The sequence below is a fragment of the Macaca nemestrina genome, chromosome 3 (genome assembly GCF_043159975.1).
Source record: "Macaca nemestrina isolate mMacNem1 chromosome 3, mMacNem.hap1, whole genome shotgun sequence".
Lineage (NCBI taxonomy): Eukaryota > Metazoa > Chordata > Mammalia > Primates > Cercopithecidae > Macaca > Macaca nemestrina.
In genome coordinates, this window is record NC_092127.1 from 181145262 (window position 1) to 181217350 (window position 72089).

Genomic DNA, 72089 nt, shown 5'->3' on the forward strand with positions numbered 1-72089 from the left:
TTTTTTTTTTTGAGACAGAGTTTTGCTCTTGTTGCCCAGGCTGGAGTGCAATGGTGCAATCTTGGCTCACCACAACCTCCACCTCCCAGGTCCAAGAGATTCTCCTGCCTCAGCCTCCCAAGTAGCTGGGATTACAGGTGCCCAGCACCACGCCTGGCTAATTTTATATTTTTCGTAAAGACGGGGTTTCTTCATATTGATCAGGCTGGTCTCAAACTCCTGACCTCAGGTAATCTACCTGCCTCGGCCTCCCAAAGTGCTAGGATTATAGGCATGAGCCACTGCGCCCAGCCTGCTTTACATTTCCTAACATTTTATTCCTACTATAAACCATAGAAAGCAAACATGATCTGTATTTCACAGATAAAGCAACAGAAGGAAAGGTTAAGGAACTTGACAGGAACCACACAGATGGCTGTAGTCAGGGGCAGCATTGTGCACAGGTCTCTGCAGTTCACATACTTCCCACCAGTCCAGTGTCTGTCATTTGCAGACCCACTCCAACTAGGGGGTGAAACTGGTGATACTCATTAATTAGAAAGACTGGAATTTCCAGCCACATACGATTTGTCTGTGATCATGGAGCCCTCCCTGCAGTGTCTAAGCCAAGTGAACAAGAGAGAGAGAGCTTCACAGAAAGCAAGCACTCTTTTCTGAAGCTCTGCTCATTGCACTTTCCAAATTGAAACATGGAAGATCCCATAGGCACTCGAGGAAATCAAACTCTTTTGTACATGGAGAAAAAAATCAGTGTAAATCTCTCACAGATTTGAGTCACCAACACAGAGAAAGGTGCTTTAATGAAACAGAAGATTTGAAACCTAACTTAAGTTTACAGAACCTATGGAGGAACCTATACTCAGTCCTATTTGAGTAAATAAGTATGAAGAACTTTTTAGTGGTACAATTTATAGGTGCCCCATTTGAATCTGGAGCCTCTCCTCATACTCCCACATGCCCTCCACTTCCCTTTGGGGCACTTAAGACATTAAGTGTTGCTGTTGGTTTACTTACCTGCATACCCTACAATATCCTCAGCTTTTTGAGGTCTGGAACCATGTATCTGGGTCACCACTATCTTCCCAGCACCTACTACATAGTAAGTGTTCATTTAAAAAAATGTTTGTTCAAAGAATGAATAGGACAAATAATTGCTTGTGAGTTAAATATTTATAAATTAAAATTTATTTTAATTGTACTAATTGAGCACTTTGGGAATAAACTTACTTTTTTTTAGTAAAGCAGTTTCAAACGTGTAAAAAATCCTTCCCTTTCTGATTTGCCAAGAGAAATTTAGTGACTGGAACATGAAGCAAGTATGTGGGCAAGAGGTCTAGAATTCGATGGAATCCCAGGAACTGGAATATGGCCCGAGGGGTTGGGAGGCTGGGTTGGGAGGTGGTGCATTGATGTGATACAAATAATCAACAAAAACTAAATGTGATAAAAAGTTTCTAAGGTGAGAAACCCAGTGAAAGGTGCCTTAAAGGCAATATCTGTAAGATAGGGGCCATTATTACCACCTTTCCACAGATAAAGAACTGAAAAAGGAATAAAGTAGGTTACATGGTTTTTGGATATGCTACAGCTAGGAAGCTAGTGGAACTGGGTATCAAAGTCAGACCATCTGCCTTCGGAAGCCCCACTGCTGACTCCCGCTGTCCCTGAGCTCCACATGCAGGCTGGGGTAGGCAGTGAGTCTCCTCAGAAGGGTGCCCAAAAGGAACAGCAAGTTCAGGCAGGATTCTGACTATATTGGGGTCCAGGAATTTCAATGCAGTATCCAAGACAGTAAGGTCAGGTCACTTACAGGTAGGTTAAGGACTCTCCTCTGAGAGCCCATAATACCTTGTGCATATTTCTTCCACCAATTACACTTACCACATTTATACATGTGTATGAATATTTAAAACTTTTGTGTTTTGTTTTTATTTCTTAAACAAAATATTTTGACTATTTGTTCAACCACAGATATCTCCCTCCAACCCAAGTCACTAAAAGTGCTCATAGAGGGCAGGAATCCTGTCTTACTAGTACGGGGGATCAGAATATGCCATCCCAAAAGAGAAAGCATTATTTAGGTAAGTGCAATTAAGAAGAAGTGGATGCAGGAAAGTTCTCCACCTTCCCTCTATTTCCCTAAAGGCAGGACCCAGATTTACAAAGTCAAAAGGTATCTTTCCCTCCTTCTATCAGAGAGTGCCACTGAAGATAAATTTAGACCCTGTCATCTGGAGATGGCACCAAATAAATCTATATGAACAAGCTCTACTAATTCACCTTTCTCTGCTATGTATTTGCCTTCCTACAAGTTGCTGCCCTGAGAGACTCATAGTCCTTTCCTTTGTCTTGTCAGTTCTCTAAAAATTTACTGTTTTTTAAATTGAAGATGCTATCCAAGTTGGAATTCAAAGCTACCTCTTGGAGAATTACTCATTCTCTGGGTGTCTCTCATGTACACATGAAATATCCATGTTAATTTGTGCCTATTTTTCTCTTGTTAATCTGTCTTTTGTTGCAGGGCTCCATTCAAACTGAGAAACTATGAGTGCTGAATTAAAGAAGTATTATTCTTCCCTTTCACTAGCAAAAACGGGGTATCCAACTGATGTCCAGTAAATGTTTGCCATGACCATGGACTGGTGGATGGTAGATGGACAGATGATAATAGAAAGAGAATAGAAACAAGTAGAGCCTCCAAGGGTATTTTTCCAGGAACTCAACTCATATGAAAAATCCTTCTTAACCCCTGCCTACAGGCTGTGTGGGGAGGTGAGAGAATGAGTAGGATGAGGAAAGAAAAAAGATCTCATCCTGAGGAAGAAGGGAGTGTTGTGGACCAGCTAGATTCTGAGTCAAAGATGAGCCCTGAACTCACAGAGTACAGAGGCATATCAAAGGTTGAACCAGAGCCCACACACCATGGTCTGGGCCAACAGGAGGCAGTCCTGCCATAACTTAAGGTTGGGATGAACAGCACACTCTCCACACTACGCAGCAGCTAAGGAGACCCATCACAGAGAGACCCAGTAGTCGCTCCACCTGTTAGTCCAGCAACAGGAGCCAAAGGAGGTGAGAGTGATAGGGACAGGAGGCAGAGAAATACTGGACAGAAGAGGGCAGTTCCCTGGCAAAGGCCCCACTCTCAAGCCTAGAGACCTGCAGCCCTAAATGGAACAGGCATTCCTGTTTTTGTGCCCAAATGTTTCCTTTTGGGCTGCCACACCCCACTATCCTGTACCCATATAAATCCCAGGCTCAAGAGCAGACAAGCAGAGGAACAGAAGAGTAGAAGAGCAGCAGAGTGGCAGAGTGGCAGAGTGGCAGAGCAACATGGCAGAGAAGGAGAGAACAGAAGAATCTGTACATAGAGGAGTTTAGATGGGGGCAATTGGAGAGATCAGCCACAGGATGGCTGAACTCCAGGGAAGATCATCGTCCCACTCCATCCCCTCTCCAGCTCCCCGTCCCACTGAAAGCCACCTCCATCACTCAGTAAAATCCCCAAATTCACCATCGTTCAAGTCCATGTGACCTGGTTCTTCCTGGATGCTGGACAAGAACCCAGGTACCAAGAGGGCAGGGTGTAAAAAGCTGTCACCCTGACCTTCCACTGAGCTGGTTTAACACAGCCCTCCACAGATGGCAACTGCTAAAAGGGCATTAATTGTAACATACTCCTAGATGCTACCATCGGGTCAGAGCCCAAAAGCACTCACCTTGGCTCCTGCACCTGCCTGTCTGCATGCTCCCCTTCCCGTAAGGGATTTGAGTGCACAGTGGCTGAGTAAACGAGTCACACTCCTGTCACAGGTATTGAGAAGGGTTCAGGGAACTGTCCTGTTTCAGGAACAATAGTTGTTTGCTTGACATGGTCATGTCTAACACATTCCATACCCATGAGTTGGGCATGCAAAAGCAGAACAATGAAATAGTCAGAAGAATTATTGTTCTCTGAGGAGGAAGATTTGAGGTAGCTCTTAAGAAAGAGAGATGTTGGCTGGGTACAGTGGCTCATACCTATAATCCCAACACTTTTGGAAGCCGAGGTGGGGGAATCACATGAGGTCAGGAGTTTGAGACCAGCTTGGCTGACACAGTGAAACCCCATCTCCGCTAAAAAAATACAAAAGTTAGGCAGGTGTGGTGGCACACACTGTAGTCCCAGATACTCAGGAAGCTAGGCAGGAGAATCGCTTGAACCTGGGAGGCAGAGGCTACAGTGAGCCGAGATGGTGCCACTGCACTCCAGCCTCCATGACAGAGCAAGACAAAGAAGGGAAGGGAAGGGGAGGGGAGGAGAGGGGAGGAGAGAGGAGAGAAGAAGAGGGAAGGGAGAAAGGAAAGAAGGAGGGAGGGAAGGAAGAGAGGTGCACAGAAGATGACACAAACAAGGTCAGAGAGTGAGCAAATCGTAGCCTAGGGCATCATGGCTGGGAGTACAGACCTGAGGCCTTGCAGGAATCATGCTATTGTGGAAGGTGTCTCCAAAATATTCTAGACATCCATATACCTTTAATGTCACCATCCACAGAGGGTCCATTTCTAATTGGTATCATCCTAGTTAACAGGCCAATTTCATCACTGAAAAACTATTTCAGAAATTCATTAGGTTATTCAAGAAAGCCTGAGTTATTGATCTAATATGGAGAGCTAATATGGATGTCTGTTTCACCTCTGTCCTGTGTCCTTCAGAATGTGGGCTTCCTGTTTGGTGTTAATGAAGCACATTGGAATTGTGCTGATTAGAATGTGTATAGCACGTGGATGATAGCTTAACTACACACACACAAACACACCATCGCTCTTTGTGTACTGAAGTATGTTTAAGTACAGGTATACCTCACTTTATTGTGCTTTGCAGCCTTAGTGTATTTTTTTTTTTACAAATTGAAGTTTTGGGACAACCCTGCATTGAACAAATCTGTTGACATCATTTTTCCAACAGCACATGCTCAGTTAGTGTCTCTGTATCACATTTTGCTAATTTTCACAATATTTCAAACTTTATTATTATCTCTGGTATGGTGATCTGTAGTCAGTGACCTTTAATATTACTACTGTGATTGTTTGCAGTCACCAGAAACTGTGCTCATGTAAGACAGCAAACTTAATTGATAAATATTTTGTGTTTTTTGACTAATTCATAGACTGGCCATTCCCTTGTCTCTCTCCCTCTCCTGGGGCCTCCCTATTCTATAAGACACAACAATATTGATGTTAGGCCAATTAATATACCTCAATGGTTCTTAAGTGTTCAAGTAAAAGGAAGAATCATGCATGTCTTCCTTTAAAACAAAACCTGGAAATGATTGAGCTCAGTGAGGAAGGCATGTCAAAAGCTAAGAAAGACCAAAAGCAAGACCTCCTGTGCCAAACGATTAGCCAAGTTGTGAATGCAAAGCAAAAGTTCTTGAAGGAAATTAAGTGTTACTCCAGTGAACCTGTGACTAATAAAGCAAAAGAGTCTTAATATGGAAAAAATTTTAGGGGTCTGGATAGAAGATCAAACCAGCTACAACATTTCCTGAAGCCAAAGTGTAATCCAGAACAAGGCCCCTAATTCTCTTCAATTCCATGAAGACTGAGAGAGATGAGGAAGCCGAAGAAAAGTTGGAAGCTAGCAGAAGGAGGATCATGAGGTTTAAGAAAATAAGCTGTCTTCATAACGTAAAAGTGCCAGGTGAAGTGGCAAGTGCTGATGGCAAGGTTGCAGCAAGTTATCCTAGCGAAGATCATTGATAAAGTCAGCTACACTAAGCAACATATTTTCAATCTAGATGAAACAGTCTTCTATTGGAAGAAGATGCCATATAGGTCTTTCACAGTAAGAGAGAAGTCAATGTCTGGCTTCAAAGTTTCAAGGGACAGGTTGATGCTCTTGTTAGGGGCTGATATAGCTGGTGACTTTAAGTTGAAGCCAATGCTCATTTACCATTCTGAAAATCCTAGCATCCTTAAGAATTATGCTAAATCTACTCTGCCTATGCTCCAGAAATGGAACAACAAACCCTGTATGACAGCACATCCATTTACATCATGGTTAATTGAATATTTTAAGCCCACTACTGAGACCTACTGCTTAGAAAAATAGGTTCCTTTCAAAATACTACTACTCATTGACAATGCGCCTCATTACCCAAGAGCCCTGATGGAGATTTACAAGGAAATTAATGTTGTTTTCATGCCTGCTAACACAGCATCCATTGTGCAGCTCATGGATCAATGAGTAATCTTAACTTTCAAGTCTTATAACTTAGGAAATACTTTTTGTGAGGCTGTGGCTGCCATAGATTGTGATTCCTTTGCTGTATCCTGGCAAGGTCGATTGAAAACCTTCTGGAAAGGATTCACCATTTTAAACATCATTAAGAACATTTTTGATTCATGGGAAGAGTCAAAATAACAACATTAACAGGAATTTGGAAGAAATTTATTCCAATCCTCATGGATGACTTTGAGGAGTTCAAGACTTCTTGGAGGAAATCACTACAGATGTGGTGAAAATAGCATGAGAACTAGAATGAGAAGTGGAGCCTGAAGGTGTGCTGAATTGCTGTGATCTCATGATAAAACTTTCACAGATGAGGAGTAGATTCTTCTGCATGAGCAAAGACAGTGGCTCCCTACAATGGAATGTACTACTGGTGAAGGCGCTGTGAACATTGTTAAAATGACAACAAATGATTTAGAATATGACATGAACTTATTTGAGAAAGCAGCAGCAGGATTTGAAAGGATTGTCTCCAATTGTGAAAGAAGTTATACTGTGGGTAAAATGCTATCAAACAGTATCATATGCTACAGAAAAATATTTTGTGAAAGGAAGAGTCAATCGATGCGGCAAACATCATTGTTGTCCTAAGAAACTGTCACAGCTACCCCAGTCTTTAACAACCACCACTCTGATCAGTCAGCAGTCATCAACATTGAGGCAAGATCCTCTATCAGCAAAAAGATTATGACTCACTGAAGACTCAGATGATAGCCTTTTTTTTTTTTAGCAATTAAGTATTTAAAAATTAAGGTATGTACACTGTTTCTGTTGACATACTGCTATCTCACACTTAGACTATAGTATAGTGGAAATATGACTTCTATATGCACTGGGAAGTAAAATATTTGTATGACTTACTTTATTATGATATTCATGTTATTGTAGTTTGAGACAAACTGAACTTGCAATATCTACAAAGTATGCCTGCAAATTCCAGATGTTGTCATTAATAGTATCAAAATCTCAGACTGACTTGACCTGCGTGGTTGCCTGAGATTTTGCTGTTGCTTCCAGATCTTTGGGAACTGGGGCAAATAGCAGTGTGGCTAAGTGCGCCCATAAGAGGGAAGCAGATGCTACCAGCAGGGCTCTGCACCATGTGGTCCTAGGCAAGGGAAAACCTCAGAATGGTGTCCTCAGCCTTAGAAATCCCTATAAATATCTTCCAACTCTTGCAGGTTGTTACAAGAGTAGGGCTCTAAGGGTAGGGTTGTAGGGTTCTAAGAAGGAGTCACTAAGAAGTTAAAATTTTTTTTTAGCCAACTCTAGTATCTGCCAGTTTAGTCACATTTGATTTGGTTGAGAAAAGAAAATAATTGAAGCAACATTCCCTACCTCTTGACCATGATGGGTCAACTGCATATTCATCTTATATATATTATTTAATTTAATTCCCATAGCCAAACTATGGTGTTGGTATTAAATCTCCCCATTCTGTGGTTGAGAAAACTGAGATTCTGAGAGGTTAAGGAACCTTCTTGAGGCCATACAGCTAGTAAGCCAGGGTGCAACCTTAGGTCTGCCTGATTCTACTCTGTGTGTGTGTGTATTTGTGTATGTGTGTTCTCATCTCCAAAGGCTAACTTTTACATTAAGTGGCAAAGAGCTGTTTAAACATATTCAGGCCACAAAGTGTTAATAAAATACAGAAAAGAGTCAGAAAAAATTTTCCATTTTTATTGCCATTTCTGTCCATTTAAAATTCCTTTCCCATTAGGTTCTAGCCTTTTGACCCTTATCTTCGTTAATGTAATGATTGGTGAGCCTTGATTGTTTAATTAGAAAATATGGCACTGTTATTCAAAGAGTTGTCATTACCTAAGCTGTAATGGTCAGAGGACAGTCTTAAAACAAGAAAAAAAAAATACTTGACATATCTCTCTAATTTAATTGCATTTATTTTCATATTTCTAAAAATATCCTCTCTGCAAACAGCTTCTGGGCACAACATCAAAACTATAAATTGGCCAAGTTGACAGGACTCTCCTCAGCTTCCTCATTTAGGAAATGTCCAAAACGTCATTCGTACCTTGTTTTGTTCCATCATACCGTACCCTGGATGATGTCTCCCTCCTCTCCCATCTAAAACGTCCAACTGTCAGCTGGTGCAGTAAGCACTGGACGAGCACTGGCTCCAAGCCCCAAGTGAGAGAGAACCAGGATTCACGGATGTCTCACACATAGTCCCTGCTCTCAAGAGGTTGTTGTCTTCAGAAATTCCCGTACTCACCCTAGGGCTGGGCTTCTTAGACCTGAGGCCATCTAAGATGCATCCCGCCATTGAGAATTTTCATGCCGGTGGTCACCTGATCACACTTTAACAATCCTGGTGTAGGGACCAGGCACAGTGGCTCACACCTGTAATCCCAGCACTTTGGGAGGCCAACTCGGGCACATCACCTGAGGTCAGGAGTTTGAGACCAGCCTGGCCAACATGGCAAAACCCCGTCTCTAGTAAAACTATAAAAATTAGCTGGGCATGGGGGCGGGTGCCTGTAATTCCAGCTACTTGGGAGGCTGAGGTGGGAGAATCACTTGAATCCGGGAGGCAGAGGTGGTACTTCACTCCAGCCTGGGTAACAGAGTAAGATTCCGTCTCAAAACAAACAAAAAAAAGACAGAAAGAAAAAAGAAAACAATTCTGACATAGGGAGAAGAAAAGGAAATTTCAAGAGCACTTGTAAGAAAGTTGAAATGATTGCCACCATCACAGCTCATACTTACTGAACGTTTACTCTGTGTCAGGTACTGTTCCATGAGCTCAACTCATTTATTCCTTAAAATATTTCTATTCACCTGATTTCACAGATGAAGACACTGAGGCACAGAGTTACTAGGAAACAGAGAAAAGGATTCCTGGGGATGGAGATGGAGACCAGGTGCTTTGGGCTGAATCGTGTTCCTCCAAAGTTCGTATGTTGGAAGTCCTAACCCCTAGTACCTCAGAATGTGACTGTATTTGGAAACTGTATTTGGATCTTCAAAAAGATAATTACAGTACAATGAGGTCATTAGGATGGACCCAAATTCAATATCACTGGTGTCCTTATAAGAAGCGAAATTTGTACACAGACCTGTGGACACACAAAGGAAGAACCAGATGAAGACACAGCAGGAAGGGGGCCATCATCAAGCCAAGAAGAAAGGCCTTAGAAGAAACCAAGCCTGGCTGGGTGCAGTGGCTCACACCTGCAATCCCAGCACTTTGAGAGTCAGAGGCAGGAGGATAACCTTGGGTCAGGAATTTGAGACCAGCCATGGCAAAACTCTATTAAAAATGCAAAAATTAGCCAGGCGTAGTGGCACACACCTGTAATCCCATCTAGTTGGGAGGCTGAGGTAGGATAATCACTTGAACCCAGGAGGTGGAGGTTTCAGTGGGCTGAGATCGTGCCACTGCACTCAGCCTGGATGGGATGACAGAGTGAGGCTCCATCTAAAAAAAAAAGAAGAAGAAGAAGAAACCAAGCCTGTTGACACCTAAAATTTTGGATTTCTAGCCTCCAGAACTGTGAGCAAATACATTTCTGTTGTTTAAGCCACGAAGTGTAGCACTTTGCCATGGAAGCCAAAGCAAAACAACACAGTAGGTGTTCACCAATGACTCACTCCCCGTAAAAGAGTGTTGACCATGACACAGAAATGCAAGTAGCCAATAGCAGAGCTGTAGGCAGCTATAGGAGAAGAATGGGAAAGAAAATCTGATGGAGCCATTCTGTAGATGGTGTGTTTCCTTCCTAGGATCCAAGTCTTAGGCATAGACAACCCTGGGCCTTTTGTTTTCTGTTCAAAGAGACTGGCTTATTTATTCAGGGCCAATGTCCTTTTCCAGTGACTATCAGATCTTGATGATTTATCTGTATGTCACAACCAGATGTCAAGTGACCAGTGTGTTATGGGGTAATACAAGAGGAACCAACCAAATCACACACATCACATTCACAACTAAATGCTAAATAATCCCTGCCCAACCAATATTCTTAAAACTCAGCAACCGCGTTTATACAGTTCCCCCATGTGTCATGCAGCAGTACCCCCACAACCCCCCAAAACTCAAGCACTATAATTTAGCCAAATGGAGCTTCTTATATATAAAATGTTCAAACAAATCCCATTAGAATATAATTCAAATAGCACTTTAAAACAATTTGCTCAGGAAAATCAAGTATAGCTTCCTCTCAGTAGCATAGGCAGGACAATTTCTCAGTAGTTTTAGGACACCTTGGTATTTTTTTCTTTCCCAACATGTCTGGTACCTAGCAGGGCTTCTTTCTCAAAATGCACATCATTAAACCTTTAAAATAACCCTTGAAGTATTAAAATAACCCTTGAAGTGCAACGACTTTAGCAGCAACCTAAATATGTCCAATTTGTACAGATAAAAGACTTTAGGCACAGAAGGGTTTAAGCATCTAGATCCTTGTCCTGCATATTGAAAAAAAAATGGAGAGGTAAGGATCTCATCTCGGGGTCCCCTGACTCCAAAGCCTGCAAGCTTCCTATTGTTCTAACCACCTTCTTTAGATCAAGTCTTTCCCTCTGAGGTTACCTGCAATGTTTATTTTTACACAGATTTGCCTGAACAACATGCAGTCCCCAAAGAGGGATTTATCCCAAACCTGGGAGCCCAACCACAGAGTAACTAGCCAGTGACCTCTTGATGCACCTGTCTAGGGACTAAAGCCACCTTTTTCCACCCATCAATTCCCTTTGCTATGTTAATCAATAGGCCTCTAAATCCAGTTCAAAGAAGACCATTGTCTTGGATCTGAATTGCTCATTCCACAGTCGGTTCAAGTGATCCCTCTGTTTACCTGCAAATTTCAGAGAGACCAGGCTCTTTTATGAACTGTTGTCTCTGTGATCAAAGTGAATCATTCAGCCCTGTGATCAAAGAGATGCTAACTCCCAGCTGGACTCCTTTCCCAAACTGCACAGCTCCCTATCGAAGCTGTAATTAAAAAATGGTTCAGCTCAAGAATTCTGATTATGGTATCTAAACAGCCTTCTCCCCACCAGGCTTTGAACAAAGCCATGGAGAGGGCCTGTATAAGCTTCAATATTATGAAAAATTACGGTGACGGTAAATACTGTGATCTCACAGGTCAATATGGCTTGACAGTCTCTAACCTGCTAATTGGCCTTAAAAATCTTAGGGGCACACAGCATGACCCATACAGAAAGGCAAAGATGGAGGAGACAAAGTAAAGGGGAACCAAGGGGAAGGAAAGGAAAGTCCATGGCCTTTGAAAATCTCCCAGCTTTCACTCAACACTGTTTGCTAACAGGAGCTCTGGGAGATTGTAAAATTGAAGCATCACTTGGTGACATCCTGTGTCTGGGATGGTTTCGTGAATTATGTCTGCAGCTGACACAATGAGCATAACAAACTTCTTGTCTCCCAGGCTGACACAATTCAGCAACCCAAAAGGTCCAAAGATGCTTCCTTTGCAGAAACCCCATTACCCATGGGAAGGAGGGGCAGTGTTCTGAAATGTGACTTACGGTAAAGGGTCCGGGGCAGAGGGCAAAGGGACAAGACAACTTAGCTAAGTTTCTTCAAAGGAGGGGAGGCCAAGAAAATAAATCATTTTTGCAAAATAAAATAAATCATCACAATCACCAAGAAAGTAACAGGCGGCCAACCTTGATGATACGGATGAAGCATGTTCAATCCAGAGGCCACTTGTTAAAAGGCAATCAAGGCCAAGACCTCTGAAACTTAGCTTGTGTCAGGAGAGATCAGGACAGCGCTGGGGAAGTGAAGCCATCTGCATGTTCTGAATCTTTTCTGCAGCTGAGGCTACTGATTCATGCTGACAAAGCAAAGAGAGACCACCCTTGGAAGTGAGAGTTCTCAAGGTTATGGTCTGATGCTAGCTTTAACAGAAACCCGCCATAAGTATATTCAACTCATCTTACCCCACCAAGAATTCATCGGTAATCATGGCACAGGTGACTTGGTTACGTGGCTTACGTTTCTCCTATAATGGTCGAGCTGTTCTAGTTCTTATCCAGCAGTTCTTATCCCTTATACAGGGATAGAAATGAAGACTGGGTGATGAGGAGTGTATGTGTGGATTTCAGGATGATGAAGGGAAATGGGCTCGAATCCCAGGGACCCTGAATAATACACAAGTTGGGAAAACCCTCAAATCTTTAGTGGAGGCTTGAGAAGGACTGGATGATATGCAGTTACTACATAATCCCTGCTGTCCAGCACAGAGCACAGACCTATCCATCTTTATATCCCGGGAAGTAGTAATAACATCATAATAATATGGATTGAGTATTGGTGTGCAGATGCCGTTAAGAGCTTGATAGACACTATTTGCATATGCACCATCAAGCAGGTGCTACTCACTATGCCTGTTTTGCCAATGAGGAAACTTGAGACTTTTCAGAGTTAGAAAACTTGCCCAAGTTCACATAGTCAGTAAATAAATAACAGAGTCAGGATATAAACTTAAGTCTTCTTGACCGCAGGGACTGACCTTGGAAATTCTACCTCTGCCCAGCACAGGGGCTACTCAGAAAATGCTTGGGAATTTACAGTGGAGAGACAAACAATGCCCAAATGGATGAATAAGTAAATGAACAGTATCTTTATCTTGGAGTAGCCCCAGGTTCTGGTACTAGACCAAGTCTCTAGGTTGTAAAATTCTTTTCTTTTTTATGAGGTAAGGTCTATGTGACAAAAACAAATTATTGTTGCTGTTTTATTAGCAATTAATGATTTAAAAACCCATTGTTAATAATTAATAAAGTGAAATATTAAGTGTAATTCAACTTTGTATTTTTTAAGTCTGCCAGGACCAGGGTCATACAGGATATAATGTAGGATTTTAATAATGGTTTGCAAATAAAAAGCTATTATCATCACATATCACCGCAATAGGTCAAAGCCAACAAAAATTATATCAAAATGATGCAGAGGCACTTTATAAAATTTATGACCAGTCTATTTTTAAAATTCAAGTAGGAATATAAGAAGAGCCACTTACCAGAAAAAGAAAATGTATTTCACACTGATAGTTGGCAGTCACTTCATATCAAAATCAAGAGCCAAAAAAGCAAATTTTTTATCATCATATTTTATATTGTTTGAGAAATTCTGACCAAAAAATATTTAAAATAGAAAATATTATTCCTTGTAGATCATGTGCTTATCTGTCTGAAAGCTCCAAAGGCATGTGGTATAAACTATCAAAATTTAATGTAACTTAGCAATTTGAATGCAAGATAAACAAATACAGAGTACCAAAAATAATGTATAAAATAATTTAAAAAGTCCTATTTCCAGCAACAACAAAAATGATAATATATCATGAGATAATTCTAATGAAAACTGTGTGACCTACATAGAAAGCTGAAAGACTTTATGAAGAGATAGAAACGAAGTCTTGCATAGAAGGAGAGAGAGATACCATATGGTGAGGCTGGATATTGCTAAAGTATACATTCTTCTTAAATTAATGTGTGGCTTGCTACAATTTTAACAAAAATTCCAACCTGACTTTAACAAAATGACTCTAAGATTCACCTATAAAAAGAAACAGAATATTGAAGAAATTTTTAAAGGGGAAGTACACTGCATTCTATAAAGCTATAAAGATTTAAATAATGTGACATATGTGCAAAATAGCACCAGGGACCGCAGCCCAGAAAATGATCCCATTATCTATCATATTCTAATATACGATAAAGAATTCATCACAAGCCAATTTTCAGAAAAGCTCAAGTTATTTAATAAATGAGGTTGGATCAACCAGCTAACAATTTGGAACATAATATATTTAAATAATTACCTTATTCCACATAATAAAAGATATCCTAATTAATTAAAAATATAATGTATATAAATAAAAATTAAAACATATTCAATTTAATTCCCTTTTTTAAAGGGAGACTTTCTGTTTTCAAGAATAATAAAATAATTCATATAAGGAAAGATGGGCAGACAGATCCTAGTACAGTGCACAAACAGCACCCATTTTGATGGATTTGTGTTTGCACTATACTTGTTTACATTTTCAAAATCACTCTTGCAGGCAAGAACATACCAATTAGAATTTTTGCAGGACAAAACGAAAAAAAATGAGAACCAGCAGACTAGGAAAAATAATGCAACACATTTGAAAAACAGATAAGAAAAGCATGAAGACTCCTATAGGTAAGTCAACAAAGGAAAGAAACAGAAAATTCACCAAAAAGGGAAATGAAATTAGCAAATCAAACATGGGAAAATGTTTGATCTCAATGCACATTAGGAGATACTATTTTTTCCTGATCAATCATTTTGTGTGTGTATTTTTTAAACTAAAAAATCCAAATACTCACTAGAACGAGGTGAAAGAGACACCCTTGTATATTGCTAATGACAATTAGCAACTGGTAATTTTGGAAAAGAGGCTAGCAATTTGCAGAACTTTAAAATGCTCATTTTCATACTTTTACTCAGGGATTCCTCTCTGGGAAATCTAAGTAAATAATTCTAGATGTAGAAAACACTGAATGAAGATGTTAAATGGTGTGGTACATATAACAGAAAAAATTATAATAATTCTTCAACTTCAGATGAATAGTATAAAGAATTGAATTATATCCTCCAAAAAGATACACTGAAGTCCTAATTCCCAGCACCTTTGAATAGTACCTTATTTGGAAATTGGGTCTTTGCAGATGTGTTCAAGTTAAGATCCACCCTAATCCAATATGACTAGTGTTCTTACAAGAAAAAGAGAAGACATTCAGAGTCACACAAGGATAGGTCATATGAGGATGGAGACACAGATCAAAGAAGTGCATCTACATGGCAAGGGATTGCCTGCAACACCAGAAGCCAGGAGAGAGGCCTGGATAAGCTCTCCCCTAGAGCTGAGAGGTGACAACGTGCTAGCAGCCCTTGCTGACTCTCGGCACCTCCTTGGCCTCAACCTCCATTCTGGCTGCGCTTGAGGAGCCCTTCAGCCCACCGCTGCACTGTGGGAGCCCCTCTGTGGGTTGGCCAAGGCCAGAGCAGGCTCCCTCTGCTTGCCGGGAGGTGTGGAGGGGGAAATGCGGGTGGCAGCCCCTCTCTGGGTTGGCCGAGGCCAGAGCAGCCTCCCTCTGCTTGCAGGGAGGTGTGGAGGGAGGGGTGCGGGTGGCAACCGGGACTGCACGTGGCACTCGAGGGCCAGCAGCAAGTTCCGGGTGGGCACAGGCTGGGCGGACTCCACACTTAGAGCGGCAGGCCAGCACCACAGGCCCCAGGCAGTGAGGGGTTTAGCACCCGGGCCAGCAGCTGCAGAGGGTGCAGAGGGTCTCACAGCACTGCTGGCCCGCCTGCGCCACGCTGGAATTCTTGCTGGGCCTCAGTCCCCCCCCGCAGGGCAGGGCTTGGGACCTGCAGCCCACCATGCCTGAGTACCCCCCACCCTGTGGACTCCTGCACGGCCGGAGCCTCCCTGACAGGCGCTGCCCCCTGCTCCGTGGTGCCCAGTCCCATCAACCACCCAAGGGCTGAGGAGTGCAAGTGCGTGGTGCAGGACTGGTGGGCAGCTCTGCGGTGCCCAGTGTGGGATCCACTAGGGGAAGCCAGCCGGGCTCCTGAGTCCCGTGGGGACTTGGAGAACTTTTAAGTCTAGTCAAAGGTTTGTAAATGCACCAATCAGCACTTTGTGTCTAGCTCAAGGTTTTGTAAACACACCAATCAGCACCCTGTGTCTAGCTCAAGGTTTGTAAATGCATCCATCAGTGCTCCCTGTCTAGCTAATCTAGTGGGGACTTGGAGAACTTTTGTGTCTAGCTAAATGATTGTAAATGCACCAATCAGTACTCTGTGTCTAGCTCAAGGTTCGTAAACACACCAATCAGCACCCTGTCAAAAACCGACCAATCAGCTCTCTGTAAAACGGACCAATCAGCAGGATGTGAGTGGGGTCAGATAAGGGAATAAAAGTAGGCTGCCCCAGCCAATAGTGGCAACCAACTCAGGTCCCCTTCCATGCTGTGGAAGCTTTGTTCTTTCACTCTTTACAATAAATCTTGCTGCTGCTTACTCTTTGGGTCCACACCGCCTTTGTGAGCTGTAACACTCACCACAAAGGTCCGCAGCTTCGCTCCTGAAGTCAGCAAGACCACGAACTCAACAGAAGGAAGAAATTCTGGACACATGTGAACATCTAAAGGAACAAACTCCAGACACACCATCTTTAAGAACTGTAACACTTACCACAAGGGTCCACGGCTTCATTCTTGAAGTCAGCAAGACCAAGAACCCACCAATTCCAGACACAGAGCCTTCACAGAGAGTATGGCCGGCTAGCATCTTGACTTTAGATTTTTAGCCTCCAGAAACGTGAGAGAATAAATTTCTGTTGTTTTAAGCCACCCAGTTTGTGGTAATTGGTTACCACAACTCTAGGAAACTAATACAAACAGTAATATCTTTATGTTAGTTGAGAAACAATTTCTTAATGAAATATGCAGCCATTAAAAATAAGAATGAATTAGACTTAGAAAAAGGATCACAATGTATACATGTAAATAGGTAGGATACAATAGCATATGAGATTATGAATACTATATGCTAAAACAATTCACTAGTGCAGAGAAAAAAGACAAGAAGGAATTTCAAGAAAATATGGGAAGTGATTACATTTGCATAGTGAAACATCAGTATGTTTTCTACTTTTTTGGAGTTCTCAATTTTCTTTAATGAAAATCTATTCATAATCATCATAATTGGTTGAAACTAATCAAGACTCATACCTAGGACTAGGGCTGGACTGTCTCTTATAAAATCCTTGGCCTTGAAGTTGATAGGTCTGAACAAAACTGATTCTAATTAACAAAAAAGAGCATAGGATGGTTAAATGGACAACTAAAAACTTCTTGTACATTGTTGTACAATGTACAAGATTGTAAAACAATATGTACAAGTTGTAAAAACATCTTGGTCCATTAGGATTGCTGTAACAGAATACTAGACTGGGTGGCTTATAAACAACAGGAATTTATTTCTTATACTTCTGGAGACTGGGAAGTCCAATATCAAGGCTCCAGCAGATTCAGTGTCTGGTGAGGGCTCTCTTCCTCACAGTCCCCTGTCTTCTCATTATAACCTCACGTGGTAGAAGCAGCCTCTTTTCTATAAGCACTAATTCCATTTATGAGGGCTCTCCCTTCAGGAACTACTCTCCTCCCAAAGTCCCCACTTTCTAATATCAATCACTTTAGAGGTTAGGATGTCAACGAATGAATTTTGGGGTAACACAAACGTTCAGTCCATTGCATATCAGGTCCTTGTCTACTTCAAGTTTTGATAGAAGCTGTGAAGAGGAGGACAAATAAAAACATTATAGCTAATGGGGAGAAGGAAGTGTGTCCTTCCTGAAGAGCAGGTGTTAGTATTGAGTGACCATTGGTAAAGCTCAACTTAATGTGACACGTTGATTACCTAAGAGCCAATCTTAGGATAATAGACAAACTAACTTTCAGTATTTTTGTGAAACCAAACACTAGCAAATTCCCTACAGCTCTTTCTCTCATAGCGGTGCATGTTTTACTTAACCACAAAAGTTACATTCACAAAATTCACTGGTATATATTCACAATTCAGTTGTGCATACCCTGACATATCAGTTTATTTAAACAGGCATGCATTCATATTTCTTGAAAACCTACTAAAAACCCAACACTAGATCAATAATTCATAATACAACACTGAACAAAAACATCATGATTCCAACCCTCAAGTATCTTCTAGCCACACTGGCGAAACAGACATTTAAAAAAGTATGGCATATAATAGAAAATTATATTGTGACTAAGTAACACAAACAGAAAGCAACAGGTGTCATCATGAGAGTAGATAATAAGAAAAACTATTCTAGCTTGGAAAGACAGGGAAGGTTTAGGTAAGATGAGGTTAAACTGATTTCTCAAGAGAAAAGAATTTACCAAGCAAATTGGAGAAGGAGAGTGATGTTAGTGCTCTGAATAGAAGGAACAGCTTGTGCAAAGTTTCCAAGTCTAGAAATATTCCAGTTGATTTGAGGGGCTAAATGAAGGCAGCGTAATTGGCATGGAATAAGCCAGGCCGGAAGTAGTGAGAGATGAGGCTGGGAGTGCACACACAGCCCTGTAGACAATGTTACAGATTTGGGGCTTAATCTGGAGTGTAATGGAAAGCCACTAATGGAGTTTACTTCTTCATCAGCAGGTGTCACTACTGAGATGACCATTAATTCACTGATAAAACTCAACATTAGTGTGACACATATCACTTAAGACTCACGAATGAAAAATAAATTTGTATGCTATATGTCACTGATATTTTTTAAGGTTTGTTACACAGTGATAACTGACCCACAGCCTTCCCTTCTTCTAGGAATTGTTTGCAGCTTATGGTCCAGGAAATTTTTTTTCTTTTTTTTTTTTTTTTTTTTTTTGAGACAGAGTTTCACTCTGTTGCCCAGGCTGGAGTGCAATAGCGCAGTCTTGGCTCACTGCAACCTCTGCCTCCCAGGTTCAAGCAATTCTCCCGCCTCAGCCTCCCAAGTAGTTGGGATTACAGGCGCTTGCCACCATGCCCAGCTAATTTTTGTATTTTTAGTAGAGACGGGGTTTTACTATGTTGGCCAGGCTGGTCTTGAACTCCTGATCTCGGGTGATCCACCCACCCCAGCCTCCCAAAGTGCTGGGATTACAGGCATGAGCCACTGTACCCGGCCCACTTTCTCTAATTTTTAAAAGCTACTGTTTCTTATTTCTAAAATATATATTTTATTTAATTTTTAAAAAAATCTATCATTCTCTGGTGTTTGATGTGGAAGGAAGGTATTTCAAATAGTTCTCAGGCTATCATTTTGAAATTTGAAATGTGAGTATGACATTGAATCAGTTATGAGATTATTTCAACTGGTTTAATCACAAAAGCTCTAGAAATTTAAGGAAAGACTGAAGTAAGACTGAAGGTTACAAATTCAGGAATAACTTTCAAATTATAATAAAGGACTGCTCCAGGAGTGGCACAACTACTGCCACTTCTGGGCAGAGGTAACATGGATTGTTCCTCTGATGCTGTAGGGTACCACTAGAACCTCTGCCACCACTGCTACCTCTGCACAGCAATGGGCAATGTGCCTGTCACTGCCCAGCACCTGGATATCCATTACACTAGTTTCCACATGGACATCTCACGCCATTGTGTCTGACCCAGAGCAAGGAAAGTTGGAAGGTGAGTTTCTGGCTTTCACTTTGGAAAGAAGCAAACTCATAACATAGGAATGTCCTTAAACACAGAAAAGCAGCTTAAAAGGTTTACAGGGATGCCTTATAATCACTACTTGGTTATGTTGGTGGTGAAAAAAATTAAAAATAAACAAATAAGAAATAAAGACAAGTCCATACACTTCAGGAATCAAGACTACAGTTCTCAATTACAGTTCAACAATATAACACACACAGATGTGTGTAGGTAGGGCATCTGTCACATAGCAGGCACTCAACAAATGACAAATCAGTCAATCAATCAATAAAACAACAAACCACTGCGATAAAATGAAGCACAATTACCCCTTTAATCCAGACTTTTAGTCTTGCCTTTAATTCTCCAATGAATTACTTTGTTTTTCTGTTCAAATTTCCATATTTTACTTTCTTTATCACCTCTAATCTTCTGGTGCAATGATTTCATTTTACAGTACACGCTTGTCAGACCATGCCAGCTGTACCTACTTATGCCTTACCATCTCCTCGTCCACGGGGTAACAGTCTCTCCTGGAAAAGGTTCATTCTAGGTAGTTGGTCTGAATCAAGAATTTAAAGAGATAGAAGCATCAGTGGGCCAGTGATCCTCAAAATTGTAACTTGAAAGGCACAAATATATCTCAATTTTGGCATGCCAGAAGCTTTTTCCTTTAATTTCAATAGTTCAAGGAGACAGGAATGGGTGGAGAAACAACATACACACACACATATCTGTGTGTATATATGTATATACATGTGTAAATACATGTATGTATGTATATACTCGTGTATATACATACACATATGTGTGTATATGTGTGTATATATGTATATATACACAAATATATACACATATATGTATATATACACATATATATGTATATACATATATACATACACATATGTGTGTGTATTTCCTTTCCTGTTTCACTTCCCCTTCCCTCACTTCTGTGTCCTGAACTCACACTTCCAAATAAACTTCCCATCCATGAACCATTGTCACAATCTCCTTTCAGAAGAACCCAGGCTAAGATTTTCTCTCTTGTCCTCCTACCCTTCCTTCCTTCCTGAGCCTTTTCCTTTTTTCAGTGATATTACCCATCTACTTTTACACTCTCACATATATATATGAGCATGTATATATATACACATATATGTGTGTGTGTGTAAGTATATATATTTAGTATTTCTCCAGCCCTTCCTGTCTTCTTGAACTATTGAAATTCCACATGTGAAGTGAAATACAGAAAACAGCAGACCTAAGTTAGTGATTTTGCTGGGAAAGACAAGAAAAAAGAAAATACAACTTTCCAATTTTGCTAATGTAAAAATACATTTTACACTTGTGTTTTTGGTAGATTGGGCAATGACGGTTAACCCACACTTTCCAAAATCTTTGGATAGACATTTACTGAACACTAGTCATGTTCCAGAACTGGGTTGGACGCTGGGATAGACTGGTAAGCAGTGCGGACAGTTTACCTGTCCAAATCTGCTGTATTTGAACTAGGGCTTTCAGTCAGATGACTCTAATAAGATCAAAATATCCCCTAATCTAAGAAAACAAGTTAATAGCACTTCAAAAAAAGGAAAGTCTAAGGAAAAAATGAAAGACAGGAAGGGTAGGAGGAAGAGAGAGAGCATCTCAGCCTGGGTCCTTCTGAAAGCAGAAGGTGACAATGGTTCATGGATGGGAAGTTTATTTGGAAGGGTGAGTTCAGGACATAGAAGTGAGGGAATGGGAAGTGAAACAGGGAAGAAAAGAGCCATTTCCTTCCCTCCCTCACTTCCCTCCTTTCTTCCTTCTTTGTTCCTTCCTTCCTCCCTTCCACATTTCAAAATTCTTCTCAGTTAGATCAAGTATCCAGTCACCTGTGGCAGCCAATGGAAAATGTAAGTGGAAGGAAGGGAGGGAAGGAAGGAAGGGAAGGAAGGAAGGAAGGAAGGAAGGAAGGAAGGAAGGAAGGAAGGAAGGAAGGAAGGAAGGAAGGAGGGAGGGAGGGAGGGAGGGAGGGAGGGAGGGAGGAAGGGAGGAAGGGAGGGAGGGAGGGAAGGAAAGGAAGGAAAGGAAGGAAGAAAGGGAAGGAAGGAAGGAAGGAAGGAAAGGAAGGAAGGGAAGGAAGGAAGGAAGGAAAGGAAGGGAGGGAGGGAAGGAAAGGAAGGAAAGGAAGGAAGAAAGGGAAGGAGGGAAGGAAGGAAAGGAAGGAAGGGAAGGAAGGAAGGAAGGAAAGGAAGGAAGGAAGGGAAGGAAGGAAGGAAGGAAGGAAGGAAGGAAGGAAGGAAGGAAGGAAGGAAGGAAAGGAAGGAAGGAGGGAAGGAAGGAAGGAAGGCAGGAAGAAAGGAAGGCAAGGAAGGAAGGAAAGGAAGGAAGGAGGGAAGGAAGGAAGGAAGGCAGGAAGAAAGGAAGGCAAGGAAGGAAGGAAGGAAAGGAAGGAAGGAAGGGAAGGAAGGAAGGAAGGCAGGAAGGAAGGCAGGAAGGAAGGGAAGGAAGGAAGGGAAGGAAGGAAGGAAGGAAGGGAAGGAAGGAAGGAAGGAAGGGAAGGAAGGAAGGAAGGAAGAAAGGGAAGGAAGGAAAGAAGGAAGGAAAGGAAGGAAGGAAGGAAGGAAGGAAGGAAGGAAGGAAGGAAGGAAGGAAGGAAGGAAGGAAGGAAGGATGGATCCTGGCAATTGTGATTTTTCTATCAGAAGCATCTAACAGAAACACAGCTCAAGTATTTCTGCTTCTCCCCCATTGGATAATTACAGCTTATCCTTCTTGATGATCTCATTTGATCTTCAGAACAACCCCATGAAGTAGGTATTATTTTTATTATAGTATTGTGCTTTAAAGTGTGAGCTGTGTTGTGAGACAGCTCGGAATGAAATACAGGCTCCATCACTTGCGAGCTTTGTGACCCTGGGCAAACTAACATGTTTATGCCTAAGTCTTCTTTAAATGGGTGATGATAAGTGCAACAACTGTTTGTTGTGAGTATTAAATGAGTTAGTATTTGTAAAGTATTTAGAATTGGTCGGGCATATAGTAAGTTAGCTTTTATAAACACCTGTTTTGTTTTGTTTTTCTGATGCTCTCAACTGTGGACAGATTTTGAATGCCTTCTGATGCATAAAATAGGAGAAGCACTCACATTAGCAGAATGACTTTGAAACTGCACAGTGTGATCCTCGGCAGAAACAGTCCTAAACAAGGTGACGGGGGAGCCAAATGTGCAGGACCCCGCCAGGAAGACTTGGAACGAAGGGGTGGGGCTCAGCTGGGAAAGCGTGTTTTGAGCAAATACACATTTCACTGATCAACAGCTTCTTGCGGGATGTCCTCCCTAAGCCATTTCTGTAAAACATAAAATCTCCATTCTAGGCAGGGTGCCATATTTTTCCTTCTCTGCACCCAATGAGAGAGTGCTTCCTTCTCCCTGGCCATTTGCAGGGAAAATGAAGCCAAGATCCCATTTTAGTACAAATGCTCAACTTTTATGGAAATGTGTTTGGATAATTTACAAAGGACACCCCTCCTCTTCCACTCCAGTTGAGAGGTTTTAGAAACTCCGGGGGTTCTTTTCATGGCTTCCTACCCCAATTCTTTGTAGACTGGCAAAGAAGCTTCCTCTCCCTCACTCCTCAGCACCCCACTGATTCTACAATGTCTGGGAGGCCATCAGCATTTAAATAACAACAAAAAATGGTCCTCATCTGAAACCACAGAAACCCTATTTAGCACAATCAGGACTAGAGAGTCATTTAGAGAGCAAGTACCTTCATTATAATGTGGGAAGCAGAGTCTCAACTGACTATGGAAGTCTTCAGCCTTGAAGGAAGAGAGGGGCTGGGGAGACAGAAAGCAGGAGGGACAGTAGAACATATAAGCCATTTTCCCGGCTTGGGAGGTATATTTAATATTGGCAGAAAGCAATCATTGCAAAATGTGTATGTGTTTATTTATTTATTGGATTGAATGTACCCAGTCATCGCTTCTCTCTAGGGGCAACTGGAAGAATGACAGAAAATGAGACTCACTCATATCTTGCTTTTACAGCTTAAACTACTCATATCAGACGTCATAAACACAAGTAATCTATTATATTCTCACCAGTTCTCACACCCACCCTCGGATGGCAATACAAATTCCATTTATATTCCTGAGTCCTAAAACCAGAATGGACTCATGCTTCTGGATAGTTGTTATAGCAAGGGTACCAGAAGCTGGCTGTCTGACTCATTCCTGCTTGCAAATTTTATCCATCTACTTTCACACTCTCACAAACACAGGCACACAGATCAGTGGTCTCCTGTCCACACTTTCTAGCCAAAGAATTTCACTCCTATTTCTTCAAAAACTATTTAAGCTTTCTGACAATTGTGAAGAATTTTCTAAATAAAGTCCCCAAGAACCACAGATCTCTCCCATTTCCTCTACGCACCCTTGTCTTCCTCTTCTTCCCCACCTACATAATGACAGGTTCCCTCATCTATCAAGCTCTGATTGTTTTCCTATGCCTGTTCGTGTTTATTGATCCAAACAGGTTTTTTTTTTCTTCTTTTCCAATGGACGATGCTTGCCTTTTGCATTCCCATGCATGTAAGAGCTGGGAGATCATCTCTCAGACTCCAGCCCTCTTGCTTCTCAGGTAAGACATTGAAGGCATGAGGAAAGAAGGGATTTGTCTGTTCCTGGATGACCATGAAAGTAATTATTAGATTGTGATCCAGTATGCCAAGCTGCCAAAGAGGACAGAGATGCATCTTATACAAAATTCAGTTTGCAAGTCTCTGAGTCATCTTGGAAGAAAAGGAGAGTTGACAACTTCAAGTGAACCCATCCAGCATGTTTATGCTGGTTGTGGAATATAAATTACTAATAGCTATAAGCTACCAAGGTGGGTTAGTGGGATCAGTCACCGGCCTGGAGACATGGATTTGTAACCATCCCTATAAACTTTATAAAATTAAAGAAGAAAACTAAATTTAAGTCAAGAAGAAAGGAGGGGAAGAAACAAAAATAAATCCAGCTTGCAGCACATTCAGCATTAACCATGAGGGGAGCTGGCTCTCTGACCTGCTTCCTCATAGCTGTTGGTGCCTATTGCCCCAGAATCATGCAGACCCTGTCACAAGGTTAAAATTCCCCTAACTGCTCTATAGATAACAACTTAGGCATTGTGAAACTTAAGTTTTATACTGGAGATGTTCTTTCCGATCCTGCATTCCAGTGAAACTACTGAGAAGAGGCTGACACACTGAAGAGTGTTGTTTCCACATTCTAATGATTTCATCCCCCTTAATCCAAGTAGCCAGTGACCTTAATTTCCCAGCCCCTCACTCTCCACAATCGCCTTAAAAACTCCAGCCCAGAACTTCTCAAGGAGCTGAATTTCAGTATCCTTGTCATCTCACTCAGCCATCCTGTGATAAGTAAACTCTTTCTCTGATGCAAACCTTGCTGTCTCAATGTATTGGTATGTTACTGCACAGTGGGCCAACAAACCTGTTGGTCCTGTAACACATTCAAAATTCATCTCTACTTCTAATTCCATGGGCAATCTGCTTATGCTCTCTGTGATGGTTAATACTGAGTGTCAGTTTGATTGGATTGAAGGATACAAAGTATTGTTCCTGGGTGTGTTTGTGAGGGCATTACCAAAGAAGATTAACATTTGAGTCAGTGGACTGGGAAAGGCAGACCCACCCTCAATCTGGGTGGGCACCATCTAATCAGCAGCCATCAAGGCCAGAATAAAAGCAGGCAGAAGAACGTGAAAAGACTAGACTGGTTTAATCTTCTGGCCTACATCTTTCTCCCATACTGGATGCTTCCTGCCCTCAAACATTGGACTCCAAGTTCTTCAGCTCTGTAATTCTTGGACCTTTGGCCACAGACTGAAGGCTGCACTGTAGGCTTCCCTACTTTTGAGGTTTTTTAACTTGGACTGGCTTTCCTGCCCCTCAGCTTGCAGACAGCCTATTGTGGGACCTTACCTTGTAATTGTGTGAGTCAATACTCCTTAATAAACTCCCGTTTATACATGTGTCTATCCTATTAGTTCTGTTCCTCTGCAGAACCCTGACTAATACATTCTCCAAGCCTCCATTGCCTTGGTTTTCTCATCTATAAAATGGGGATATTGATAGAGCACTCATGAAGTTATTGGAAAGATTAAATGAGGTCCTATATTAAAATAATAAAAAACTTACTATTTATTGAGCACTGAGGCAAGTGTTTTAAAATCCATTTTCCAAAGGAAAAACACTGAACCTCAGAGAAGTTACATAACCTTGTCCAAGGTGACACAGGCACTAAGCAGCAGAGATAGAACTCAAATCCCTACCTGTTGATGCAATGACAGTGCTTCCTCAGCCTGTTATGCTGCTTGCCATGGCATCAGATATCACTCTTCCCCAGCCCAAATTGCAAGGCTACAACATTTAAGGGTCTTATCTGCCTGTCTAAGCAACTGAACAACACATATCTTAGCACCTGCTGCTCTACCTGTTTTCTTTAGCCATTTAAAACCATGTGAACAAACCCTTTAGGTTTTACAAAAGCAAAAGATGTGACATTTATTGTCACCAATGATCCTGTTTCAGAGACAAAGACTTGTCAACACCTGGAACTTAGGGTGCAATTGGGCATATCTTTGGAGCTAATTTAATTTACCCAGAGTAACCAGCATGCTCAATTGTGACCATGAAGCAGCCAGGCAAACCTTAAATCTAGAACAGCTGAATATATTTTGGGATTTTTTTTTTCCCTCCCCACTCAGCTAGCAGCAATTAGTGCCAAGTGTCCAGCAAATGTCATCTAGGCGCTGGCCAGGCACAAAGTCTCCTGGGTAGTTCTGTGACCACGTGGCCCTGTCCTGCTGAGTTTGGCTACATCTCCCCACTTCTATCTCCTCCTTCAGTTCCATTTCTATTGTTCTGAGTTACTATTCTCCACAAAGCACTGAGCTGGACTCTGAGCAGAGTGCAGAGATGATCATGAAGAGATCTCTACACTCTGGGCACTTAACATGTTACCAAAGTGGATTAAACAAAAACATAATTAGCAGCGTGCTTACCCTAACCGCTGTCCAGATAACGTGATATAGAAGATGGAAGAACAAGGAAGAATAAGGTACAATTATTATAGGAAAGAACTTATGGAGGAGGTAAGATTGAGATGGGTCTAAGGGTTTACTTATCCATCTCTTCTTCCCAAGGTCATGACCCTGGGGGAGGGGAGGTTCTAATATCAGCCGTGTTCTGTGCCAGAATCTGCCTAAACAATCCATTCTTCTTATCTGTCTGTTTTGTATCTAGTACTAAAGGCTGACTTCATGGACATCCTCAAATGAGCATGACAGTTCACTATATATTTTCCAAAGTCTAAATAACTCAGTCTTAATTAGCACAATGTTGAGGACACCAAGTGTGATGGTTAATTTTATGTGTCAATTTGACTGGGCCACAGGATGGCCAGATATCTGATGACACATTTGTTCTGGAGATTTCTGTGAGTTTATTTCCAGAAGATATTAGGATTTGAACTGGTAGACTGAGTAAAGCAGATGGCCCTCCACAATGTGAGGGGGCATCATCCAATCTGTTGAAGGTTTAAATAGAACTAAAAGGTGGAAGAAGGTTGAATTTGTTCTTTGTCTGACTGCATGAGCTAGTAAGTAAATCTTTTCCTATCCTTGGAGCTCCTGGTTCTCAGGCCTTCAGGCTCGAACTTGAATCTATAGCACTGGCTCTCAGTCCATTAAACTACACCACCAGCTTTTCTGTGTCTCCAGCTTGCAGACAAGCAGATTGTGACACTTCTCAGTCTTCATAATTGAGTGAGCCAATACCTTATAATCACCTACGTATAGATAAATATATAGATATATCCTGTTAGTTCTGTTTCTCTAGAGAACCCTCACTAACATACCAAGTGATATGGTTTGGCTCTGTGTCCCCACCCAAATCTCATGTTGAATTGTAATTCCCAATGTTGGGGAAGGGACCTGGTGGGAGGTGACTAGATCATGGGGGTGGATTTCTTCCATGCTATTCTCATGAGAGTGAATGAGTTCTCATGAGATCTGATAGTTTAAAAGTGTGTGGCACTTCCCCAACCCCCTCTCCTATTCTGCCATGGTAAGACATGCTTGCTTCCCCTTCGCCTTCCACCATGATTGTAAGTTTCCTGAGGCCTCCCCAGCCATGTTTCCTGTTAAGCCTGCAGAGCTATGAGTCAATTAAACCTCTTTTCTTCATAAATTCCCCAGGCTTAGGTAGTTCTTTATAGCACTGTGAGAATTAATACACCAAATATTCAGCATAAACCCATTCCTTAGGGGAAATACTTCCTGTTTTCCCCAAAAGCAGAGTTGTGATACATACCCAATTTACAGTCATAAACAGAACACTGAATACCACAGAAGACAGCCAATTTATGACTGGTTCAACAGCTTTTCTTGTTCCTTTACCTTCTTGTTACCACATACAGGGAGCACTGGCCTGACTGAGCTCAGCCCCATGGACTTATCCCCTGACCCAGGCACACCCAATGCAGAAAGGCCTGGCACAGGCCCGCAGCCAGCTGGTTCTCAGGCTTTTGCATGCGCTTCTGTTTCTCCAAGGTACAGGCGGCTCTTCCTCAAATTGGAATGGTAAGATCTCAGATTTGTGCTTTGCATGGGCAAGTAGAGGAAGCGGCCTCTTGAGTTCACATTGAGAACAGCCTACCAGGCTGAACAATCTTAAAAAGAGATATTTGCTCTTCTAATGCCCAGCCTCTCTCAACTTGTGTTTGGGTCTGCTCAATCCTCACTCAGACTATGCTACTGCAGTTACCCCTGCTCCTCATAAGCAGAAGCTAGCTGCCCACCTGCTGAGAACATAGTCCAAGTGTGAGAATGCCATTCCAGACCTCGGTAGGATTGTCTGCCAACTGGTTTATGTTCTATAAGAGTCACACAACACCTATGCCACTACTTTCTTAATATATTTTATTTAATCTAAATAGATTCACTTTTGAAACTTAGCATGGTCCTAGACAATAATATCTATAAAATCATAGTTTGATGTTCCAATTCTATATTTACTATACATTGAAATAGATATATGACTGTCAAATTTTTTAAAAAGTAATTGCCGCTCTACCACTTACGATCATTTGGCTAACCACCAGGGATGTGGGCAGACCACACTTAGGGAACTGCCTTCTGATGCTACAGTTCTATGATTATCACAGAAGAGGTTTGAATCTATAAGAAGGAAAGGAGAGGTGGTACTAGTTCACTGACGAAAGCAGCATAGTGAGGTAGATGCAATTAAAAAATGTAAGATAACAGCAGGAAGCACAGATTCAAAGGTTTTTAAATAGAGATAAGAGCTAGGATGATCTCTGGAGAGGAAAATGTGTCCATTCTTGGCCTGTTTTTTCCAAGCCAGTGAATAAATTTCTATTTGTGTTTAGAGAAGGGAATGTTGTTTTTTGCCCTTACTTGAAAACAAAAGAAAGGATTTTACACATCTCTCTGTTTCAATTGGATAGAGAGGGTATTTCCTTTAATTTCCACCAACATGTTTTCGTTTGTAGCTTGGGGTTGCCAGTTGAAAGAAAATGACAACATTTCGCTGTACATATCAGAATGTGTACAGATGGCATAGTTTTTTATGAGACCTGAATCTATCTGTAAAGAAAAAGCCATGGAATACTATTAATTGGCTAAATTTCAAACTCTATTTTTTGTGTGTGGGGGAACCAAAATCTTTTTTTTTTTTTTGAGACGGAGTTTTGATCTTGTTGCCCAGGATGGAGTGCAATGGCGCCATCTTGGCTCACTGCAACCTCCGACTCCCAGGTTCAAGCGAATTCTCCTGCTTCAGCCTCCCGAGTAGCTGGGATTATAGGCTCCTGCCACTCCACCCGGCTAATTTCTTGTTTTTATTAGAGATGGGTTTTCACCATGTTGGCCAGGCTGGTCTCAAACTCCTGACCTCAAGTGATCCACCCACCTTGGCCTCCCAAAGTGCTGGGATTACAGGTGTGAGCCACTGCACCAGGCCAAACCAAAATCTTAATGGAAGTTTTCAAAATATGCTTAGCATAACCATAAAATATATTGGTATTTTCTCCATGTATATCTACCTTCTCTCCAGAAGAACATCTAGGTCACAGGTCTTGAAACTTTCCATACCATAAAGGGAGAAGCAGCTCTGGGGAAAATTATTGATGTTGATAATATTTGTTTTTAATTATCCAGCTTTGAATTTGAACACCTTTCCCCCCTTTGTAGTCTCCAATCCTCATGATACATGATACACATTCTCAAGTTTGCTGGAAACTTTCTTCATCACCTTGACAAAGATATTCACAGGAAAGCCTCTGACCTCATTCACCCCTGATAATATCTGCCACTGTTCCTCCTCCAGACACATTTGCAGGCTCTGACCTCACAGAAAGGATAGAGTGAGCAGACAAGAGTATGGCACATTGGAAAGAGTATTATCTTTGCAGTAAAACAAGCTGAGTTCAAATCCCAAGTCAGACCATGTGACTAACTGCTTGTCTTAGGGAAAGCAAACTTTTCTCCCAAACAGAACCAATTTACCTGGTTTGCTCTGGTGGCAGTTGAAACATTTTTGTGATTATAAATAGCTGTGGTCCCAAGATTCCTTGGTGCACCTTCCTATGGCCCCAGCCATCCTAACTCGCTCCCAGGAAACTCCAGGACCTATGACCAGAGTACTTCTAAATCGTCTCTGCGTGTGTTTTTCTGATTGTTACATACGTCAAATATCCTTCTTGGTCTCTGTGTCCTAATCTGTATAATGGGGTAATAATACCGACCATGGTAATTAAAAGAAAAAAAATGAAAGCATCTGTCATTGAGCAAATGATCAACAAATGCTAATTGTCTTTGCTCTTCATGTCAAAAGGATTCAGCCCTCAATCACAGAGAACTTTCTTTCCCATTATTACCAATAAGTATTTTCAAGCTCTGGACTCAAAAGATCCCCCTCAACACACATATGGGCACGCGCGCGCACACACACACACACACACACACACACACACGTAGGGCCGCTGTCACAACAATTTTGTAGCCCAAAGATCAGAGGGCCTTGCTAATGTCACAGCCCTTAATGCTCAGGCAAACATGGCGATAGCCTTGAAAATACAGAGTTTCATGTCACCAAAATCTTAGCTCTCTCATGTGCTTCCCTCCCTGCCTCTAAACTCCCTTTCATGGGCTGTCAGATCAATTTTACAGCATGTTTGAGTAAGCTGATGAGGACCCGAGGGAGCAGCCCCAGCTCTGCACTGGACTAGTGAGGAGGGGAGCTGGGCTGCTGAATGCAGGAGAAAGCAAACTCCTCTTTCCTGTTCAAAATACATGCTGAAAAAAGACCATTTTTGCTCAGTTGTGCAGGTTTTTAAACGCCCCCCCAGTCATTTGAGCCTGAAAGTATAAATCCGAGTTTATGCCTGACACGGATTTTTTTTCAATCAGCCTATTTTAATTGCATAAAGGTTCGTCTTTGTCTTGAAGGGAAAATATAATACATAGTTCAGTGGAAAAGGATGTCGCCTTGATTGGTATAATTAAGACTTTCTGTTCCAGTGCACCATATAAAGACCAGAAGCCATACAGGTTTTCTCCTTTCATATTGCCTCTAAAAACTAAAGAGGCCTTACCCCAATCTGTATTTTTGTTTTTATTCTTTTAATTTAAAAGAGTATATGCAGAGGCAAAAAAAATTACTTATATTGCTGCCATTATATATCCTCATCCTCCCCAAACTCTAAGGTGATTTTTTGTGTGTTTTGCATGTATTGCAATAATGTCAGTATCACGGAGGAGTCTCCACAGGGTGACACAGTGGAGGCCTTCTCTCTTGCCAGGAAACTGAGAGTTTGCTTTGAGCTCTCTTGCACACCCAAAGTTGCCACTGGGTTAGAAGTTTCTAGTTGTTTTAAGAAAACATGGTTTAGCTTTTACATCAATTATAAAACATTATTTAGACCCATCATGGATTGAATTGTGTCCCTCCAAGAGCTATGTTTAAGTCCTAACCCCCAGCACCAGTGAATGTGCCTTCGTTTGCAAATAGTCTTTGCAGATATAATCAAGTTAAGAGGAAGTCATGCTGGATTAAAGTCAGCTAAAAATCCAATAACTGCTGTCCTTATGAGAAGGCCATGTAGAGATACAGAGATACAGAGATGCAGAGATGCAGATGCAGAGGGAAGAAAGCCAGTGAAGACAGATGCGGCGATGGGAGTGATGCAGCCACAAGCCAAGGGATGCCAAGAATTGCCTGCAATTGTCAATTGCCAGAAGAGGCAAAGAAGGATTCTTCTCTAGAGCCTCCAGAGGGAACACGGCCCCACTGACACCTTGATTTCCGAATTCTGGCATCCAGAACTGTAAGAGAGTAAATTTCTATTGCATTAGTTCACTCAGTCTGTGGTAATTTCTTACAACATCCTTAGGATGCTAATATAAACCCAATTCCTAGGATTCAACAAGGAAAAAAGAGGATAACACTGCCTACCATTTTGTGAGAACAAGATAATGTGGCCAAGGCTCCTAAACAGGTTGAAGTACATGCTGCCTTTGCAAGCCCAACCTGGGGAAAAAGTGTGACTGCATCCCTGTTCCCTGCAACAGTCTCTCCTGACTTTCCCCAGAGCATTCTGTTGCTTCAGATTCTCTTTATCATTTTATTTTATTTTATTGTCATTAGTTTTTGAGACTGAGTTTTGCTCTTGTCGCCCAGGCTGGAGTGCAACGGCGTGACCTCAGCTCACAGCAACCTCCACCTCCAGGGTTCAAGCGATTCTCCTGACTCAGCCTCCTGAGTAGCTGAGATTACAGGCACCCACCACTCACCTAGCTAATTTTTGTATTTTTAGTAGAGAGGGGGTTTCACCATGTTGGCCAGGCTGGTCTCAAGTTCCTGACCTTAGGTGATCCACCTGCCTCAGCCTCCCAAAGTGCTGAGATTATAGGCATGAGTCACCACACCTGGCCCTCTTTACCCTTTTAGAATTTTCAAATTACAGGACTGGGAGAAGTCAATTTGCAACCAAAACACACGTATCAGGGTCAAACACATATGATGTGCAATCCCTGCTCAGCCACTGATTAATTCTGTTTTCACGGGGTGTTGGGAGATCTCCCTGAGCCTCACTGGCCCATTTCCAAGTTGGGGAGAGTAATGCCAACTTCAAATGGTTTGGAGATGTTTACTTAAAATAATTTATGTTAAAATTCTGGTATCCACCAGTTCCACAGTAAAATGCAATTTCCCTCATTTCCCCTTCCCAAGAAACATACATACTATGAATTAAAGATTGCAAGAAGACGTTATACACTGCTGGTTAAAATGCAAATTAGTTCAGCCACCATGGAAAACAATTTGGACATTTTCAAATAACTAAAAATAGAACTACCATTTGACCCAGAAGCTCCATTATTGGGTATTTACCCAAAGGAAAATAAATTGTTCTTCCAAAAAGACACATGCACTTACATGTTCATCCCAGCACTATCACAGTAGCAAAGACATAGAATAATCTAGGTGCTCATAAGTGGCAACTGGATAAAGAAAATGTGGTACATACACACCATGGAATACTATGCAGCCATAAAAAGAATGAAATCATGTCCTTTGCAGCAGCATGGATGCAGCTGGAGGCCATTTATACTAAACCAAGTAATGCAGAAACAAAACCAAATACCACGTGTTCTCACTTATAAGTGGGAGCTAAACTCTGGACACACACAGACACAAAGATAGGAAAATAAGCACTACAGATTCCAAAGAGAGGGAGGCAGGGAGTGGAAAAGGACTGAAAAACTGCCAATTGGGCACTGTGGTCACTACCTGGGTGGCAAGATCATTAGAAGCCCAAACATCAGCATTATGCAATATACCCAGGTGGCAAACTTGCATATGTACCCTCTGAATCTAAAATTAAAAATAACAATCATAAAGATTGCAAGAAGATGAGTGCAGAGAAGTCAGAAAAAACAAGGAGAAGATTAAGAGTCCCTGAGGACAGAGGTTGTCTGGAACCCACCATGGGCCAGGCACTTGGCTAAATCCTTTACGAGTGCCGGTTCAGAGCCTCCTCCCATATAACCTATGAAGCTATTTCGTCCCAGTTTTCTGGAAAGAAACTGAAGCTTAGAGCAGAACTTATCTGCCAGAACACTATTAATATTTTCAGACCAGATAATGTTTTATAAGTTGGTGCTATTCTGTGCATTGTAGGATATTTAGCCATATTCCTGGCCTCTACCCACTAAAACAGCCCTCTCCCTCAATTGGGACAACAAAAAATGCCTACAGACATTGCTAAATACCCCTGGGGAGCAAAATTACCCCAGTTGAAAACCACTGGTTTAGGGAGATTTATTAGCTATTATTCCAATATCACAAAGCCAGCATAACCTAGGTTTTCAAAACTTATGTGAGTATTGTTAGCCAAGAATGACAGAGAAGGTGAGCTTTTGCCTAAAACAAAGACAACTGACTTTTCTCCCTGTTGCCCCAGTAATGTTGACTTTTGATGAGAGCAGGAGGAGGTACTATTTATATGCAAGGCAAATAAGAAGACAGAGTGAGGATAAAGGGCTTGAATCAGGAAGATTCTTCACGGGTTTTAAGGTAGGCAGTAGAAGATACACTAATCCACCCTGCAGTGTGGGGCAAACTCTCCTTCCATATTAACTGCATTTTTTGATAGTGTCATAGTCAACTGCTTTGAAGAAATCCATGCCCAACCTGACTTGCAGCTACATGCAGCCAGGTGACCTATATCTGGCCAATGGGATGTGAGTGGGAGTGATCCTGGCTTCTTTGGAGACATGTGCTTAAAAGGAAGGCAGATTCTTTCCCACTTAGTCTCTGCTCCATCCTGATGCTTGGTCAATGGATACAGGATGAGCCATCTAGCACCATGTAGACAAGGCCAACATGTTAGAGATGGCAAAACAATGAGACAGAAGCTGCCTGGGCCCTGGCAATTTTGCAGACCAGAACTTCCAGACCACCTGAACTTACAGATAAGAGCAAACCAAGCTTCCATCTTTCTTTAAGCCACTGTCATTTTGGGTCTCTGCCATCGACAGCCAAGGCAATAGCTATATCTCTCTAATACAAGGTATAGATGCCTTCAGAATAATACATTACACCTTTTGACATTTGCATTTAATAGGGCCCATACCTTCACCTAAGTGATTACTCAGTGGTTGAAACCCAGCTACTGATGAAAAATAGGCAGGAAAGTAGGTGGAAAGCAGTTTTCCTAATCTCTCTAAATCACACTATATGAGTAATTATGGTAGGTAATATTCATTGAACGGTTATATGTGCCAATAATTGTTATAAGTGTTTCATATACGCTCATTTAATGCATACCTCAACCCCCTGAAATATGTATGATTATAATCTCCATTTAAAAATAATAGAAACTGAGGCAAAATAAGTTGCCTAAAGCCAGCCAGCTTATAAACACAGGGTAGAAATTTGAGCTCAGCCAACTCCATGCCAAAATGTCAAAACCTGCACCTTCAACTCCTGCTCTGCTAACTCAGATATCCACCCCTCGGTGCAGAAGGATTTAATGATTTTCACATTCTCTCTAGTTCTACAGACCTGTGGTTCCATAGATCCCTCAGCTGGAGGACTGCCTTTCATATGTTATATATGTAATTATTTGGTGCAGTCACCTTGGTTATTAGAAATAGGTGACTCAGCCTTAAATATCTGATAGTTATAACTGAATACCAAGCAAAGTAAATGTTACTCTCTGGGGGAAATCTCCAGTTTAATAACATAGGTGGTGAAACAAAATTTTACAGTTGTCCTTGATGAGTCACTTTGGATACGAAAGTTTTCTAGATAACTAAAAATTTAGTCATTTTAGCTATAGGAGATTTAAAAAACTTATGAAGGACTTCAGCTTTGGAGAAGATGGAGTGAATGTGCTTTTTCCTACTCCTTCTGTTAAGTACACTTAAAACCTTGGATGTTATAGGTAAAATAAATAAAAGAAGGCTATGAAAAGTAGAGAGAAGAAGATAGGCCAGCTAGGGAACTCAGGACCTAAGCTGCTTGCCTCATATATTCCAAACTGTTCCTAAGTAAGCCAGCAGCCCATAGATGTGAGCTAGCACAGGCAAAATAAAGCCCAACAGAAGCCTGCTTCCTCCATCAAAGGACCAGGAACAGGGCAACCCAACAAGCGAACCAAGCTTCCATCTTTCAAGTCAGAAAATTTCCACAAAATAGCAGCTCATTTCCAGCCAAACACAGCAGAAAATTCTGTGCCCTACTCATGTTTGCAAAGGTCCAGTAGAAAGCCTAGATTCCTACCCTAACAGAGATGTAATGAGGCTCCCCATTTCCCCACTGGGAGACGGGGATATCAAAGGAGGCTGAATATAAAAATAGGAACCTCATCTTTGCTGGGCGGTAGTAGCACTCCACTTGGAAGTAACTGGGTGCACCTCCCACTCCACACTAAGTTGGTGTCCGAGGAGGCTTAGTGGAAAGTTAGGATTTTCAACACAATCCCGCAGTAGTGGGGCTGGCCCTCCACCTCTCCACCACGATGTTGGTGGGGGTTATGTGGGGAGAAGTAAGAAGGTATTCCTACCTCTTTCAGTCCAGAGGTATCAATGGAAGCTCAGTGAAGATCTGGAGCACTCACCTTACTCACCAGTAATGAGGAACCTCCCAGCATTGGGTGTCAATGGAGGCCAAGTGGGGAAGTGAAACTTCTTCCCACACCTGACAGTAATAAGGTGGCACTCACCCTTCAATTCAACAATTGAATTTCATCGGTGAATTGAATTCACCGATGAAAAACGGTGTCCACTTTCATCACTCTTATTCAACACAGGGATGGAAGTTCTAGCCAGTGCTGTAAGGTGAAAACAAACAACAACAATAATGGAAGTAAAAAAAACATACAAATGAGAATGGAAATAAGGAAATTAAAACTGTCCCAATGGACACCAAAAATTAAAAGGCAATACCATTTGCAAATGAAAAATAAAAATGCTTAGTTTTAAATCTAACAAAACATACACAGGGCTTCTATACTAAAAACTACAAAACACTGATGAAATAAATTACAGATCAAAATAAATGGAGAGACACGCTGAGTTCATGCTTTGAAAAAAGCAACACAATAAATATGTCAATTCTCTTCAAATTGATATACACATTTAATGCAATTCCTATAAAATCTCCAGCAAGATTTTTTGTAGGCATAGAAAGGTTCATTCTAAAATTTAAATGGAAAAGCAAAGAAACAAATAGCTAAAACCATTTTGCAAAATAATAAAGTGGAAGGAATCAGTCCTCCTGATTTCAAGACATATTCTATAGCTACAGTAGTTAAGACTGTGTGGTCTTGGCAGAAGGATAGACACGTAGATCAATAGAAGAGAATGAAAATCCAGAAATAGGTCGACAAATATATCCCCGTCTGATTTTCAACAAAGTTACACGAAAGCAATTCGATGAAAGAAGTGGAGACTTTTCACAAATGGTGTTGAAGCAATTGAATCCATAGGCAAAACAATGAAACTCGACCTAAGCTTCACACCGAATACAAACATTAATTCAAAATTACAAACTTAAATGTAAAACATAAAGCTACAAAACTTATAAGAAAAAACAGCGGACAAGAATCTTCAGGATTTAGAATTAGACAAGGAGATCTTATACTTGACAGCAAAAGCATGAACCATAAAAGGAAAAATTGGTAAACTGAATTCCGTCAAAAGTAAAAGCTTTTGTTCTGCAAAAGATCCTGTTAAAAGGATGAAAAAACAAGCTACAGACTGGGAGAGCATACTTGTAAACCACATAGCTAGTAAAGGACTAGTATATAGATATGTAGATATTTCTCCAAACTCTGAAGTTAAAAAACAAACAAACAAACAAAAAAACACCTAAACAATCTAATTAGAAAATGGGCAAAGGACATGAAGCAACACTTCACTATAGAGGATATACAGGTGGCAAATAAGCACATGAAAAGATGTGGAAGATCATTAGCCATTGGTCAAGTACAGATGAAAACCACAATGAGATACCATTACACACTTATCAGAATGATTGAAATTAAAAATAGTTATAATACCAAATGCTGGCGAGGAAGCAGTGAAACTGAATCACTCATACATTGCTGATGGGAATTTTAAATGGCATAGCTACTCTGGAAGAGTCTGACAGTTTCTTACAAAACTAAACACGTAACTACCATAGGACCCTGGAACTGCACCCGCTAGGCATTCATTATGAAGTAATAAAAACATATGTTCACATAAAAAATTGTACATGGACAATTATAGCAAATTGATTCATAAAAGCCCCAAACAGGAAATGACTCAGATGCCCTTCATTGGGTGAATGGTGAGACAAACTGTGGTATATCAATACCATGAAATCTACTCAGCAATAAAAAGGAATGAATTACTGATACACTCATTGACATGAATGAATTGTCAAGGATCTATGCCAAGTGAAAAAAAACCAATTCTGAAAGGTTACACACCATAAGGCCCTTTTATATAAGAGCCTCAAAATGACAAAATTATAGTAATGGTTAGGAAAGAAATGAAGCGGTGTGTGCTTGTAAAAAGGCAGGAGGAGAAATACCTGCAGTGCTGCACCTGTTGTGTATCTTGACTGCATCTGTGTTAATAGGCTAGTTGTGATCTTTAGTATAGATTTGCAAGATGTTACCACAGCGGGGAACTGGATAAAGCGTACACAGGATCTCTTTATACTATATCTTGCAAAAGCACATTTATCTATAATTATCTCAAAATTAAAAGCTTAATTTAAAGCAATTTGCACATTTGTGAGTCTTTCAGAGTTACCTACTTTCCCAATATACTGATTATATTTCAACCTTCTCTAAAGACCCAATGCCTCCTCACACTGCCTTCCTTTCACTTTTGTTTTCTATAGCACTTATCACTTCTAGCATGTTAGAACATAATTTAATGCTTCATGTTTACTTTTTACCATTTATCTTCTCCCACTAGAACAAAAGCACACCAAGGTACGGTCTTCATCTGTAAGACCCTGTATTGTTTAATAATCCATTCCAAGTTCCTAGAATGGTACTTGGCACATAATAAGTGCTCAATAAATAGGTGTTGAATAAAGAGGTAAATTATCATAAATATTTATTTATGATATATATTAGGGTTCTCCAGGGAAATAGAATCAATAGAATGTGTATGTATATATAGAGAAAGATACCTATTTTAAAGAATTTGCTCACACAATTACAGAGGCTAGCAAGTACAAAATCTGCAAAGAGGGCCAGCAAGCTGAGGACCCAGAAAAAAAGCCAATATAGCTCAAGACAAAGGCCATGTGCTGCAGAATTCTCTCTTGCTCAGAGGAGATCAGTTTTTTTTTTTTTTTTCTACTCAGGCCTTCAATTGATTGGATGAGGCCCGCTCACATCATAGAGGGAAATCTGCTTTACTTTAAATCTACTGATTTAAATGTAATTCAAAAACACATCAGAGAAACATCTAGAATAATGTTTGACCAAGTATCTGGGCACCATGACCCAGAGGTTGACACACGAAATTAACCATCACAATCAGTTATTGTACTAGGCTAAAATAGAACAAAATCCTTGGAGTCTATATGTATGTAGGATTACACATCCCTTCACTTGATGGTCATAAACCACTGTGCTTTTTACTGTGAGTAATTTCTGTCTTCTTGTTTACCAGCAGGCTAGTAACAACTATATTTGCAGCAGTACTAATAGTAACCTCTGAATTTTCTATAATTTGCTGCTTTTAACATTTATAAAGTTGGGAGTTATTTAGACAAGTTTGTTATATCAATGCAAAGAAAAAAAAAATAAGCAGGTTCTAAGAGAAGCCTAGAGATGTTCACCTGTGAGCAAGAGATTCAGAATAGACATAACTTGGAGCTCAGAGGCTATTTTTATTTTTCTTATATCTTGAGCCTCAGCTGTGATCCTAATCATTAAGCTCCCCTTGCAAAAAAGAAGCTAAAGCTAGAAATGCACAGGCAAATTTAAAGCTGCCTGTTTAAAGCCAGACCATGGTCTCTGTTATGTCCTGGGTCCAAACTGGTCTTAGTTTTGATTTTCACAAGAGCGTACCTTCAGACAAGGACTTAGGAACTGGTAGTTCATCTGGGAGATGATCCCACACGTCCTGAGTGAGGAAGTGAGAAATCTGAGATAAGGAAGAAAGAAAAGCCGGTAAAGAGTATGTTAAAGAGTAGACAAACATGTTGAGCAACTGGGACTCAATCCTTCTGGTGACCCTCTGAGGAATCAAGTAGAACACCCCACAGCATTGTCCCACTGCAGACAGGGGACTTGGGGTTACCATCCACTACCCCATACTGCCAGGTTGTTTTGGACTCCTGGAGAACAAGCACCTAAGGGGCTGAGAAAGGTCTCAGGTGAAGCAGATGAATGATCTGCTGCTTGAGGCGGGAAGGTGTTAGCATGCTGGGAAGTCTACTGGGACTGCCAGTTAACTCAGAGGGGGCAGGAGGACAGGTGAGCAAAACGTCAACAGTGTCCAATACTCACAGATGGCTTACTCTCAATCAGTCAGGATGGTAAGGGAAAGAGAGCAAGGCAGAAAATCAACAAAGAAACATAAGAGTTAAACCATACACTAGACCAAATAGACCCAACTGACATTTACAGGACAAATAACCCAACTGCTGGACAGTACACATTATTTTTTTATCAGCACATGGAACACTCCAGAATAGACCATATCTTAAGCCACAAAACGAGCCTCAACAAATCCCCAGAATCATATCAATTTCTTTTCTGACCACAGCGGAACAAAACTATAAATCAATAATAAGAGGAACAGCAGGAAACAAACAAATACATGGAAATAAACAACATGCCCCTGAATTATCAATGGGTCAGTAAAGAAATTAAGAAAGAAAATTTTTAAGTTTCTGAAACAAATAAAAATGGCAATGCAACATCCTAAAATCTATGGGATACAGCAAAAGCAGCACTAAGAGGGAAGTTTATAGCAATAAACACTCATATCGAAAAAGCAGAAAGACTTCAACTAAATAATCTAATGTTGCACCTCAAGGAACTAGAAAAGCAAGAACAAACCAACTTAAAATTAGTAAAGGAAAAGAAATAATAAAGATCAGAGTGGAAATAAATGAAATTGAGACAAAAAATACAGAAGATCAGCAAAACTAAAAGTTGGTTTTTTGAAAAGATAAATAAAATTGACAAACCATTAGGTAGATTAAGAAAAACAGAGCTCAGATCTAAATGAAATTAGAAACAAATAAGGAGACTAACAACTGAGACTACTGAAACACAAAGAATCCTTAGAAACTATTAGGAACAACTATGTACCAACAAGTTGGAAAACCTAGAAGAAATGGATAAATTCCTGGACACATACAAACTCTGAGATCGATCATGAAGAAATAGAAAAACTTCAACAAACTAATAATGAGGAATGAGATTGAAGCGTAACAGACAGTCTCTCATCAAAAGCCCGGAACTTGATGGATTCACTGCCCATTTCTACAAAACACTGAAATAAAAACTAATACCAAGTATTTCCATTTCTAAAGAAAGAGATTCTCACTAAACTTCATCTCAATTTGTCCAATTGCTTGTCTTCTGAATGTATAAAGACTAACATCTTGTATCAAGGTTTTTAAGAAAATCGCTATTTAAAAACTTGGCCTTAATTATATTTTGCAGAATTTATCAAGACCATTGGCAATCATATGGCTAACAACCCAGTTAGGGTCATTCAACTCTCTGGGTGCTTCCCAGAGAAACAAATTTGTAAAAAAGAAAAAAAAATTAAACACATCTAGTTTTAATATACATGGAGAAGGACTTGTGGATTGGGGAATAGTTTGACAAGAGCAAAAATAACATAAACAGAAGTAGAAATGTAATACAGACAAAATGAAGAAAATCAAACAGGTGTGCTTTCTAAGGCACTGGATTCTCCAGTGGAGGAAAGAAGAGACCATTAGCCAAGTGCCTACTCTGTGCAAACACAGTGTTGGGCATTTTATAACCATTGTCTTCTTTTGGTCCTCAGAAGGAAAAACTGTTATTTCCACTTTACAGATGAGGTAACTAAGGCTCAATGAAGCAATTCACGCAAGTTAACACAGCAAGACTGAATCAGAATTCACTTCCTGCGTGTTTGATTTCCAGCTTCCAAGTGCTTTCCTCAAGTTTCTCGCTCCTGGCTGTGCACCAGAATCATTTGTATGAAATAAGTTTCCCAGGCCCTACTCCAGACCTACTGAATCATGATCTCTGGGAATAGGTCCAGAAATTTCTATTGTAAATGTTCCCCAGGTAATTCTGCTCAGTCATACTTGAAAACTTCTGTTCATGATGGCTTTTTTTCCCTCCTTGATGTTTCTGTAGTCAGAGAGGTAACATTGAAAAGAGACTGTAGCCAACATAAAATCAGTCAACAATAGAGGGGCACCCAGGCTTCCTAACAAGAAAGCATGCTCTAATACAGGGGATGGCAAACACCTTCTGTAAAGGCCAGGTAATAAATATTTTAGTTCCTGCCATAACTACTCAACTCTGTCATTTGTGAAAGGAGCTACATGTAAAAGAATGGGTGGCAGTGGTTGTGTTCCAATAAAACTTTATTTACAAAACCAGGCAGTGGGATGAATTTGGTCCATGAGCCACAGTTTTCTAACTCCTACTTTAACGGCAGGTGCTTTTGGAGGTGTTCCAGGAAAACGGACATCCTCTGATAAGAACATTCCTGCTAGTAGGAGAGACTTCTAGTGTCATATGTAATACTATATTTTATGTAACACAGGTAATGTAATATATGATACATATATGACATGTAGATATATATGTATGCGCACACACACACATACACACTGATATGGTTTGGCTGTGCCCCCACCAAAATCTCATCTTGAATTGTAGTTCCCATAATCCCCACGTATCGTAGGAGAGACCTTGTGGGAGACGATCAGGTTATGGAGGCAGTTCTCCCATGCTGTTCTCATGATAGAGTTCTCACAAGATCTGATTGTTTTATAAGGGGTTTTCGCCACTTCACTCTGCATTCCTCCGTCCTGCCACCATGTGAAGAAGGAAGTGTTTCCTTCCCCTTTCACCCCGATTGTAAGTTTCCTGAGGCCTCCCCAGCCCTGTGGAACTGAGTCAATTAAACCTCTTTCCTTTATAAATTACCCAGTCTCATTTATTTCTTCATAGCAGCGTGAGAATGGACTAATACATACACACACACACACACACACACACACACACACACACACACACAATAATATAATTAACTTAGTCCAAAGTGAAGCTACCAACTCATTGGAGCCTGGCCAGTCTACAAGGAACACCTAAGGCCTCTTGTAACCCTAAGTCTGTAATTCTAGGGCACACAGTGGGTGACATTCCGTATTTTCAACTTATAGTAGCAACAAGGGCTAATTTGTCAGAAGGTTGGAAGCACTGGTTTCCGTTTGACTGACTAATTTAAAAGACAGGAGCACATACCTAGGAAGTTCACTTTTGTGAACCTATCCCAACAAAGAGTGTTCTAAACATCTTCAATTTCCTCTCAAAATGCTCATCTCTAGCATGACCCCCATTCATTTATCTGAACTTCTCTTGAGACTATTTATTTTCACCCCATTACTTCATGGCGTAACAATGGCATTCCCTGGAATTTGAAGATTGGCATTTTCCAAGCTGGGGCTTGAAGTATTGTGTATAAATCACTGGACTCCAAGGATGGGCTGGGCTCTTCCTCTTCACCTCTGCAGTACTCCTTGTTTTATTCTACTACAGCTCTCCCTCTGAGTGCTGTGATTACTTTTTTTAGTGAGTCTGATTTCCATCATAATACTGAAATTCATGAGAGATCACATTATCTCATTTTGCCATATCAAATAAAAATATATCTCGGAATTCCCTATACATAGTGTTGATTTCTCAACACTGTAGTCATCATTGGGACACCTTCTCCCTCAATCCACAGGAGATCGTCAGCTGTGTAGACATTCACAAAATATCTTGTAATCTTTTGCAATATGTTCATCATCTAAGGCCAAAGTAAGATCCTACAGCTTCTGTACTAGTTTGGAGCTCCAGGCCTTTGCAGATGTGCATTTGATAAATCTTCAGAGGGAAACTGATATTGGAGGACAAACAGCAGCCTCTTACAATGCTTATCTGCTATTTCTTAATTTTGCAGCTTTACACATTACCTTCCTTCTAGAAATTTAGCTCTCACTCTCTTTACACACACACAAACACACACACACACACACACATCCTCCCCCCCTCCATCTCTCCAATGTAGATATAGAGAGATATTTGTTCTACTGTGTATTAGTGTTTATCTGACTGATTCTGTATAAACGTTGTTTGTAACTCCTTAGTTCTCCTTTCTGAAACTTTTTATTCTCCTTCAAGTTAATAGTTACCTCATATTTAATTTGCTTAATTTCCTATGCACCCATCACAAATGCTCTTTCAAACCCTCTGAATACCACATAGCTGTCAGTTGTATTTATGTTGGTGACCCTCCTCTGCAGCTCTCTGACCTCTGGTCCCAATATAGACAGGGAGCTGGCTAAGGTGGCTGCAAAACTGTCCTCCCTGCATGTCTCTTCTCCATCACCCTGTGAATCCTCTCCCTGCTTGTATTAGGCCATTCTTGCATTGCTATAAAGAGATATCTGAGACTGGATAATATGTAAATAAAGAGATTTAATTGGCTCATGGTTTTGCAGGCTTTACAGGAAGCATGGTGCTGGCATCTAGTCAGCTTCTAGGGAGGACTCAGAAAGCTTACAATCATGGCAGAAGGTGAAGGGGGAACAGGCATGTCACACGGCCAGAGCAGGAGCAAGAGAGAGGGGGACGGGTGCCACGTACTTTTAAATGGCCAAATCTCACGAGGACTCACTCTCCAGAGGACAGCACCGAGGGGATGGTGCTAAACCATTCACGAGAAATCCACTGCCACGAGCCAATCACCTCACACCAACTCCCACCTCCAATATCGGGGATGACATTCAACATGAAATTTGGGCAGGGACAAATATCCAAACTATATCATCGCTCTACTGTGTAACCGACCCTTTCCAGAATTTCACACCCCCCAACTTCTTGTCTTATTCCTTTTTTGTTGTGAATCACTTTCTTCTCAGAAAGGGAGTAGAAGTAAGATTATTGAGAACTTACACACCTGAAAATGGCTTTATTCCAGCACCACATTTTAATAAGTATTTTATAGATACGGAATTCTGGAATGAAATTCATTTCCACTCTGAATTTAAAGTTACTCTTTTGTCACCTAGCTTTAAGTGTTGCTATTGAGAAGTCTGATGTCATTCTGATCCCCGATGCTCTGCCTGAGCACTTTTTTCATCTTTGGGAGATTTAAGTATCCTTTCTTTATCTCCAGTGTTTTGAAATTTCATTCAAATATGACTTGATAAAGGTCATTTAAAAAAATCTTCATAGTGTGTCCTTTCATATTATATGCTTTCTGCAAATGTCAGGTGATCCTCACCCATCTGTTCTTATTTGAGAATGGAACATTAAAAAGCCATTTGGGCCTTCTGCGTATGGGCCAGGCTTACCAAGTAGTGAACTTCACCATACAGTGACAGGACTTGGACCTGGTCATTATGTACGATTCCCCCAACTATCAAAATCTGTAGATTTGGGGGAAGAGAGGGACTGCCTAGTTTCTACCTAGAGAATTCTTCAATGTCCCGTCAGGCGCCATGTACGAGCTGCCCTGCTAGCATTCCTTACACAGTTGGGAAGAGGAGGCCGAGATTTTCACAGTACAGTATGTTAGTTAACTCCCACTCAGTCTCTCTTTCTTTCTTTCTGATGAGGCTCCTCTCTGTTCCTATTTTATGTCTCAGGTCCTCAAATCTAGAATTTGTCTGGTTTAATTTTTACTGAGAGTAAACCTCCAATCTTATGCAGAGGTGATTCAGGAGAATTGCCTATTTGAGGAAAAGATGCAGGCCTACTGCTTCCATGAAAACTCACCCACACTCCTTGCTTTCAGCTCCACACATTCTTTCCCTTCGATGCTGCCTGATGCCTTGAGTCCCTGAGGCCTTCCAGGGCTCTCTGAATTGGATCTGTTTCCTTCTTATCTTCATCCCAGTGGGCACTTAGGGCTCAGCTTTCTCAGCCACATAACTCATTACCAACAGTCAACTTGCTGTCCAGCTTTTTAAGCTGTACTGCCATCTCTCATCTGCTTTAGTCTCCTGTCTCATTCTCTTGGACTATATGGTCTTAAGCTTGTTTAAATCCCTTTACTATCATTTTAGTGAGATTTGGAGAAGAAATTATGTAAATACATATATTCAGTTTTTCACATGAAAGTTGAAACTTCCATAAAAATCATTTTTAATAGTTCCATAATATTCATTAGTAGATACATTATATCTAGTTTTCAGACAGTTAAATTGTTCCCCTTTTTATTACCTTCACCAAAAACAACACAGTAGTGAGTCTCTTTACTCATGAAATTCTTTCTACTTTTGAAACTATTATTTTTAAGATAGATTTCTGAGAGTATAATTAATGACAAAGTTTAAAGGGGTTTCATAATTTCTCTGCAAAGTTGTTGTATCAGGGAACAGAACCACACATAGAGCATGACAGCATTCATCTCTTTCCAACAGGAGCTTTGCAAATTATTCCTTTAATTTTAAATCAAGGCCATATCAGAATAGGATTTTTTTTCTGTGACTTTTAAAAGCAAGATTTTTCACCATAGGAGAAATCAAAGTGGAATCTTAAAGAGGAATGGCAGAAAGAATTCTGTGAGCAGCCAGGAAGTGCTAGAAAACCAATGATGTACAGAAAACAAATGCTGCTCTGCAAAAATGACCTAGCAGAAAGCCGGTTTTGCTTTGTTTCTTAAGACCAGGAGTTTGACAAGTCCTGATGAAGGATAAAAGGCTAAATTATGAGACACTTTTAGGAATGTGTGTGCATGGCTTGGAGACAGGGTTTCCTGAGTTTGCAAGGGGTGTCCACGGGAGTCTACAAAGACTAAACCGTAAGTACCAGGCAAGAGCGGGGGAGTGGCCACACAGCAGGAGGATGGGCTTGGGACCCAGGGATTTAGGTGGACTGCAACATACCCCACCTGTGCCTCCTAAGTCCCAGTGTCCTCATCTGTAAAATTGAAATCCTGGTGCCTTTGGCTCAGACTTATTATGAAACACGGGAAAGAATCTTCGTGAAGGTTTTTGCTTGTGAGGCTGAAATTTGTCTAGCCCCTTTCCTTTCCCTCCACAAGGATGCTATGATTTGCCAAGACAATAAATATTATTGATCCAGTGATTTCTTTGAATTTTTTTTTTTTTTTTTTTTTTGAGACAGAGTCTCACCATGTCACCAGGCTGGAGTGCCATGACTCAATCTCGGCTCACTGCAACCTCTGCCTCCCAGGTTCAAGCAATTCTCCTGCCTCAGCCTCCCGAGTAGCTGGGACTACAGGCGCCCACCACCACGTCCAGCTAATTTTTTGCATCTTTAGTAGAGATGGGGTTTCACCATGTTGGCCAGGATGGTCTCCATCTCTTGACCTTGTGACCCGCCCACCTCGGTCTCCCAAAGTGCTGGGATTACAGGTATGAGCCACCACACCCGGCCTATTTCTTTGATTTTTAAAAATCACTGACTATAGTCGGGGCATGGTGGCTCACGCCTGTAATCCCAGCACTTTGGGAGGCCGAGACGGGTGGATCATGAGGTCAGGATTTTGAGACCAGCCTAGCCAATGTGGTGAAACCTTGTCTCTACTAAAAATACAAAAAATTAGCTGGGCGTGGTGGTGCGTACCTGTAATCCCAGCTACTCAGGAGACTGGGGCGGGAGAATCGCTTGAACCTGGGAGGCAGAGGTTGCAGCGAGCCGAGATCATGCCATTGCATACCAGCCTAGGCAACAGGGCCAGATTCCGTCTCAAAAAAAAAAGAAAGAAAGAAAAAAAATCACTGACTACAATAAGCTTATATCTTAAAGGATTTGCATTTTCTTCCCCTTGTGTTCTGAGAGCACCATTTAAACACCTCATCTGTAAACTGAAAGATTTTGGCCCTAGTTTTCGGCATTCTCTGGTTGTTTATCCAGTGTCACCAAGTTTATTCACAGGCCAGCCCAGGTTTGCTTTTTTGGTTTTGTTTTCACATCCACAGTGAACACAGCCACAACGCACAATACAATGGCAAGCCTGTGTTTCCACTCAACAGCTCAGAAAACCCCAGGTTGGCATGTCAATTGTGTTCTTAAAAACTAGAACTTATGGGGCTTAAATCAGATGTAGCTTTAAAACCGCCTATTAAATTTCAAGTGAGTTATTTTAAAAGTAAACTGTAAGTCTGCTATAGCAGAGAAGGCAGTGTTTTATCAGGAAGCTTCTGGTAGACACACTGATCACTCAAGCACAGCCAGGAAAGCCTGAAATACATATGGCCAGATTAGATGCTAACACGGGCATAAAGATAACGGTGCATTTCTAAGGCTGGGACACAGTGAAATGCAATGGGAACCCAGGGGTTAACAGGGCTGAATGCAAAGGAACATATTGGTAAAGACAATCTATATGAGTAGTAAAAGACACTGAATAACCCCTGGCATGAGATGTGATAGATGGAACTGTTGAAAGATTTACATGACTAATCCTGAACTGAAGTCTAATATCAACTTCTTTGCTGGTTATGGTCTACTTAAGATTGAATACAATTTTTTTGTGAAATTGAGATAAAGTATGTATGTACATTGCGCATACATACTAACTTACTTGTTGCTATATCTCCCGTAGGGGCTTCCTACCAGAAATTGAGTATGTAACAGAAAACTCACTCTTTGTCTTGTTTGTTTTTTTAATTTGTTTTGTTGCAGTTTTTTTGAGATGGAGTCTTCCTCTGTCACCCTGACTGGATTGCAGTGGCGTGATCTCGGCTCACTGCAACCTCTGCCTCCTGGGTTCAAGTGATTCTCCTGCCTCCACCTCTGGAGTAGTTGGGACTACAGACATGCGCCACTGCACCTGGCTAATTTTTGTATTTTTGTAGAGACAAGTTTTTGCCATGTTGGCCAGGCTGGTCTTGAACTCCTGACCTCAGGTGATCTGCCCACTTTGGCCTCCCAAAGTGCTGGGATTACAGGTGTAAGCCACCACGTCCAGCCTCACCCTTTGTCTTATTAAAGAAACAGAGTGTGTGTTCCCCACCTACTCCTGTCTTATGCCAACCTTTCCCTGGCCTCTTGGTGGGCAAACTCCCTAGAGGGAGTTTTTATAAAATCTTCCTTAACCTATCTGTAGCTTTACATGTGGATTTCTGTATACAAGCTTAATTTCTGTATACAAGCTTAAGATGGGGGGGCAGGGGGAAAGGGAGACAGAAAGAGAAAGAGAGAAGGAAAGCCTAAACTATTAACATGTAGACAGAAATGTCTGCTGGAATCTTCCATATTCTTGAAATCTTGGTAAGACTGGAACCTGTACTTCATGATCTATGATGATCCAGAGCTTTCCACCAATATTATTTTCAAAACTGGGGGATAGTTACATTATTGCAGCCAAATCTATTTCTAAGGTGCTGCTTCTGCTGAACAGGGTTCTGCCTCATCTAGATCCAGATGTGGAATTCAAACCCTTCTTTAATTTCCACACGATAATAATGACAGCAAAACAGCTCACAAAAAGCATTTTCAAGTGCATGAGGATTGGACACCTGATTGAATATTTGGAGGGGAGCCTGAGAGAGATGGAGAATGGGTTTACGTCGTGGAAAAACAAACCATTTGAAATTGAACATTAGAACATTTTTGTCTTTAAAACATCCTTTGGCCATGGTGGCTCCATGGGATTTTCACTGCAAACTTCACCCCCTGCCAAGGCTCTTGCTGACTTCTCTATTTTTTCCCCCTTCTCACCCTCTTCCTTCTCATATTTGGATTTTTTAATTATTCTTTCACTCTTGTGAGTGGCAATCCTGCCCTCTCCATCCCTGACTTTCATCCCTGACTTCCAAAATCAACTCCTGGCAAATTTCACACACCAAACCCATTATATAAGATGCAGACCTGGCTTCCCTGGAGGGCAGCTGTTCCACAAAACATGATGCTCATTCCTGTCAAGTGAGGGGTCTACCCTGGCTGACTGACATCTGGTCTCAGCAGAGCGAAGCAAGTCACACATGAAATACACACTCTAACAAAGAAAGCTGCCATGCAAGACAATGGCTTCGCCCAATTCCTGGCACAAAGTAGATGGCCAAAAAAAAAAAAAGAAAAAGAAAAAAAAAAAAAGGCCATCATGAGCATGACTCTGTAGCCTTTTAAAAGATGAGATAACTAAGTTTTCATTAGCTCATTTATCTGCCTTCCATGAACACCCATTCAACCCATTGTCCTGCAAAATTCTTAATGAAGGGCAAATACAGCAAAAATCAGCTCTCTCTAATCAAACATCATGCACTGTTCCACGATGGGACTCTCTACTCCAGTGAACACGAGAGGGGTCTGGGGGCCCATGGCCTCCTGCATCTCCTGTGCTGTGGTGGTAGTGAGGAAGGAAGGAAGCAAGCAGGAGTTTCCATGGATCTCCATTACAGTCTTAAAAGACATCCTGGGCTGTTTGCAAAATCTCTGTTGTTGGATGCAGATAAGAACAAGGGTAAAGGTAGACCCAAGTCTTCGTGAAATTCCACCAAGAAATACAATCCTCTTCTCCTAGAGTTTCTGATGCAGAAAAGCAATGTTATCCCCCAAGGAGGAAGAAAGTGGAGGAAGAAACTTAAGTGGTAATGGGAGCTTGCAGGGATTTTAAGTTGATCCTGTGTCTTTCCACATCTCTCCAGGTCCACCAAGGGCTCTCACCACCTTGCCCCCTGAGGCTAGTCTGTATTTTATAAAAAGACAGGTGTCCATCCTCCTGGGGAAGAACCATTCCCCGGCTGTGTGCCTCTGTGTGCTGTGTGAGAGACCTCACTCCTTCTCAGCCTTCTTTCTGGGGCACCTCATGAGACAACACCAAAGGGGCCAGCACAGAAATTACTGAAATTTGTGTGTACTAGTTTGGTTTTATTCTGCCTTGTTTCACAAGAAATTTTTAGCAGTTTTCAACTATATATACACACACACACATATATGTGTGTGTATATATATGTATATATGTATATATACACAAGAGACATATATACATATATACACATATAATGTGTGTGTGTGTATATATGTCTATATGTGTGTGTATATATATACACACACACACATATATATAAAATAAATTAAATAAATAAACAAAACCCCACGCTACCATCACCAAAATATCTTTTATAGAAATAAGACTTAAATATTGAGGGTCTGAAAATATAAGCGAAGGACAAGGAATTCAAGATTAGGATGGGGCTGGGGTGTTAAACTCACATCACGGGCCACAGATACCTTCCGTCATCCCAGTAGCATTCTCAAAAGTCACCCCTTGTGTGGTCACCCCTTGTCGTCGGCACTTCTTTCCTGTCTGACTCTGCCTGCCGTTTTCTCTTGCTGTTGGGACTGCAGTGGACACTGTGGTGTGATGGCAATAGCCGTGGATGAGTCACCCTCTTGTAACTCAATCTGTGTGTCTTGAAGTAAGTCACTTATCCTCTCTGGGCTTTGGCCCCCTCATCTGTAAATCCAGAGAGAATATTAAGAATAAATAAGACCAAGACATTGGCTCACAATGTAGTAACCCTGTTTCCCTCCTTGACATGCTCACAACAGACCAGGGCAGCAAGGTGCTCAGAGGCAGAGACCCAGGCTCTCCAGGAAGAGTGAGGCAGGAACAGGGACAGGCCTGCTTGCACTTCAGGCCTGATGGATGGGAAGGGGCTTCTCTGCACATGCTCCCTACTGTTCCCCTAGCTTTTCATTCTGAGGTCGGGTGAAAGGCACTGGGCAGAGAGCAGTGCTGTCCAAAATAAATATAATGCGAACCACGTGTGAACTTTAAAATTTCTAGTAAGCACTTGAAAGCATAAAATGAAACATGTGAAATTAATTTTCATAATATGTTTATTCAACCCAATAGCTTAAAAATATTATTTCAACATGTTCGTGATATAAAAACTATTATTGAAATATTTTACGTCTCCTTTGTACCAAGTCCCCAGAATATGGTGTAGATCTCACACTTGTAGCATGTTGCAATTTGAACTGGATACATGTCAGCTGCTCCAAGAATAGTCACATGACACTCATGGCCACCATATTGGACAGCACGTTTGGTGGCAAAGAGAACGGAGACTTTTGTCCTCTGAGGGCAAAGAAGAAGGACTGACCTGTTACCAGGGGCCTGGATCCCATGCCGCAAGGGGAGGGCAGAGGTTTCAGGCTGCAGCAGGGATGACGGCTGCAGTCTACTCTCAGACATCACTCCAGGACAGCAGGATCTTGGAGAGGTTGTGTGGCGGCGCCTAGGGAGAGCCCGGACACTAAATTCAGTGACTTCAGGGGGCCAAGGGAGGGGCCTTGGGACACAGTACTGATCCAAGTGAGGGAAAAATGTGTTGTGAGGCATGTCTCCGGTGTCACTGGAAGCAGAGATGCCAGAAAGGACATTGAAGGAACAGCACCTGACCCCTGCATTTGTAGCAGAGTGGTGTGATCAGTGGGGACAGATGCCTCACAGCCTCCTCTCTCCCTATATTATTATAGTATGTGGAATCCCCAGCATTGCAGAGCAGACCTGTCAGGTGGCTGTCATTGGGCTTCTCAGGGACCTTGGTGAGCAGAGACCCGGAGCCAGGTTTTATGTGATTTAGACAAATCTAGAAATGTGACACCTTCTCCCCCTCAAAACTTACAGAGTAATTTATACCTGTTGTATCGGTCCTTAAGTCCTTTGTCACATACACATTTTTTTAATCCACAAAACAAGAAGCTTGATGTTGAAACAGATCCAGGAATAAGATGCACAGAGGCTCACTGCTCTCTGATACCCACTTCTGTTCGTGCCCTGCCTTCCCTCAGGAAACTGTTGCCTCAGATTTGTCTGGGTACTAAAAATATCAGTCTGGGCATGGTGGCGCACGTCTATAATTCCAGCACTTTGGAAGGCCAAGGCAGGTGGATTGTCTGAGGTCAGGAGTTTGAGACCAGCCCGATCAATATGGTGAAACTCCCGTCTCTACTAAAAATACAAAAATTAGCCAGGTGTGGTGGGGTGTGCCTGTAATCTCAGGTACTCAGGAGGCTGAGGCAGGAGAATTGATTGAATCTGGGAGGCGGAGGTTGCAGTGAACTGTGATTGCGCCATTGCACTCCAGCTTGGGCTATAGAGCAAGAATCCATCTTAAATAAATAAATAAATAAGGACACCTATTGCTCAGAGGTCTTTCCTTTAAAGTCTCCATATTCTTTACACGGCTTTCATCTCACACAAGATGAGGAGAGTTGGACTAGCCACAGAGCAAGCGATCCTCAAAGAGTTAAAGAGGAACAGCACTGGTCTTGAATTCCCTACACCTCCACAGCCACCTATCGATAGTGGTTATTACATCTATGTAGAGAGAAGACTTCAGACATAACTGTTCTTCCATTTTAGACAGAGATCTGGTCCTATGGCCTTGTAGGAAATTCTCCGTCGAAATTCCTTCCCCTTTAGCCCTGCAGCCAAAGGCCTAGATTAGTGGTTTTCACATGTGGCCACACAGTACAAGCACATGGGAAACGTTTAACATCTACCAGTCCTCATTCCCACCATCAGAGTTTCTGCTTGAATTGGTCTTCGGGTGATTTTAATGAGTGACCAATGCTGAGAAATGCTGACCTAAACCAAAAAGTGGAAGTTCCTAATCTTCTAGTTCCTGCTCCCCTTGCTAAGAAAAGGAAGCAATCTCTTCTAGATGGGTGGAGTTCCAGGTCCGTTTTACAGCAGTGGCCAAGTGGCCCAGGAACTAGAGCAGTGCATCTCAAATTTTAACGTACATGAAGACCACATGTCCTGTAAAAATGCAGCCGGCCTAGGGTGAACACAAGATTGTGCATTTCTAACAATGTCCTAGAGGAGGTTGGGGTTGCTGGCCGCATTTGGAGTAGCAAGGCACACAAGTGCCTCCCACGGAATAAGGAATTTTTTTTTTTTGAGACAGAGTTTTGCTCTTGTTGCCCAGGCTGGAGTGCAATGGCGCAATCTCAGCTCACCGGAACCTCCATCTCCTGGGTTCAAGCAATTCTCCTGCCTCAGCTTCCCAAGTTGCTGGGATTACAGTGTCCGCTACTACTCCCAGCTAATTTTTTGTATGTTTAGTAGAGACGGGGTTTCGCCATGTTGCCCAGGATGGTCTCGAACTCTTGACCTCAGGTGATCCACCCGCCTCGGTCTCCCAAAGTGCTGGGATTACAGGCGTGAGCCACCGCGCCCAGCCGGAATAAGGAATTTCTAATCTCCCTTCGAGGTCAAAGCTCCTCGTCTTCAGCCATGATGCAGTTGTGCCTCTGGCCTCGAACTTCTCAGTGCAGTTCTCCTCAGACTAAGGTTGGAGAAGGTCTGTAGGTTGGGTGACTTTGCTGAAGACTTGGGTGGGTCACAGCTGGAGGTCACATGCATAGAACACCGTCATCCCACAGGCCCAGCTCGCAGCTTTCTCTACCACCTGCTCGGCTGCCTCCCAATCCCAGACACAGACCCCAGAGTCATGGATGAGTTTTCCCTGGTCTTAGCCAAAAAGCTGCACCCACGTCCGGCCCCACTGTGAGGTCTCCCTCTCTAACCCATGGACTTCGCTGAAGTCCTTCCTAAGAGAAAGTCTGGTCAGAGGTGTATTCTCTATCCGGTGCAGGTACAGCACAGGAGCTCTTGCGGAAGAAGGAAAAGAGGGCGGAATGTGTGGATGCACTGACCCTCCGTGAACCCAGCGGCTCTGAGTTAACTCTGCAACGCCCCCTACAGAGCGAGAATGCCTAATACTCACCCTGTGTAGTGCCGGCCTGTGCACTAAATACCTCTCACCACAGCCACATTATGACTGCCTGGAACTCTAGATACTTTGCCTTCATGGTCCCCTTCCTCCATTAAAAAACTAATATTATTAAATAACAAATTCTATTTTATGATTGCATTGGTATTAAGATGACTATATTAATAGTGTGTAATAAAATATTTTCTTTCATTGAAAAGTTCATTTTTTCCCTTCTGATATTTAAAAGAAATTAAAACATTTTCCAGCTGGGCGCGGTGACTCACGCCTGTAATCCCAGCACTTTGGGAGGCCGAGGGCGGGCGAATCACGAGGTCAGGAGATGGACACCATCCTGGCTAACATGGTGAAACCCCGACTCTACTAAAGATACAAAAAATTACCTGGGTGTTGTGGTGGGTGCCTGTAGTCCCAGCTACTTGGGAGGGGGAGAGAGGAGAATCACTTGAACCAGTAGGCGGAGGCTGCAATGAGCCGAGATCGCACCGCTCCACTCCAGGCTGGGAGACGGAGCGAGACACCGTCTCAAAAAAAAAAAAAAAAAAAAAATTCTGGGAACCTACAAGTTTTGTGACCCCCTAGGCATGTGCCTACAATGTCTAATGGAGAAGTCCGTCCCGCCTCAGACATATCTGTTTAATCTTCACAACACTACATGGAAAGTTCCAGCAATGTCTCATTTTATAGGTGAGGAAGGAGAGCACAGAGAGGTTGTAAGCTGTCCCAAGTCACACAGAAAGGGGTAGAGCTGAATTCAAACACCAGGTCATCTGGCCACTGAGGCCCTTGTCATTCATAACTACCATGCCACAGCACTCCTCTCTTTCAAATATCTGGGGACAGCTCTTCTGTCTTCACTCCCTCCTCTCCATAAACTTTCCCAATGTTTTCATGCAAAACAGGGAAGCATGGTACAGTAGACACAGAATGGAATACAGACTAACTCTGGGTTTTTGTTCTGCATTTGTGCCAAATCAGCGGCTTTAATTCTCCTGAGTAATTAACTCATCATGAGCCTCAGTTGTGCTATCTGCCTTTTTGGCACACAATCCCTGCCCTGCCCAACACTCACAGTAGTTACATGGATCAGAGTCAGTGAGGGCATGCTGGCAAATATTCCTCGCTATTATTGCTGTTAATAACTGTGAGTTGCATTGAATCTGATGATAGCTGCTTTTCAAGGCGTATTAACAATAAGAGTAATCACAGGAGCTGCCATTGATCAAGCGCCTACTGTGAGCCAGGCATCATGCTGCTCCTATGTCCAGCATTCTCTCTTCACATCCTCACAACCACCAAATCAGGTGTACGTAGCATGTTTATATGCCCAGTTTCACAGATGAGGAAATGGAGATTCAGAGAGGTTAGGAAAAGCTTTCTAAAGAGCACAGAGTCAACAGCAGAGCCAAAATTTAAATCCAAGTGTGTCACCTCAGTTCATTTCACTAAGCCGCACTGCACTGTATTACTTTAGCGAAGTGTACGTTTCATTGTATGATACATAATACAGTACTGAATATTGCAATATTGCATTATAATACAGTATTACATACAATAGAATAATATGTATTAGGACATTAATGTCCCATAATGAATTAGGACATTATTGTTAGTTCATAAAGCTGTAATCATACTACTAATAATATCTAATTTCTATGTAGGGCCCACCACACATAGCTTCATGTTGAATTAGCCCACACCAACCCCATGACTAAAGTCCTATCATTGTTCCCAAATGACAGAAAAGAAAAATGAAGTGCAGACATTTAAGAAACTTGTTGTATTTGGTCAGACTCCTCAACAAAAGTCCCTGAGACGAAGATTCACGTGCAAGACCGAGCGCAGTGGCTCACATCTGTAATCCCAGTATTTGGGGAGGCCAAGGCAGGTGGATCACGTGAGGTCAGGAGTTCGAACCAGTCTGACCAATATGGTGAAACTCCGTCACTACTAAAAATAGAAAAAAATAGCCAGGAATGATGGCATGTACCTGTTGTCCCAGCTACTCAGGAGGCTGAGACAGGAGAATTGCTTGAACCCTGGAGGCGGAGGTTGCAGTGAGCCGAGATCGCGCCACTGCACTCCAGTCTGGGCAACACAGTGAGACTCTATCTCAAAAAAAAATGGTGTGCAAATGGCTTCTCAAGGAAATGCCTCTGGGAGAGCCAGCACAGGCAGCACAGGTGTTGGGGTGAGTTGGACAGGAAAAGGGAGGAAGATAAGCAAAAGGTGAGAAATCCACCAAAGTTTTACATGGGGTAGCATCCGCCTGATCCTTCGGGGAGCTCTGGAGTGTAAATGCTCTCAGAGTTGTGCCAACTCAAGACAGGAGAATTCTGAAAGAAAATCACAAATTGTTTTTCCTGTTTTCACACAGTCAACACAACATGAAACAATTCACCTTTGGTTACCTAAACGTGTGTGTAGATTTTTCCCGACATACCAATCAAGCAATTCTCTAGCAGACACCAGCCAGGCATCATTAAGTTCGATTTAAATCTGACACTGTTTACCTGGAGTGAGCAACAGATCCCATGGGTTAAGGGCCCAGCCTCACAGACTTCCCCGAACTTCAGATGCTAATTCCAAGCCCCAGGACGTGAGCTGTGCTTCTAATCAACCAGCCAAATCAGCAATTTCCTAGAGGGACTCGCAGAACTCAGAGAAATAGCTTACACGTTTACCTGTTTATTTTAAAGTATATTACAAATGATACAGATGATGCCAGGTGTGGTGGCTCACACCTGTAATCCCAACACGTTGGGAGGCTGAGGCAGGAGGATCAGGAGGAGGATTTCTTGAGGCCAGAAGTTCAAGACCAGCCTAGGGAACATAGCAAGAACCTCGTCTCTATAAAAAAGAGAAAAAAACACTTTTCCAGGCATGGTGGTTCATGCTTGTAGTTCTAGCTACTCAGGAGGCTGAGGTGGGAGGATCACTTGATCCCAGGAGCTCAAAGCTACAGTGAGTTATGATTGTACCACTGCACTCTAGCCTGTTCAACACAGGGAGACCATCTCCTTCCATCTCTCTCTCTCTCTCACTTTCTCTCTCTCTCTCTCTCTCACACACACACACACACACACACACACACACACACACACACAGTACAGATGAACAACCGGATGAAGAGATAGGGCAAAGCACGTGGGAAGAAGCACAGAACTGCTACATGTTCCACAATCAGGAAGCTCTCTGAACCTGGGCCTTTGGGGTTTTCATGGAGGCCTCATTCCATTGGCATGATCGATTAAAGGTGATCAACTGAACCTTCAAACCCCCTCCCTTCCCTGGAGGTTTGGGAAGGGGATGGGGCTGAAAGTCCCAACATTCTAATCATGCCGGGTCTTTTGTGTGACCAGCCCGCATCCTGAAGCTACCTAGAGACCCCCAGCCATCAGTCGTCTCATCAGCATACAAAGCACCCTCATCATTCTGGAGATTCCAAGGGTTTTACGAGCTTTGTGCCAGGAACCAGGGACAGAAACCAAATCTATATTTCTTATGATATCACAATATGATAGAACTGAGCCCTTTGTATTCCTATGCTCTTCAGTCATTGGGTTAAGGGTCATCCCAGAGAATCCACTAAGAGGGACTCAGAGGAATTGGCCAGAGCACCAACATTCTCCCTATACTTGACTGAGACTCACAGTTCTGAGCAGTGGAGCTGGGACTTGACCCCAGCCAGCATACCTCCAGGAGTCATTATCTTAACCCCTATTAAGTTTATCTCTAAATAATCAAGCGGGATTTTTAAAAGTAACCCCATGTGACAAATCTGTACCAGGGGCTGTCCTGTTTCAGTGGCCAGCACACTGACACCTGGTTACCTCGTTACCCTGAGCCCATTTAAAAAAAAAAAAAATTGAAATAATTGAATCTCATAGAACTAAAGAGCTATGAGGGGAAAAAATAGTCTCCTGATTTACTTATGCAGATTATACGTTTCTGCATCTGCTTGCACAGAGCCAGCAAATATAAGCATTTATTCAAATAGGCCCATGTTTTAGAGTTGTTACAATACCTGCAGCTTATAAGATGAGCATAATTATCCTATTTTTTACAAAGTCTAATGTGATTTCAACTAATGTCAGTAAGTTTTGATTGAATTTGCTGCTGATTAGAGTTTATCATCTCTTTGAACAACAAGAAATTATGTCTTATTCAGTTTGTTAGCAAGACTGGCGTTCAGTTTATAGCCACAGCACCAATGGTAATTATCAAGGATAATTGATTTCTAAAGTGGACATATTAATTACATAGATATAGGAAAATTAAAATAGCTTACCCTGTCAATTAGAATTATGAAAAATAAACAAACCATAGACCTCGAACAAGAAAGTTTAGTTTACTCTGCCAACATACATTCCTTTTTTTCCAGGGAAACTGTACATCCCATTAACATGGTTATGGCACAGACATGGCACAGAGAGAGGCTCTCATGGGCTAGCTTGCAAGAGCAGATTGCAAGGGAATTTTAAGTGTGACGTATAGCAGAGTAAGGGGAGGAAGAAAATATATGTGGCAAGTGAAAATTAAGTTTTCTGTCTCCTCTGAAAACCAAAATGAATGTGTCATGTGAGGGTGGCACATAGGAGAACCCATGTAATCATGCGTTCATTCAAAAAATATTGATTGAGTGCCTGCTGTATGTTGGACAGTGAGGTTAAAGTACTGACATATGACTGTCCTCATGAGCTTACAGGGGAAGTCACGCATTTCCCACAAAAATACCTAAAGAGCTATAAATCTTAAGTAGCATGAAAGTAAAGTACAGGCTGCTATGAGAAAGACTAATTGAGGGACCTAATTTAGAGAGAGGAATCGAGGAAAGTCTCTCTGAGAAGGTAATATTTAACCTGAAACCTGATGAGTTAGAGAGGCGAAGAGGGAAGAAGGGAGAAATGTGTAATCGTGGGAAAAAGTTTTGTGCACTGGAGAAAATGAGAGATGGTGAAATTTCTGGAATTATGGCAATGTTCTATATCTATGCTGTGTCATATGGATTCATCTATTCAGCACCTAAAATGAGGTCAATGAAAATAATGAACTAAACTTTTAATTGTAAACTGCATTTAATTTAAATAGTGACACGTGTTCAGAGGCCACCATATTAAAGAATGCAGATCAGGGGTCTTATAACCCTGATAAGGACTGCAAATTGTATTCTAAGAGCAATGGGAACCACTGGAGATTTTGTAAGCTCAGGGGTGTCAGAGGTGCCACAGTTTCATATATGTTTTTAAAGATACACAGTCTTCTGATCCAAAAGACTCTCTCATAAGACTGCTCACTCTTTTGGAAAATAGAAATAGGATTTGTCAGATTTTTCTATCAACCAAAGACATCATGTTTTAATGTGTGCTTGCCGAGCAAATTTGTTCTTCTAATTCTGTTGGTAGTGTTCATAAGGCGTGAATAAGTCCTCTGGCTGACGGTAGGTGGTCCTAATTATAGTGATTCCCAAGTCAAACACAAACCAAACATAACAAGATATTTTTCATATTTTTCCTTAATCTTGACCCTTCAGGCCGGGGACAGGTGGCAACAAGGCCTTTCAGAGTACACACTGATGCATCATTCTGGGGAATGACAAACTGCATTTAAGCCCAGGCTTGCATTTTTGAGCCCATGAATGCAATGACATGAAGAATCAAGAGGGCATTTGGCCCCCCATGCAGGCACAGGCCCCACATGCCAAGCTTGACCTTGGTCAGCAGGATTGGCAATGCCCTATCAGAGTGGTATAGATGACCCAGGATTGGGTCTTTCTGCATTTAAATCTGGCCAGCATCAGGGGAATCCAGTAGCAAGTAGCTGAGCCTAATAGACAGGGCCACTCGTCTGGGCCACAATTTCAACATTATAATTAGGAGAAACAGACAAGGTCAAGCAGCAACCTTAGGCCCACACTTCTTTTGGTGAAACACTCTTTCCAGCTCTGACTCAATTAATAGCTAATTAGTAAGCTAAGACTTATACAGCACTTACTATGTCTCAGGCACTGTTCTAAACAATGGGAATAATAATGATACAGACATTGTGGCATTGTGAGATCTAATGAACAGTATCTATTCATACATACACAAATATATGTACACACATATATATATAAAAAGTCCATATAATATTATTTTCCTTTGCAGATAAGCGACCTTGGACACAAAGAGTTAAACAACTTGTCCAAGGTCGCGCAGCTAAGAGACTCCGGGGTCTGTGCACACTTGCTGCAAACAAGAGGTGCGTAAACTTAGCACATTAAACACTGGTGTGTCACTGGTCTGAGAGAAGATCTCTAACCCAAGCTGGCCCAATAACTGGACCTGAGCTCCTGGCCACTAATTGGTCCAAATTGTGTAGATGTCACCCAAGTTTTTGCCAATCACAGTATTTCCTGTGAGTGTCTGCCTCTGGAGACTAAGTTCAGAAGAAGCAAAGCAAAGAGCTGCAACATCATCTGTAGAAACAGTGGGAGAGACCAGCACTCCAAAACAAAGAGAAAAAAGCCAAGAGTGACAGTGAGTAAATCTTGGTGGAGTTCAGGTCTCTCAGTCTAGTTTTTGAGGTGCTGGATTTGCCTTTCCTTCCCAAGGCCTGGATTTCGTCTTTTAGTTGACGCTAAGAGCAACTCCAGAATCTTCAGCTGGTTCCAGTTGGGTTCATGCATCTTGTCACCAAAGGTTGCACATACAGGAAGGTGATTGACTAGAAGAAGTCAGTGCAGAATCCCACCATGATCCTGTAGTCCTGAGTAATGTGGCAGAGTGCCAGAAGTCATATTAATTAAGTCTAAATGTTGTTGTCCCCTGAAGGACTTTCAATACAGTGATTTAAGTTTCCAGGGATCATTCACCCAATGGTTTCAGAACATTTGGATAGTATCTGAACTCAGTGAATCTCTGCCTTCAGCATTTACTTTGATCTATGGCCATCAACAGCACCCACCAGGAGGTGGAGGCCACAGCTTCATATGCTGTCCACTATGTGCCGATCAGTCTACATTTTTCGATGACTTATTGTCCTTCAAACCTTTGTCCACTAGATAGATACTTAATTTTAACGATTGACAAGGACATTTCTACAGTTAAAAGGACACGCATCATCTGGAATAACAAAGGGCAGGGTTAGCCATGAGGTAGGGAATAAAGTGCGGCAAAATGTACATGGATTTTCTTCACTTGGCCAAAATGTGACTTTTCTCTTAAGGTTGTCTTCCTTCTAACTAACTTACATTTTAATGCCCTTATAACTTAGTCATTCAACAAGTGTTTCTTGAATGCCTGCTATATGTTAGACATTATGCCAAGTATTGGGAGTACAGAGATAAAAAAAGGCAGTATCATTGTCCTCAAGGAGATTCATCTAATGTTGGACTCAAACATAGCAAAAGACAGCGTTGACAGCTTCTTCAGCATCTGTAGCCCCTTCCTCCTTATTAACAGACCCCTGCTCTTGTTCAGTTACCTGCCCTCTGCCAGTTATGGGTCCCAGGACAAGGTGACCCCAGTCCTGGCTTAAAGCCCATGCGTGATGGTTCTAAGGGGAACCCCTTAGCCTTGCCAGGGATTAGTGCAGGAACCCAGGCCTGAGACGGTCAGCACCCAGTCTTCCCCATTAAAAGACTGACTCAGAAGCAGCCACATGACCTCTAAGAGTTCAATGAGATAAAGAGGGAAAGTCTGCTCTCTCTTTCTCTGGCCACTGGATATAGTAAAAGGATTACAGCCATCTCGTTTCCAACTTGGAGATGAAGCCAGCACCTAGAGGATGGCACGGTAAAAGAATCACAGAGAAACTGAGCAGAAGCGCCCAGACTAGCTCAGCCTTGCAGCCCAGTCAACCTGTGCATTCCCAGCAGCAAGAGTCTAGATTTTTTCCTCATTATTTAAACCCCTTTAAGCTGGTCTGTTCCAATTGATAGAGACAACTACATAGAAACTGAGAATGCAATGAAAGGTAGTGCAGAAGGCATTAACGGATTGTTGAGGTTAAAGCATAACCACAAGCAGTCCCAGTGAGGGTCAGGGTGTAATGGCAGCTCAGGGCGTGCTTTAGTGGAAGAGACACCCAAGAGGAGCCTACAGGGATGAGTAGGAGCTAACCAGACGAGGGAAGTAACCAGGGAAGGAAGACAGTCCAGATAGAAGGAACAGCCAGACAGAAGAAGCACAGGAAGGAAAAACAGAACGAGGCTCAGCTTTTCTGAGTAATGAACTATAAGGTAGAAAGTAGAAGGTGAGGCTAGAGCCAGACTATGACAAATCTGGATACCATGAAGTGGAATTTCACACTTCCTGGTGACACTTTCTGTGACCACTCAGAGAAGCTCCCAGTCCTCCCACAGTAAACTCTATCCCCTAACCCTGATATTTTTTTTTTTCTTCACAGCACTTATTACTGTCTGACACTATATTACTTGTTTGCTTCCTGGTTTCTTACCTGCTTCTCTCACTGGAATGTAGCTCCATTAGAGAAGGGAATTTTGTCTTGCTTTCTGTTACATCCCTACCCAGAAGAATACTGCCTGGCACATCACAGACAAAGAATAAATTCTTATTAAGTGGCTGAGTGAATAAATTCCTGCCCCTATCACCAGAACAACCTAATTTATGGGGCTCTTACCAGGAAAAACCTAAAACCTGAGTCTTATCAGGAGAAACCTAAAACCTAAAACCTGACGTGATCACCATTTCCTATTCTATGTTCAGTTTTCCCATTTTGCAATCTCTGCTCTTCTCATATCATCCTATGATAGCTCCCATGCAATCATCCTGGAAAACCCTGGGATGCCCCTATATCATATATGTCATCTGTAATATCCAGCAGTGCCAAGCATCCAAAATGACCCAAAGAGACTATAATTACTTTAAGGTCAAAGGGAATTCAGGAAGTTATTGTGACAGAGGTGTGATACGGAAGGACAGAGACAAGAGGAATGTCGGTCTAGGTGGGTGAAGAACACACTTCAAGATGCAAGTCCAATATAGGTTAGTCTCATGAAGTTAAAGAATTTCAGCATCATTGCCAGCTGTTAGAGGTGAAGGAAACCTACTTGAGAGATCATCTAGCTGCCTTGCTACTCTAAGGAGCAGCACTGCATCACCTGGGAGCTCATTCCCAACCCTGCCTGTCAACAAGGGAGAATTCATATGCACATCCTAAAGCCCTGCTTTACCCCATTTACCCGGCAGTACATCCTAGGTCTTCTGTTTGAACTATCCAGCATCACCTTGGTCAGCATCTTCATAAAATGTAACTCTGTATCCCATATTTGGAAAACAAGGAATGTCACAAAGAAATCCAATCCCTAACTTTGTTTTGAAAAATCTGAAATCTGGCAACCCCAAGTGTGTGCATTCCACAGGGCACCAATTGACAGGAGAGGAGCAGCGGCTCCCCTTGGGGCAGGTAAGCTCCAGTTTCTGCAATCACCCTTGATACCTGTCAAGATAGGCATTTTCTTTCCAACCTGTCATCTGGCTCTAATAGAACTCATTTTACAGAAAAAGAAAACAGGTTTAGAAGGGTTAAGCATCTCGGCTAAAGAATCACAGCTAGTACAATGTTCACTCACTTCTATTATCCTGCTTAAGTAATACGTAAGTGACTTCATTGTTACCTTGAAGATGAGAGAACTGAAATGTTTTTAAAGAACTCACTGGCTCCTTTAAAATCAATAAAGACATAAATAACAAAAATACCCTGATTTCCCAACACTGGAAAGGAAGGGACAATCTCCCCATGGGGTAGGAAGGCTGAAGATTCCCTGCAGGGCTGCACCACATGCAGACTCATCTTGAGAGATGGTCCTTCCCTTGATGATTCACTCAAGATTATTTCACCATTCCTTATGGGAAAGGAAGTCTCGGGAAGCAGAGAAAATGCCGCTGCAAATGGAGTTTATGCCTTCACTGACAACAAGTGAAGATTCGAGTGGGATACCATGAATTGACCATAATGCAATCAGTGATTGACTCAGTGTATTAGGCTGATCAGACAGACTTCCATGGAGTGTGTGGCTTAAACAACATAAATCCATTTTCCCATGGTTCAGGAAGCCCAAAGTACCACATCAAAGTGTCAGCAGGGTCACTACCTGGTGAGGGCTCTCTCCTCGGGTTTTAGATGGCACCTGCTCTTTGTGTCCTCACATGGCCTGGCCTCTGTGGGTGCCCATGAAGATCACTCTCTCTTCCTCTTCTTATAAAGCCACCAGTCCTATAGGATTAGGATTTTACCTTATGGCTTCATTTATCCTTTACTACCTCCTAAAAGCCCTATCTCCAAATACAATCACACTCACTGCTAGGGCTTCGACATAAGAATTTTTGAAGGACACAGTTCAGTCTATAATGCCCACACTCATATAAGTACCAGAGATAAAAGTCAAGGGTAGAATTCCAAATTCCAAATCCAGACTAGGCTGCCATACCATATAATTATTGGCTATTTTTATATTTCTGGATTTATCAAGTTCCCCACTCCCCTATTTCTCATTCTCAAAATTAGTGATAAAAATAATTAATAGTAACAAAAATAAATAATTCCAACAAATAAAGTCTGTTCTAATGGTATAGTGCTTCATAGTTATCGCATCTGAAATCGTAATACACACGATTTCCCTCCCATTTCACACATTGGAAAATAACCTGTCCAAGGTCACAGAGAAAATAGGTGCTCAAACTAATACTCAAACTCATATTCTTTAACTGTTTGAAGGCACTTATTTCTGTAACCAAAGGGATATCCAAAGAGGAGAACATGGTGTCATTTAGGTAACCTGGTGAGAATCATGGAGAAGACAACATACCATATTTAAAGAAAGTATAGAACAATAGTTAAGAACTTACATTGAGAATGGAAGGACAGATGCCCAAGCCCCAATTCTGCCAATAATCAGCTGTGTGAATTGATTGTGCTGTGTAGATGTGACTCAACCTTCCCAGGCTTCTGTTTCTTCATCTATTAAACACAGTTAACAACAATATGTCTCATTCTGAGAGTCAAACAACATAATGTGTGTAAAAATGCTTAGCCCAGTGCCTAACACATAGAGTAAATATTCAATAAATGAGAAGCAATTCTTACACATCAGCCTGGGAAAAAAGATATCTAACTGCAGCACCTAGAAAGATCTGAGAGGTCTGTAAGCCAAAAAAAAAAAAAAATTAGGTATAGAGAAAAAATGAAAAGAGAAACCTTATTCCTCTAATCTAGCAAAAAGAGACTCCAGGGAAAGCAGAAATTGTGATGTATAAACAGCTTTGAGATTACAATATAAATTAATCAAGGGAATTACTCTTCCTTCCAGAGGATTTAGACTAAGGAGCAATGGCCTAAAGCTACAGAAGGGGGAATTTGGGTTAGATACAGCAAGACAAGAAAGTTCTCAGCAGGGAAAGTAATTAGGAAATGAAATAGACTCCCTGGGGTTGGGATGGAGGAATTTTCCCTGGCAGTAATCAAGGAGAAATGAGGGGAAGAGGACGAGGCAGGCAAGGATTGCAAAATACTCATCAATTAGAAGAAATGGTTGGCTGCTTATCTTTTCTAAAGGATCCCTCAAGCATGTAATTGACAGTTATCCATGACCAAGAACCAGCAATTTTTGGTGGTCAGTGAGGGCTTAGGAGGGATGCAGGATATGGATGCTGACCTCAGGAAGCTTACAATCCAGTAGAAAAGGCAGATTTTCCCAGACAAAAAGGCTTAAAATGTATGCCTGTGCAAAGGTGGGAGGGTGGATTAGTACCATTTAACCCTGCCAGCTACTTTCCCCCTTGATACCATTCAATTATTTCATTGGTTTTTGTTTTGACAGATTCCACTGTGACAGAACAAAATGCCTGAGTTAGGTTTCAAAATTGATATGATTAATTTTATGTGGACAGTTCAAAATTTATTTTTTCCTGTGGGCTAAATGAGACATTAGAGTGGAACATTATCTTGGTGGGGGTAGAGTGGTGAGATAATACAGTGACTCTTTGGCACACAAGAGATAAACAGAAAACATTATAAGAGAAAAACTAAGATTGACACCTGATTGTTTGGTGAAGACATTTGTCTGAGAGGAAAATCATGGTAGCCTGGAGGAGTCACAGATATCCACTTGGAAAGAGGTGAGATTCAACTTAGACATTGGCCTGAATCATGATGGATTTAAGAGAGTAGATAGATAGCTGTCAATCACCACAATCACCACAATATTTCTGTGTAGCAACCACCCACCCCAAACTCTAAAACAATAGCCACGTATTAATTCTCACAGTTCTCCAGGAAGCCTGGGTGGCTCTGCTGATCCGGACCAGGCTTGGCTAAGTTTTCCTGGGCTTGCTCCTGTGTTGGTAGCCAGCTAGCATGGAGGCTGGTCTGGCTAGTCAAGGATGGCCCCACTGGGATGGCTCCTTTCTGCTTCCCACCATCTTCATCTCCTGCAGGCTTGTTTGGGCCAGTTCTTGTGTCCATGTTAGGATTTTCAGAGAGCATGTGAGAAGCAAGGCTTCATAAGGCCAGCGCTCAGAACTCAGCATTCCCCTGACTATCCCCGTATCTTTTTGTTGAAGGAGGAGCAATTCCGGTCAAATTTATCCCAGCCTCTTTTTTGGCTCAATACAGATGATGAGGGAAGGGGGATAATTTTGATTAATAGAATGAAGAACTAAACTTAAAGAGCAGTGGAGAAAGAGGGAAAAGAGTGTGTCTGTTGTGCTCCCATTTAGAGAGAGTTTTATGGGTAATTTAGAGGAAAGCAGAGGTTGAGGGTGGCACATGGCAGTAAAATTTATGTACAAAAGATGAAAAAAGCAGATTCAAAACTTTTGCTGTGAGTGAGACTGAGATTAAACTGCTTTGCAGTTTTTATTAGTTTGGGACTGCCATTGCTCTGAGTGCAACTCTGTGCAGCCTGGCCGTGGTTTGGTGGGTGGACAGAACCATGGTTCCCACTGGAAGCAGAATACCATCAGGCTCATGCTCCAGCCTAATAAACATCTCACATCTACCTTTGCTCAGGGCTGACTGTTCGGCACCAAACCAAAGGGATAAATCAATCCTAACTCTGATTGAAGGCTGGAAATGAAATCGTCTCCAGAAAGAGATGGCCTATTCATCTGACCACTCATAAATTTTGCCTTCATTTGAAATTGGAAGAAATCTTACAGATCCTTCTTCCTGATTAAGAATGTCATAAATCCCAGGGATCAGAGGGATATACAGACTTCCTCTGGCTTCTGAAGTCTAATACCTTCTGAAGCAGAATAGTATCTATCCCACTCAGAGAAGTTCCCTAATATTTTGTTCTGTGAACTCAGAAACTCACTGCAGAAAATCACAATTTGCTAACTCAGAAATATTTTCCAATTATTTCTGAAAACACATCTTTAACTTGAGACTCTACTTTCTGTATGTTCATTATCAGTGTGAAGGGATATTCATAGAGACTCAAAACACTATGCACTGGTTGTCTAGCATTAAGGAAAATCATTTTCAGTGATACTTGTGAAACATGGTGAGGAAGACTTTATTTAAGACCATCACAAATAGGCACAGTGACCATGGTAATGGGATTTTGCAGTACAGAGAGGTTGCACTCAAATCCAAATACAGCCTGGACAAGTGGGAATCTATAGCTAAGGAGCCCTGGGGAGAAGTGGGAGGGGAGCCAGTGGATGAAAAATTACTAAGAGGAGACATCAGGGGAAAGGAGGATTCTGGCTCAACTTTGACCTAAGAGGATTCTTGCTGAAGATGGTACAGGGTGATCAGACATCACAGGGGACACAGCAGAGGATGAAGAATCTGATCAAATATCAAGGCTGATCAGGTATCGCGGATGGGGAATTCTTGCCAAAGTGACTCAGCAGTTATTTGCTAAAAGTGGGTTTTACTAGAAAGTGCATAGATGAGCCTAGGAGAAGGTTCAGGAGCCTGACTAAAGTTTGGCCAAGAAACACATCTTTGTCACCAGTTTTATAAGGAAAATGCCATTTCAGGAGTCTGTTACCCATATCAATGACTGAAGAACAAGTTAATGATTTAATGAATTAGCAGTTGTTCTCATCTTAGCACTTACCCCCTGAAGATTTCTAAGCATAGTTGAAAAAGAATGGACCGAGGACATGCAGTTGCTTGAAGATAATGCCCCGTGGCAGCCAGCAGCAAACAGAAAGTAGAGCCATGTGGGATCAAAGTCCAAGACTTGGAAAGCTGCTCTGGTCCCTTGAAATCTCAAAAGCTGAGGGCTGCCCTTATAAGTAAGATCACATCAAACTTCTTCTTAAAATCCTTCAATGGTTTCCTGAGTCTTTACAGAAAAGTTCCACTCTTAGGGGCCAACAAGGATGCTTATGCTCAGGTCCCTGTCCACCCCCACCCCAGCATCATCTCCATCCAGCTGCCCCATCCACTGCCCCCCACATACATGGGAAATCTCAGACTAGTCAGTAAGGTCTAGTGAATAAAAAACAGTCCAGAAGCCACTCCTGGTACCATGTATGCTGCAAAACTTCCCCAGCTGATGTGTCTTTGTACATTTCATTCTACTGCTTGGAAGCCTCTCTCTGCAGCTCCAGATATTGAAGAAAATCCTCTCAACTCAAGTCCTCCTCCTGGAAGACTTTCTTGACCACTCTAGGCAGCCATAAGCTCCCTCCACTACAAACCCCTGGAGCCGTGCACACTCTTTGTCCATAGCACTTACTTCATTGCCCTAAAACTGTGTGTTTGTTGTCTTGTCTGTTAAGCAGAAAGGAATTTTCCAAATATCCACCAGGGATCACTAATATAAAGACAATCAGCACAGTGCAAATTGGTCCAAGTATTTGCATTAACTCCTCTTGGTCATATGAGAGGTTACCAAGTACATGTGATAGACCTGGGATCCTCAGCAGGTAATCTGTATCTCTTCAGAGTTGAGGCCAGATTGATTCATTCATTTATTCATCCATATGTATTTGTTGAGTAGTAGCTACCTGCCACCATATCAATTATCTGTTGCTCTATGCCAAATGACTTCAAAACTTAGAGGCTCGAAGCATCCATAACCATTGTTTGGTCACCATTCTGCAATTTTGGCAAATCTTAGTGGGAACAGTTTGTGTTTTCTCCATGTGGTATTGGTGGGACCACCCAACCCGAATTAGGGGACACAAGATCACGTCACATCTACATGTGCCTAGTGCCCCAGCTCCAGTGACCAGAAGGCCCTCTGTGTGGCTGTGGATCTCTTCCCTCATGCTCTCTCGCCCTCTAGGCTTTATCTCCCTATGTGGTCTCTACAGCAGGATAGCCTGGGCAGGGTATTTCCCTTTTTCAAGAGGAAAAAGGCAGAAATTGCAAGGCCTCTTGAGACTTAAGCTCTAAAACACGCACTCTGTCACTTCTGCCACATTCTATTGGTCAAAACAAGTCACAAAGCCAGCCCATATTCAAGGAGTGAAGAAATAAGATGTTTTACCATCTTCTGAAGGGAGGTGCCAAGGGGTGGAGTCTAGGGACCATCCTGAAAGGCCCAAGACGTCCAGGCAGTGTTTAGAGTACTGGTCATACCCAGTATCGATTTGGTACAATTGCTTTTATTGGTGAATGAGACACAGTTTCTATCCTCCAGACAGGAAATGGATTAGTAGATAATTCGGTGCCACCGGCATCCACAGGTTGGGTAATATTTCCAGCCTTAGGAGTCAAGACAATGATTGCAAAGAATACTATAAATCTCTCTGCTAAAGAAGGTGTGATGGTGATGGGGCAAAAAGAATACTTCTACATTGTCTTCCCAAAATACCTGCAGACTCCTTAGGAGCCGTAAGGCATATCCTCTCCATTCAGACTTTTCTCTCCACAGGAGATTGATGATTGATATTTGATATTTGGTCCTCTTTTTGTTTCCCAGAAGATTTGCATTCACCTTTCCATTCTCAGGCGTCAGGTAAACATTTTTATTTTAATGCCATCATAAACACCCCAGAGAAATGGTTGCTGCTGCTTGTGTCCAGCTGCTGTGAGATTTGGTCATCTTTGGTCCCCTTTGGCATTTCAGATGTTCACCTGCGCATCCCACTACCTCCCCACTGCACTCTAATTGAATTAATAGATTGTATATTTTACCACAGGAGCCTTTATTTCCCAAGAACTAGCATCTTCTAAACTTCTGAGAATCTGAGCAGAGCAATACATCTTTTCTCTGGAAAAGCACACACTTGGATTTCACTTGCCCTATCAGAGGATCCACAGACAGCTAAATCCCAACTAAGAATCCACTGTCCTGATTTTGCTATCGTGTCTCTGCACCTCGACTGCTTGGAACAATGCCTGACACGTGAATGGATGAATGAGTGACTCAATGAACAAATCGATAAAATGACTGATATTTGAGATTGCCAATATCACTTTCAGTTTTCTCTGGTTGAAGCAGAATCAGAGCCACCTCTCCCTCAAATCTACACTGTCATCTCAATGGTTAATCAAGAACAAGGAGGGGAGGATTCCAGAAGTATTCAAAGTCAAATCCTTCCAGTCTGCAGAGAGTCTGAGCACTTAGAAGAGGCTTCTCTAAGGTAACTCACCAATCCTTGTCTCAGCCCGGATCACCGCCTAAGCCTGTGTCAAGGATGGGAGCTTAGCTGTTGGTCACATTATCCCACTTCCTCTGCCTCCACTTTTTCCTTCTGACAGAGGATTTCTTTTGAGTTTTGTGTAAAGAGAAAATATAAGGGCTGCCAGAAAGAAGACACAGCTGTCAGCCACTTCCAAACTCTTTCCTGATGCAGAGAAAGAAGCGGGAGGCTCTGAGCCCTTTTGTAAATAAGTGAACCGAAGCCTCAAATGCAACAGGCTGGATTCCTGTTGCCCCAGTGTGGCCAGGCCTGATAATTCAATTTAATGATATCTTTTCTCTTCTATTCCCCTCACCCCCTGTTCCCCAAAGAGCAAAGAAGGCTTTGTAGACTTGATTTCATTCATCTTCAGGAAATCCTGGGGCAAGATGCTGCATCCTCATGTGCCTGAAGAAACTGTCTGCAGGGAGAAGAGGCTTGCCAAGGTCACACGATGCTCATGCTCCAAATGCAGAGAGCTGCGCTCTACCTCTGATTCTGCAGAGGGACTTGGGGACAAAAGTGGCAAATAAGCGAGTGCCTTGGTAGAGGGAGCCCTAATACACTTATGTTCTACATCAGTTACCCTAGACACAAGGATCTCCAAATAACCTATCATCTAACAAAAAACTGTATCTGACCTATATCGAATAAAACCTACATAATACCCTATACCTAACGAAAGCCTATAGTAACAATAATCTACAATCTATAGCATAATATGACTTATATGTAATATAATATAACCTATAATAAGAATAAGCTGTATCTAATAAAAGCCTAAATAATTTATATCTAATAAAACTTTGGCATTTAATTAGAGTTTGAGATCAGGCCCCTGGACCCTCTGCAACCAGATAAATGGCCCTAATCTCCTTTTGCGAAGACACCCTGGAGCTACCACTGCCAAAGGCAAGGAGAGGCTGAAGAAAAGGGGAGCCAAG

At 41.8% G+C, this 72089-nt stretch overlaps 1 long non-coding RNA gene across 1 annotated transcript; it reads left to right on the forward strand.

The window, feature by feature from the left end:
- Nucleotides 1-27022: 27022 nt before the first annotated feature.
- On the forward strand, nt 27023-54709 carry LOC105487893 (uncharacterized). Its single transcript, XR_011621442.1, has 3 exons — nt 27023-27161; nt 27981-28143; nt 54413-54709. It is a non-coding gene; the product is annotated as an uncharacterized lncRNA (long non-coding RNA).
- Nucleotides 54710-72089: the final 17380 nt, after the last annotated feature.